This window comes from Corythoichthys intestinalis, chromosome 4, assembly GCF_030265065.1.
Source record: "Corythoichthys intestinalis isolate RoL2023-P3 chromosome 4, ASM3026506v1, whole genome shotgun sequence".
NCBI classification, from domain to species: Eukaryota; Metazoa; Chordata; class Actinopteri; order Syngnathiformes; family Syngnathidae; genus Corythoichthys; species Corythoichthys intestinalis.
In genome coordinates, this window is record NC_080398.1 from 1,947,026 (window position 1) to 2,011,015 (window position 63,990).

A 63,990-nucleotide genomic window follows, 5' to 3' on the forward strand; every position below is an offset into this window, starting at 1 on the left:
TGTTTCATTCAAATTGAGTCTATAAAAGAAGTTAAATAAGCAGCAAATAAAAAATAATTATTATTTTATTGTCCTGGATAAATTATCTTTAATCATGTGTTGTTTTTAAATTAAAATAATATTATTTAATTAATTAATGATAATCCCCATGGTTAGTCTATTCTGTTAGGTTGTGTTTGTGTCTCTTTAAGAAAATTCCCAATTTAACAATGACATCACTCTTCTGCAAAAACATTACACCAGTGGAGGGAAACTCAACTGTGGTAAGCAATTTTATTTTTCACCTTCTTTAAAAATCATATTTTGCCATTTTAGAAAGTACATCTAGTGTGGTTTACCATAATATGTCCACTCTGTCAAAGCTATAATTAATTGAATCATTTCAGAAGCTTTATTTGTAAAATTATTGATTTCTCATCAAGTACCCATAGTCATGTTAGCTAATATGCTAGCAAAGCTAAGCTGACAGCTAACCTTAGCATTAGTTAGTGTCTACACTGTTACGTCCAGATAGCACCCTATAAAAAAAAATTACCCTCATAGCTCATTTTAGGTGTGAGTTGGTGTGTGTGAAATTTCCAGATGTGATGTGACTCATGACCGCGGAGACGCCCACAAGGGTTATACCTGAACGCCACTAGACATCTCTGTCTATACGAGTCTGTTTATGTGCGCGTGTGTGAGCATCTGCCCTCCCGCCTTTGCTTGTAATCTGACATTTAGTTAGACAAAACAAGACAGGAAAAAACGAAAACAGCCACAGGCTGATTTTTAGCACACCTTTCTCCCCGGTGACTAATTTAACAAGCACACAAAGACATCACGTTGACATGCTCAACACAAAAGCGCCGTAAAAGGTGTCTCACTTTGGAAAGTGATATGACATGCCAAAATTAGCAGGTTTTGACAAAAGAGCTGTGTCAGGATTAGGGGTGTGGCAACGTATCGAAATGGTGATATATTGCGATACTTTGTAGCTTAGAAGGTTATCGATATGCTCCCACCAAGAATTGATATAATATTTTAAAAAGTATCACTGTTTAATTATACAACACACACTACCAGTGTTGTTATGGTCTACAATGACGTTGACGAAAATATTTCATCAACAAAATTTTTTTCATGGTGATAACGAGCTAAAAACCGTGTCTTGGGAGACGAGAACATAACGAGACGGATGCCAGTTTTCGTCAGACGAGACGAGATAAAAATTGGCCGTAGCTGCCGTCGTAAGTTTACAATGTGTGACATTTTTTTATCGTATGCATATTTAGCACACATCGTAGCAGTGTTTAGTCATGTTAAATGTGGAAAGACAGAGGTGATCATTTTTTGGCCAAAAAAGGAAAGGTCAAAGATAAGCAGCCAACTTAGCACAATGTCCCTTACAGCTACAAATCAAGTCAGAAACCTTGGCGTAATTATTGACTCAGACCTAAAATTTGATAGCCATCTAAAGTCCGTCACTAAATCCGCTTATTACCACCTAAAAAATATAACCAGAATTAAGGGGCTTCTGACTCAACAAGACATGGAAAAACTTATGCATGCATTCATTTTCAGTAGATTGGACTACTGCAACGGTATATTTACAGGTCTTGATAAAAAATCAGTCAGGAAGCTGCAGCTAGTACAGAATGCAGCAGCCAGAGTCCTCACAAATACAAGGAAGCTGGACCACATTACACCGGTTTTGAAATCACTACACTGGCTTCCAGTGAGTCAAAGGATAGACTATAAAATACTACTGCTGGCCTACAAAACACTTAATGGCTTTGGACCAAAATACATGCTTGACTTGTTAGATTCCTATGAGACATCTAGACCCCTAAGGTCGTCTGGAACGGGTCTTCTGCATGTTCCAAGAACAAGAACCAAGCAGGGTGAGGCAGCATTTAGTTATTATGCTTCTCACCTCTGGAACAAGTTACCCGAACGTCTGAAGTATGCTCAAACTGTTAGCTCCTTTAAATCAGGGCTAAAAACGCTTTTGTTTGGCACTGCATATTCATAACTGTCTATATATTTCAACCTACCTGCCTTCTATTCCTCCTGTGCTTATCTCCATTGCTGATTTCACTGATTATTATTAGTAGTAGTTTTTGCTTTATTTTTATTGTTGTTTTATTTTTATTTATTTATTTTTATTCTGTGATTAAATGCGATCTTTTGTCTTGGTTTTTACGTTGTGTTGATTTAAATGTGATTTTTATGGTCTTCATGTGATGTAAAGCACTTTGAATTGCCGTGTGTTGAATTGTGCTATATAAATAAATTTGCCTTGCCTTGCCTTGCATGTCACTCATGTGACGTGCTGCGCATGTGTTATTGTTGCTAATCAATTTGAAATTATTATTACTTATTGATTTTATAAAATTTTGTTTTTCAGTATGAAATGGTCAAAAATTAACATTGGGTATATTTTTACAGTTTGGATGTGACTTTTTTTGTTTTTAATTCAGGCAGATTGACAGCAGGGACGAGAACGAAAAATGGTATTTGGTATGTGGCAAAATGTATTTTGCCATGTGGCTTTTTTTTTGTATGTGGTATAATGGATTTTGGCAAGGGGCATTTTTTTGCATGTGACATTTTTTGGCATGTGGCAAATTTTTTTTGTATGTCGCATTTTTTTTGGAATGTGGCAAAATTGATTTTGGCATGTAGCATTTTTTTGCCATGTGGCAAAATGTACTGTTTTTTGGCATGTGGCGTTTTTTTTTTTTTTGGTGTGTGGCAAAATTGATTTTGGTATGTGGCATTTTTTTGGTATGTGGCAAAATGCATTTTGGTATGTGGCATTTTTTTGGGGTGTGTGGCAAAATGGATTTTGGCACGTGGCATTTTATTGGTATGTGGCAAAATGGATTTTGGCATGTAGCATTTTTATGCCATGTGGCGAAATGTATTTTGGCATGTGGCATTTTTTATGGGTGTGTGGCAAAATTGATTTTAGTATGTGGCATTTATTTTGGTATGTGGCATTTTTTTTTTTTTTTTTGGTATGTGGTAAAATGGATTTTGGTATGTGGCTTTTTTTTTTTTTTTTGGTATGTGGTAAAATGGATTTTGGTATGTGGCATTTTTTTTGCCATGTGGCAAAATGTATTTTGGCATGTGGCATTTTTTTTTTTTTTTTTGGTATGTGGCATTTTTTTTTTTTTGGTATGTGGTAAAATTGATTTTGGTATGTGGCATTTTTTTTTTGGTATGTTGCATTTTATGGTATATGGGTTTTTGCAGGCCATGCACGTCCATGCCATTGACGGCTATGCAGATCCAAAATTTCCATTCATTTTAAATGGCAGAAAAACGTATGGCTGTGATTTTTGACCATACACTTACCATTACAGCGCATTGACATTCAACTGGCACCCAAGTCAGGCTATGCCATTGACGGCTATGAACGTCCAAATTTTCCATTCACTTTAAATAACAGGAAAAGGTGTGGCTATTATTTTTTTACCTTACACTTACCATTACAGCGCATTGACATGCAATTGGCACCTAAGTCAGGCTATGCCATTGACAGCTGTAAACGTCCAAAATTTCCATTCATTTTGAATGGCAGAAAAACGTGTGGCTGTTATTTTTGACCATAGACTTACCATTACAGCACATTGACAGTCAACTGGCACCCAAGTCAGGTTGTGCCATTGACGGCTATGCACGTCCACATACTTTGCCAAAATGCCACATACCTAAAAAAAATGCCACATGCAAAAATCAATTTTGCCACAAACAAAAAAAAAATGCCACATGCCAAAATCCCTTCTGCCACGTACCAGAAAAAAATCCACATGGCAAAAAAAAAAAATGCTCCAGGCCAAAATACATTTTGCCACCTGGCAAAATCAGTTTTGCCACATACAAAATACCACTTTTTGTTCTCGCTGTCACTCCAAATTGATGCGTTTTAGGTCTTTTCTGTTACAAACAAAACAATGTTAATAAAGTTGTACTTTAATGTGAGTTATATGTATGACTTTTAATATAAAAATGACACAATGCAGAGCTATACTTAATAATAATAATAAATATTATATAATAATAATAATAATAATAATTCTATAGACAAATGATACTTTTTACAGTGGTGGTGGCAGTGAGTTGGGGGGTATTAATATGTCAGATTATTCCACTTGAATTAAATATTACTCTTTGTTTTCATTAAGCTAATACCTCTAAAGATGGTCATTTTTCACCTAAATCCAGAAAAATTGGCTTTCAAATAATGTTGTGTATGTATGAACTTTTTAAAATATAAATAATCACACAATGTTTTGCAAAGGTACACTTAAAAAATTAATAATTTTATAGACAAATGATACTTTTTACAGTGGCGGCAGTGAGTTGGGGGGGACGTTTTAGTCTTCTTGGGGGCGCGTATCTTAAAATAATGGAGAAGCACTGCTGTACAAGAATCAGGAAAATAATTTTTATTTTGTTGATGATGTTGTCAAACATTTAAAACGATGTGAGCGTGCACAGGAAGTATTGTTTTGAAGTACAGTATGATGACTGTACAGGATGTGGAGTCAAAAACAATACTTTTGTATGTTAGATCCGGTCTTGTGGGTTTCATCAATGAGGACGAGAATGACTGAGATCAGTCACTCCGGAAGAAAAATAGGCCTGACCAGTGGCGGAACAAATGTGAACAGGCCCCAGGGTTGGGGGGTGCTACTTGACAATTATTCTCAGGCCCCTTTACACTTTTGCGGGCCCCTCAGCTCTGCGAATGATTTTACCTTTCTGTTTGACCCTCGCCCAACCATGCCCACTTTACGCCCGCAAACCGGAAGAAATGCGGTCACACCTCCAGCACCCCCCTATGTTCCGCCCCCGGGCCTGACAGAGATGCGTTATGAAATACAGTCCAGGGATTCCCCGGGTAACGACGTACCTGACTTGCGCGATTTCAACTTTACGACGCGTGTCTCGTCCGCAGTTTTTTCTCCAGTCTTTTTTTTTTTATTATGGTCACGTAACAGCATCTTGTCTGCCACCTCTCAGCATTGATGGTAATTACAGTATATAATTTGTCATTCAATTTTGTTATTTATTCAGTCAAATTAATCTAAATGGTTGATCTCTACAGTAATTGCAATGCATATCTTATTTGGACCTTATTTCCCTCGGTATTATTGTGCAGCCATTGAGGTATGCTTTTGTAAGCGAATACAGTATGTCTCTATTGATTTACTTTATAGCATTATTGTACACTCTTTGTCATTATTGTATTTTATTTTTCTAATAGTGTGTGCGTAGTTTGACGGTGACAAGTTAATAAATGTCAGTTGTAAGAAGAACTATGGCATGATCGGTGTTACCAGAGGGAAATTCTATCTATCTATCTGGCCGTCCATCCGTTGTTTTACATTATTTTATTAATATGACGTATAATACATCTTTTTGAATAGTTATTTTGAGATTTAGGGGGTATTTGGGGGTACTGAAAGGGTTATTTCCAATTTACACGGAAATTCGGGTTATGTCACCAGCCTAGGAACGGAACTCGTTTGTAACCACTATCTGTAGTGACATTTGACAACTTGTGACCGCACTGCAAAGGTAAGTAGCGCCCTCAGGTGGAAAAAAAATATTGAACCAGATTGTCAACACACAAAAAATAATTAATATTTGAAAGCAGAGCCCCCAAAACACAATAAAAATGTATAAATAACTAAAAATTAGGGCTGTCAAAATGATCGCGTTAACGGGCGGTAATTAATTTTTTAAATTAATCACGTTAAAATATTTGACGCAATTAACGCACATGCCCCGCTCAAACAGATTAAAATGACAGTACAGTGTAATGTCTGCTTGTTACTTGTTTTTTTTGGGTGTTTGGCGCCCTCTGCTGGTGCTTGGGTCCAACTAATTTTATGGGTTAGTACCATGAGTGAGCATGGTGTAATTATTTACATCAACAATGGCGAGCTACTAGTTCATTTTTTGATTGAAAATTTACAAATTTTAATAAAATGAAAACATTAAGAGGAGTTTTAATATAAAATTTCTATAACTTGTACTAACATTTATCTTTTAAGAACTACAAGTTTTTCTATCCATGGTTCGCTTTAAGAGAATGTTTATAATGTTAATGCCATCTTGTTGATTTATTGTTATAATAAACAAATACAGTACTTATGTACCGTGTGTTGAACGTATATATCCGTCTTGTGTCTTATCTTTCCATTTCAACAATAATTTACAAAAAAGTATGGCACATTTTACAGATGGTTTGAATAGCCATTAATTACGATTAATTAATTTTTAAGCTGTAATTAACGTTTGACAGCCCTCCTAAAAATATATACAGGTATATATATATATATATTTTTTTTTAAATGTCTATCGGAATATCCTCACATTTAAAAAGTATTGAATGATAAAAAAATAATGATTTTTAAAATCTAAAAAATAAAGCTCTATCACCCCAAAACATAAAGTAGTTAAGCGTGTGATGTATTCATTAAAAAACATGAGAAAACATGAGATGATTGTCTTTATTATATCATCATATAATTATTTACTCGTTCATCTTTTACAGTAAACATCAAGTAAATCCATTTTTTATTGCAGCATAACATAAAAATGAAACCCAGTTCAACATACACAAAGAAAAAAAAAATCATTAGTAGTGTAATTTCCCTTTCCGCATTTACTGCCATTGACAGCAATAAACGTCCATTTTGTCCCTCTAAGTTGAAATGGATTGGACGTCTATTGCCATCACTGGCAGCACACAAGTGATGAAGCACTTTACTACCAGTATTTACTAATTTTGCATTATTGGAGCTTACATTCCTGAGTACGAATACGACACTTGTCATGTGACATCTCAAAAATGCCAGCTGCCATTGACAGCAATAGACGTCAAATGACTTCATCGCTAGTAGACGTCCAATCCATTTGAAGTGGGCGGGTTGGCAGTGAATAACTGAATGTTCATTTGCTGCTAAACTCTTACTTAAAATGGATCGGACGTTTAGCGCCTTCAATGGAAGCCAGCGAGATTATGAATGTTGGCCTGTGAGTTAGCTAGTAATTTAGAGTGGAAATTTAGTCCTGAAATGTTCAACAACACGCCAAAGAAAGACCAAAAAAACAAAGTAAATTTGCATTAACCGTAAATTTTCTGTGATTGATGCAGAATGACATATCAAAAGCCGACAAAAACACCAACTAGTAGCGTAGTTGGTTTACATTCCAGTTTCAGCTAGCGGCTAACGGCAGTAACATCGATTGTGATACCTGAATTTTCCGCGTTAGTCGGTGTCGGCTGGGCTGGCTCTCCTCAACTCGGCCAGTTTGCTGGTGACAAAGTTCCACTTGAAGGAAGCGTCCTGGCCGCCCAGCGTGACGTATTTAGAGAAGCCGTCGTTGCTGCTCTCCCGCCGCTCGTCTTCCTCCGCCGCCTCCATGCCGTCTGTTTCGGCTTCCTCGGAAGGCCCTGGAGATGCCTTCTCCTCGTCGTCCTCTTTGGTCACCACTGTCCCCGCTTCCGTTTCCTCTGTCGCCTTTTGAGCGGCGGCGTCAGCCTCCGCTTGCTTCTTGGCTGCCCAGTTGGCGGCAAAGCTGTCCCAGAATCCACTGCGGGCTTTGGTGGGACGGGGAGGTACCTCAGGCTTTACTGCAAGGGGACTGAAATGCGTGCATACATTAAAAAGAAAAATGATAATATGTAATAACATTTTTCATATGAAACAGAAAATGTGATAAAATTTTGGGGTCATGAGGTCAAAGGTCACAGGGTTCAAAATATGTCCTCTAGATTATGAAAGAACAAATTAAGGAATTATTAAAATAGCAGGATATGCTTGTAATATCAATGATTAAATTTTGAGGTAGTGAGGTCAAAGGTCACAGGCCAAAGGTCACACAAAACAAGCCAGCTAGTTTTTTCTTCTGCAGAGAGAAACAAAACATCCTATTTTGTCAACTCTGTTAAAGTCTACTCTGTAATATATGGTATAATTATATAATATTATATATTTTTATATAATAAGTTCTGTGTAAGACAGCAATTTGTAAACCTATTATCACCTCTTTTGAAATAGCATGTGTTCGTTCTTAAAAAAATGCATACACAATATTTTACACTCTGTCAATTTCTCATGAACTGCGTCAGCACGGTCTAGCTATGTTTTGTTATTTTTGTAGTTAAAACGATTGTTATCATTATATGTGATAATCTTCCTACGCTGGCGACATAACCCGAGTTTCTGCGAAAGTCGGAATTAACCCTTTCAAAATACCTTTCCAAAAAGTCCAGAAGTATTGTATTTTGTTTAATAATGGATACACTGCCCTCTCGTGGCAGCGTTGGGTCTGACTGGACTGTCGCCTTGCAGACTTGTCTGTCATGGATAAAGCACAGCTGCGCTCTGGTTTGGCCCACATAAGACTGTAAGTTGTTTCAGCTTATATATGTTTGTGTATGCATCTGTAATTAAGTTAAGAGCTACAGCTTAGAATTGTAAATATGTTAGAATCCGTAGAATTTAAGCTAGCTGACTTTTGTGAGGCAAATTAGGCTAATTTAATTTACTAAATTTACATATTGATCAGACTAGAAGGACATTTCAACACAAATTTTTTTGTGTCAAGTGTTTTATTGTTAAAATGTGTGTCGTTTTGAACAGACGTGTACCTACAGTATGTGTGTTACAGCTTTACAAATTGTCAAAAGTGAAGGAAGTAAAAACCTTAAAAAAGCACAATTGCCTTGTTTCGACTTCACATTTAGTGAGGACAGAACACGTCATATTACCGATTTTATCAATTGCTTTGGTACGTTCCCTGGATAAGGCATTCAAGACTGTATAGCAAGAGAGTAGTTCCATTTTGACATGGATGAAAATTTGTGGCCCCACAGGGAGGAATGTCAAGATGTGTAGAGAGAATCGTGAGGTCCCGACATGTAGCATTCAAAGTTTGGTTGTGCCGATTGTCTTATGTTCACATTTCTAATTTTGCTTTTGTTTTTTTCCCCGTTTGTAATAGTCAGTACTGTCTTTTGCTTTCTGTATCGCAGTGACATAGTCAGGAAATTGTAAAAACAGTAAAAGTGTAAAGTGAATCTTGTCCAGTCTCTCCCACACACATCAGCATCAGAGCCTTCCCCTAGAGTAACTGTTCAATTGAGAGCATCACTAAGCAATTTGACTGTCTTGTCTGTACACAATGAAACAAGGGCTTGTCAATCTGACAGCACTCACGTTTATTGACACAGAAGTTAAATTTGGAGCGATAGACTAAGTATTTCTGTACAAAAAAAAATGGCTCTTGCAGGTAATCCATGTTGTTTTGCTACTTGTGCTACATGTGAGCGTTGAACAAGTAGTTTTGAGAATTTCAGTTCTGATCCGAGAAACGTACCAAAGCAGTTAAGAAAAACTGTAACACAATTGCTCTCTCTTGTGGCCATACATTGCATACAAACGCAAAGACACTCACTTTTGGTAAGTAGCAAAATGGATTTTGGTATGTGACATTTTTCATTTATTTATTTATTTTTTGTATGTAGCATTTTTCAAGGCCATGCACGCCCATGCCATTGACGGCTATGCACGGCCAAATTTTCCATTAATTTTGAATGACAGAAAAACTTGTGGTTGTGATTTTTGACCATACAATTTACAGTGCCTTGCAAAAGTATTCGGCCCCCTTGAATCTTGCAACCTTTCGCCACATTTCAGGCTTCAAACATAAAGATATGAAATTTAATTTTTTTGTCAAGAATCAACAACAAGTGGGACACAATCGTGAAGTGGAACAACATTTATTGGATAATTTCAACTTTTTTAACAAATAAAAAACTGAAAAGTGGGGCGTGCAATATTATTCGGCCCCTTTACTTTCAGTGCAGCAAACTCACTCCAGAAGTTCAATGAGGATCTCTGAATGATCCAATGTTGTCCTAAATGACCGATGATGATAAATAGAATCCACCTGTGTGTAATCAAGTCTCCGTATAAATGCACCTGCTCTGTGATAGTCTCAGGGTTCTGTTTAAAGTGCAGAGAGCATTATGAAAACCAAGGAACACACCAGGCAGGTCCGAGATACTGTTGTGGAGAAGTTTAAAGCCGGATTTGGATACAAAAAGATTTCCCAAGCTTTAAACATCTCAAGGAGCACTGTGCAAGCCATCATATTGAAATGGAAGGAGCATCAGACCACTGCAAATCTACCAAGACCCGGCCGTCCTTCCAAACTTTCTTCTGAAACAAGGAGAAAACTGATCAGAGATGCAGCCAAGAGGCCCATGATCACTCTGGATGAACTGCAGAGATCTACAGCTGAGGTGGGAGAGTCTGTCCATAGGACAACAATCAGTCGTACACTGCACAAATCTGGCCTTTATGGAAGAGTGGCAAGAAGAAAGCCATTTCTCAAAGATATCCATAAAAAGTCTCGTTTAAAGTTTGCTACAAGCCACCTGGGAGACACACCAAACATGTGGAAGAAGGTGCTCTGGTCAGATGAAACCAAAATTTAACTTTTTGGCCACAATGCAAAACGATATGTTTGGCGTATAAGCAACATAGCTCATCACCCTGAACACACCATCCCCACTGTCAAACATGGTGGTGGCAGCATCATGGTTTGGGCCTGCTTTTCATCAGCAGGGACAGGGAAGATGGTTAAAATTGACGGGAAGATGGATGCAGCCAAATACAGGAACATTCTGGAAGAAAACCTGTTGGTATCTGCACAAGACCTGAGACTGGGACGGAGATTTATCTTCCAACAGGACAATGATCCAAAACATAAAGCCAAATCTACAATGGAATGGTTCAAAAATAAACGTATCCAGGTGTTAGAATGGCCAAGTCAAAGTCCAGACCTGAATCCAATCGAGAATCTGTGGAAAGAGCTGAAGACTGCTGTTCACAAACACTCTCCATCCAACCTCACTGAGCTCGAGCTGTTTTGCAAGGACGAATGGGCAAGAATGTCAGTCTCTCGATGTGCAAAACTGATAGAAACATACCCCAAGCGACTTGCAGCTGTAATTGGAGCAAAAGGTGGCGCTACAAAGTATTAACGCAAGGGGGCCGAATAATATTGCACGCCCCACTTTTCAGTTTTTTATTTGTTAAAAAAGTTTAAATTATCCAATACATTTTGTTCCACTTCATGATTGTGTCCCACTTGTTGTTGATTCTTGACAAAAAATTAAAATTTTAAATCTTTATGTTTGAAGCCTGAAATGTGGCGAAAGGTTGCAAGGTTCAAGGGGGCCGAATACTTTTGCAAGGCACTGTACATTGCAGCGCATTGACATTCAACTGCCGCCCAAATAGGGCTATGCCATTGACGGCTATGAACGTCCAAATTTTCCATTCATTTTAAATGGCAGAAAAACGTGTGGCTGTGATTTTTGACCATACACTTACCATTACAGCGCATTGACATGCAACTGGCACCCAAGTCAGGCTATACCATTGACGGCTATGAACGTCCAAATTTTCCATTAATTTTGAATGACAGAAAAATGTGTGGTTGTGATTTTTGACCATACACTTTACATTACAGCGCATTGACATTCAACTGGCACCCAAATAAGGCTATGCCATTGACGGCTATGAACGTCCCAAATTTTCCATTCATTTTAAATGGCAGGAAAACGTGTGGCTGTGATTTTTTACCATACACTTACCATTACAGCACACTGACATGCAACTGGCACCCAAGTAAGGCTATGTTATTGACGCCTATGAACGTCCACATACGTTGCCAAAATGCCACATAACCCCAAAAAATGCCTCATGCAACAATCCATTTTGCCACATACAAAAAAAATGCCATATGCCAGAATACAGAAAATCCAGAAATCAGATTTTGAGCAATAGACTAAGTATTTTTGCACAAAAAACTGGCTTTTGCAGGTAAATCCGTGTTTGTTTGTTTTTTGCTACTTGTGAGGGTTGAACAAGTAGTTTTGAGAATTTCAATTCTGATCTGAAAAACGTACACAAGCAGTTGAGAAAAAAACTGCAATTGCCTCCTTTTGTGGCCATACATTGCAAACAAACGCAAAGACACTCACTTTTGGTATGTAGCAAAATGGATTTTGTATGTGGCATTTTTTGGGGTATGTGACAAATGTATTTTGGTATGTGGCATTTTTCAAGGCCATGCACGTCCATGCCATTGTCGGCTATGGACGTCCAAATGTTGCATTAATTTTGAAGGACAGAAAAACGTGTGGTTGTGATTTTTTACCGTACACTTTACATTACAGCGCATTGACATTCAACTGGCACCCAAATAAGGCTATGCCATTGGCGGTTATGAACGTTCAAATTTTCCATTCATTTTAAATGGCAGAAAAACATGCATGGCTGTGATTTTTGACCATACACTTACCATTACAGTGCATTGACTTGAAACTGGCACCCAACTCAGGCTATGCTATTGACGGCTATGAACGTCCACATACGTTGCCAAAATGCCGCATAACCCAAAAAAATGCCTCATGCAAAAATCCATTTTGCCACATACCAAAAAAATGCCTCGTGCAAAAATCCATTTTGCCACATACAAAAAAAAATGCCATATGCCAAAATACAGAAATTAAAATTTGAGCGATAGATTAAGTATTTTACGCAAAAAAATGGCTTTTGTAGGTAAATCCATGTTTTTTTGCTACTTGTGAGGGTTGAACAGGTAGTTTTGAGAATGTCCATTCTAATCTGAGAAACATTACAAAGCAGTTGAGAAAAAAAACTGCAATTGCTCCCTCTTGTGGCCATACATTGCAAACAAACGCAAAGACGGACTCACTTTTGGTATGTAGCAAAATGGATTTTGTATGTGGCATTTTTTTGGGTATGTGGCAAATGTATTTTGGTATGTGGCATTTAAAAAAAATAAAAATGTATGGCATTTTTCAAGGCCATACACGTCCATGCCATCGACGGCTATGCACACCCAAATTTTCCATTCATTTTGAAAGGCAGAAAAACGTGTGGCTGTGATTTTTGACCATACACTTTCCATTACAGCACATTGACATTCAACTGGCACCCAAATAAGGCTATGCCATTGACACCTATGAACGTCCAAATTTTCCATTCATTTTAAATGGAAGAAAAACATGTGGCTCTGATTTTTTACCGTACATTTACCATTACAGCACATTGACAGTCAACTGGCACCCAAGTAAGGCTATGCCATTGACGGCTATGAATGTCCACATACGGTGCCAAAATGCCACATACCCCAAAAAAATGCCACATGCAAAAATCAATTGTGCCACATTCCCAAAAAAATACCACATCGCAAAATCAGTTTTTGCCACATACGGAAAAAAAAAAATGCCTCATGCCAAACATACGGGGGGAAAAAAAAAATGCCTCATGCCAAAATCCAGAAATTAAATTTTGAGCAATAGACTAAGTATGTAGCAAAAAAAACGGTAAAATGGTAAATCCATGTTGTTTTGCTACTTTTGAGGGTTGAACAAGTAGTTTTGGGAATTTCAATTCTGATCTGAGAAACGTACCAAAGCAATTGAGAAAAAATGAAATACAATTGCTTCCTCTTGTGGTCATACATTGCAAACAAACACAAAGACAGACTCACTGGTCTGCAACTGGAGGACTTTCTGGCTCTTGCAGTAGTTGGTGTTGATCATCTTTGTTGAAGAGGGCTGATAGTCTGTTCCAGCTCTTGGCTCCTGCTCCTTGCATCTGAACACAAAAATGTACAAAAGGGGTCAAAGGTTAACCAAATAAATAAAATAAAGACAGGTTGAAATGAGATGACATACGGCGTACTTTTCGGGCCAGCTGGAAGACAGCGTTTTGGCTTTCGTCTTGCTGGACTGGACTCATCATGTCTTCTTCCACTTCACTCACCTGAATACATAACCACACACGATGCGTGTCAGTCTTAAGCAGTGGCAACTGATCCCTTTATTGTGCTTCGCTGCCAGATTGTGTTTCTTACCTGTCATTTAAAAATGTAGGTCACTTAAAATTTTGTTCGAAAGCAAAGTTTGCGGCTCCCCTTGCGAATTAATAGCTGCTCAAGTGAAGTTCAGTTGTATTCAACTTTAAATTTTTAAATCACGGAAGTTCGCATTTAAAATTGATTTTATTAGGACTGCCGCAAACCGTTATATCGATGGTCGATTAAACATTGACTGTTTTTGCAATTGGTCGGTGAATCAGCTAAATTATGAATCAATTTTATGACTTATATTCCTCTGGTCTTTACATTTTAGCTGCAAATGTGTACTGGAGCTAAAAATGATGCTTTTCAAAGAAAATTGAGGACTTTTTTGTTTGTTTTAATTAAAAAAAAAAAAAAAAAATCAAAATATATGTAATTAAAAATAACTAAAAAGAGAATACATGTAACAAAATTATTAAATTGAATAATTGCGTTATTTAAACATTTTTTTAAAATAATAAAAGTATTTTTTTAAAAATAAATATCTATTTAAAAAGTGAATAAAATTGGTGAGAATTTTAAATAAAATGAAAACAATTAAAAATTTTAAAAAGTGAATATCTATAATTAAATTATTAAATTGAATAATTACATTTAAAGATTGAAAAAATATTTTTTGAACAAATACTTATTTTCTATTTAAAAATGAATAAAATCAGAAAGTAGAATTTTAAATAAAATTAAAAGATATAATTAAGAATAAAATAAGAAAATGTCTGTAATTAACTTATTAAATTGAATAATTAATTATTTAAAGATTTTCATAAATTATTTTTTTCAATAAATACATATTTTCTATTTAAAAAATGAATAAAATCGGAAAATAGAATTTTGGCTAAAATTAAAAGATAATTAAAAATAAAACAAGAGAATATCTATAATTAACTTATTAAATTGAATAATTTCATAATTTAAAGATTTTTTTTATGAACACTTATTTTCTATTTAAAAAAATGAATAAAAATGAAAAAAGCAGATTTAAAATAAAATTGTAATATATGATTTAAATTTTACAAAAAGAGAATATCCTAAATCAAATCGTTAAACTGAATAATTATATAATTTTATTTTTTTTTTAAAATAAAAAGTAATATGAACCTTTTTATATTTATTTTCTATTTCCCTTTTGTTTCTATTTTCCCCATTTATAAAAAATAGGGGAATTGATTTAAAATCAATTAAAAAAATATAGAATCAACATGTATATAAAAGAGAATATCTAAAATTATTAAATTGAGTAATCACATTATTTCAATATTTTTAAGATCGATTTGAATATATATTTTTAAATAAATAAAAAATATGAACTGTTTTATAATTATTTTCTATTTAAAAAATGGGGAAATGACTATTAAAAAAAATTTAGGTCAATAGTAGCTAAACAATAACTTTATTTATATACTTATTTAATAATCAGTTCGTCGATTAATCGCGGCGGCCCTCATTTTACTTCATCGACTGCTATTGACGACTGAAACATGATCATTGACCGAATACCTCATCCGCCGAGTCGTCCACGTACTCCGGATCGAGCGTCTTCATGACTTTGCTCTTATAAAGCCTCCACGTGTGATTCATGGACGGATGCTGCTGTGGTGACGCACGTGCTCGGACTTCACTCGGCTACTTTTTCTTCCTCTTTGGCCGTCATCAAGCGGTCAGCGGCAGCCGAGGGCAGGATCGGACGTGGCGTCAACATCCGAGCGTCGGAAGAGCCTGTGGAGGTGAAGCGTGGCACTACCTGTGAGGAGGGAGGGAAGAGTCACGCTTGAGGACGCCTGCCTGGGTTACCTGGAAACAAGTGTGGATTTCATCATGCATATTTCACACAGTCGGCCTCAGTCCATTGTAAGTCAACATTGGCTCCAGTGACAGTGACTCAAGCAAATACAGTATTTTTAATTAAAAAAAATATATATTAAAAAATTTTTTTATTTAATTTACTGTCTCACAAACGACACATCCTAAAACATTTTTCCCAAGTCTTTGTTTTTCTGACTAACTTATTTTTGGAGTACCGTATTTTCCGCACTATAAGGCGCACCTAAAAGCCTTTAATTTTATCAAAAGCAGCTTATAATTACATGCACGTTATATATGGATAAATATTGGTTAATCATGGCATGACATTCCCTTTAGCCCAGCACCATCTAGTGGATGTATAACGCAACCCCAACCACTACGACAGTATTTTTTTGGACTACAAGCCGCTACTTTTTGCTCGTTGTTTCTACCCTGCGCATTTATAAGGAAGCGGCTTATTTGTGGAGATTTGTTTTTCCTGTTAAAAATGATCAAATTGGATAATTCCATACATTTTAAAAGAATGGATTTCCAAATTTTGCCATGACATAGCTCTCAGCCGCCAAACTAGCACCGATAAAGCTTGCTAGAAGCTCGTCAGATTTACTCAAAAACTCAGGATTTTATAGATCAATATTAGAGATGTCCCGATCACGTTATTTTCAAAGTATCGGAATCGGCAAAAAAATATCGTACATGCCTTTTTTTAACATATATATATATATTTCTTAATTAAATCGTTTTCTAATTGTATTTAACGTTACAGACATAATAGGTTACACTTATCCAGAGTCTTTAGTTTAAGGTTAAGGTAGGGTTACAAAATTTATCGCGTTAACGGCGAGAATTAATATTTTTTACATTTATCACGTTACAATATTTAACGCAATTAACGCATGCGCTGCACGACCCACTCATGCATTGTCGCGTTCAATCTATAGTAGCGCTGTTTTACCCATACAGTAAATAGAGCTAAAAGGCAGCGTTAAATGAGTAGAGTGAATTTTGGCAGCCTTTGGAGCCTTTTTTTAATTGGCTAAAGCCTTACAATCCCTCTCCCAGCGATTAGAAATATCGTGGGAAGCAATGTGGGGAAGAAAGGTAGTAGTTTAACTTTTTCTTAACACCCTATGTTATGTCCCAACGCAGAGAAGATATATCAATTGGTACCACTACGCACAGTCATGGTTACACTTCCCATCATGCATTTGGGCAGAACAGTTAAATGGCTACAGTATCATTTACTGAAAGCTCAACAAATACACTAGATGGCAATATTTAGTCACAATATACAAAGTCACATTTATCCTTTAAGAATTACAAGTCTTTCTATCCGTGGATCCCTCTCACAGAAAGAATGTTAATAATGTAAATGCCATCTTGAGGATTTATTGTCATAATAAACAAATACAGTACTTATGTACTGTATGTTGAATGTATATATTCGTCCGAGTTTTATTCATTTTTTTCTTAATGCATTGCCAAAATGTATATGATCGGGAAAAATTATCGGGAATGATTGGAATTGAATCGGGAGCAAAAAAAAAAGCAATCGGATCGGGAAATATCGGGATCGGCAGATACTCAAACTAAAACGATCGGGATCGGATCGGGATCAAAAAAACATGATCGGAACAACCCTAATCAATATGGCTCCATCTGATACTGTATGCTGCTACAAACGAACCATTTTAAATAGAAGGGCATCCACTATTTGCTACGACAAGAAAATGCGATGCTAGCATTGATTAGCCGTTTTCAACTGGCATTCGGAGGACTTTATTGCCATGGTATGCTACCACATAGCTGCTATATAAGGTTTAGCACTAGCTGTTAATCGTTTTTAAGAGGATTTCATCCACTTCAAGTTTAGAAGGCAAGGTAAATATCGTTGCAAATGTAGTGACCTGTTTTTTAAAGTTTGTTTTTAAGCATTCAGATAACATGTGTTGGTGATGTTGATGTGTTTATCTGGTTTAAAATGTTTGATCTATGAAATATTTCTGGCTAACATCTATGTAAATATCCAATTTTAAGATGAAATTTGGTTGTTGCGGCTTATAATCAGGTGCACTTTATAGTCCAGAAATTACAGTACTACTAATACTGCGCCTTATAATGCGGTGCGCCCTATACAGGTAGTCCCAGGGGTATGACGTACTCGACTTACGCGAATTCGTCTTTACAACACCGGAGTCTCGTCCGCCATTTTGTCTCCCGTCTTTCGTTTTTTTTTTGTTTTGTTTTGTTTTGTTTTTGTCACAATAAACAGTACCTTATTGTACCTCACAGTATCTTATTTTTTACTTTACTTTATCAATATGACGTGTTCTGTCCTCACTAAACGTGGTTATTCAGCTTGACAGACAACAAACAAGGCAATTGTGCTTTTTCAAGCTTTTTACTTCCTTCACTTTTGACAATTTGTAAAGCTGTAACACACATATGAAGACCTTCGTTGAAAACGACACAAATTTAACAATAAAAAACAAATGTTCAAACATCCTTCTAGTCTGATCAATATGTGAATTTCGTAGATTAGACCAATTTGCCTAACAAAAGTCTCCTAGCTTAAATGCTACAAATGCTAACGAATTTACAATTGTCAGAGCAAATCACTCACGCGTAACTCCACAAACTGTAGCTGTAGACAAACATATATTAGCTGAAACAACTTACAGGCTTATGTGGGCCAAACAAGAGCGCAGCTTTCCTTTATCCATGTCAGATGTCTGAGTCTGCTTCTTTGTCATACAAGGCGACAGTCCAGCCAGACCCAACGCTGCCAACCCACCATCATTAAACATAATACTGTACAATACTTTTGGGATTTTTTGAGAAAGAAAACGAGTTTAAATAAGGCGGCAGCAGAGGAATGGCACTATTTCCAATTGTTGTATATAGTTGAATCGTCTCAATATATGAATTTTGATTCTAATAATAATTCTACGTCTCATTTAATTTTAGGTGTCGTATACACTTTAATCTTTAAGAATGGTTAACGATGACGTTAAAAATAACTTTGAGAAGTATTGCTCTGTGGAAGTCAATACTATTACGTTGTGTGTAGCTATATTCGCATCGCCTTGATGTTTAATCCTGAGCTACTGTGAGGATGTTTAAGGTGAACATGAATTATGAATGCACATGCACGCACAAAGAGAAGCTCAGCTTTCTCAATGGAAATGACACCCCCGTTTTACACACGCACACGCTGGCCCAAATCCTTTGTTTTTGTACGTATTTGTTTTGAGCACAACAAACTTTTATAAATATGCAAAAAAATATTACAAGACAAGATTCAACAACAACTGTAAAACTGTCTCGTGATTGACTTCTAGCTCCCCCATCTGACAGCTTTCCGTCATAAAGCCGGAGGACTTTAAAGGGGAAATGTAAACTAAGGTTGACCAACCATGTTTTTGAATAATATCAATGGCTAAACAATTATGGCCAAAGGATAGCAGGGCACGTAAATGGACATCTTTCGTTCGCACGAAGCGAATGAATTTCACGCCATCATCGAGTAGTGTTCTCTGCTGCAAACACTTCGAAGATGCCTGCTTCTTTAACCGGTCTACTTATGATCAAGGATTTGCCAAAAAGTAAGTGTGATTTTTGGGTAGATGACTGATGACTTTGTCAAAGCAGAGCTGCCAACTGTTGTGGAATGTACAGTAGAAGCTAGCGACGTTAGCCGAAAGCCAACTCGTGGCAATAGTCGTGGCATAGTTGTTGTTGTGTTCGCTAGTGTTACGTCCCAAGGACGGCTCGCGAAGGGCGTAACATAAATTGAGCCACACAATTTCACAAGTGGCACAAAATTTACACAACAAACTCGCACTGAATATGGTAAATGGTCTTATACTTGTATAGCGCTTTTCCACCTTTCAAGGCAATATGTACAAAATGTAGATGAAGCACGCCTTCAGGGTAAGTCCAGGCCAAAACAACAAACATAAGGAATCTACACTTGAACCCCAACCGCTAACTAAACCCTGATCATGAAAAAGAACGACGAAAAGATAGCCACTAACCTAGCTTCTTACGCTAAAAAAAACCAGGAGAAAACGGGTTGAACAGAAATGGCGACTTACCCCTTCTTGCTTCAGTGCTCTTATTTACAGTGGTGAACAAAAACGATCCAATAACGAATAAACACAAAAGACCTCACCAAAAAAGCGGGAGTGTATCAGACTAGCGATCAAATGCAAACGAGCGTGAATGGCGAGCTAACAGCTGGCGAGGAGGACCGCGGCAGAATGCTGTCAAATGTGAACGTTGACAGCTCAAGTCCCGCAGTGAATCATGGGAAATGTAGTCTCAGGACAACACTGAAGTGGTGCTTTGTAATCTGTTCGCTTGTGTGAAAAAACTACATTTCCTCACGCCATTAGACGCCACTTCCTGCCGATAGCCCCATGAAGTAGTAGTAGCTGGTAGTACGAGGCGAGGCGGAGATGAGCGACAAGCAAAACTTCGTAGTCGAATGTGGCGGCAGTCCGCGATTATTTTGTTTTCTTATTGTTGCCACAATAAAGTGGAGAAAGCCATCAACGACTCATCTCCTTCTTTCCCCCCAACGTTTCTATATTATTATTTTATATGCACGAGAGCTGCAGGATCTGCCAAAATGAACATGCAGTCTGATTATTATTTTTTTAAACAATGTCATCAGAAAGACAAAAACATAAAATTTTGTGCAAATGCCTGCATCTTCAAATCATGAAAATAATAACAGCCTATATCTTACCAATCTTGTAATCTCGATGGGTCTTGTCTCCATTCCATGTCAGGTAATCTAGGCACATTGTTTGCATCCTGATTAGCGTCTGGCTAATACATGTTAGGTCCAACATAAAATTCCAAGCTCCTCTTCTTCCTCCAACTCTTCAAAAACTTGGATCTCCTCCCTTGCGCTAGATCTATCGCTTATATCGCTGTTTGAATCATTGTTTGAAGGGCTTTGTATGGCGGCCGTATGGAGCGCTGCCATCGATGTTCTTGGTGTGACGTATCACTTCCGGGTTCGTCCCCTTTCAGGCTCGAACTTCGGAAACGCGATTATTTTGTCAAATATACAACATATAAATTATTTTTTTCATGCTTTATTTGTTGGACAATGTTTAATTACTTTAATTGTGACCCTATTTGGCATGTTATGAAATTACTTCACATTACAGCTTTAACCCTTGGGTGTACTGATCCTTTTGTGTTGAGTTGTTAAACCTACAATACATAAACAAGGCCTTTTCTTTCCCAAACAAATTTATTATGAGCAGACATTATACATCAATAATCATAACAGAATATGCTAAGTGGGAAATTAACACAGCTCTCATAAAAATCAAGATTGAAAATGATTGACATTCAATAACCGTTAGCAAAATCTAGGTTGAGTTTGTCAAATTGATTCAAACAAGAAGTCTGTTTTCAAAAAAAGTTAACAAATCATCTGAAAATATAGATAAATCGTAATTCCCAAAGATGTTAATCATGAAATCAACTTACAGTCGCTACCTTTTGTTTTTGGCTTACATAGTACGTATGGTTGAACGCAAGGGCGTAGCTTTGGCCTCAACATTGGTAGGGACGATATAACAGCAGCTTCATACTCGGGTTTTGCGGGTTAGCAAATTCACAGTTTAATGTTATGCTAACTCTGATGCAGGTCGGACTTTCAGTAGCAAAAATAGTGGTGTGTTTCCCACCTTTACAACATTGGCATCTTTTTTAATTACTTACTATGGCTGTTGCTGGCCGAAAAAAAACTTCAATTTTGTCCAAATGTAATTGTGCAGGGTCTGTGTGAGTTTGAGCGTGCGTGTGTGTCGGAGGTGGGTTAAGTCATCAGCCAATCAAATATGCGTTTGAGGGGCAGGGGGAAAATGGACTGGCACATTCAGCAAGTGAAAAGGGGTAAAAGTTTTAACATAATAAAAATAATTCACTTAATAATGGTAGGGTCAATTCTATACATACAAATATGGAAAGACAGTCTAAATTACCTATATAACTGAACTCATTATATATTGTATATAAGGTTGCTTAAAAGTTGGTGGTGACAATTTGAGCATCCTGAAAAGTTGGTAGAGTTATGTCCCTACCGTCCCTATGCAAACCGCCCTTAGTTGAACGTTACTACTGGTATCTTTAGCTATTGCTAGGGTTAGCAGAAATTCTTGTTTTTTTGGGGGTTATTTTTTTGTCTACAGTCAAATTTGTGATGGTAGGAAAATGTGCTGTCATCTAGTGGTCGACTGTAAAATGACAATCACAATAACCTGGAGTCTGAGCAAAATTAGCTAAATGGCCTCTTTGAAAACAACCGATTAATATTAATTTTTTCTGTAAATTATTGTTGGAATGGAAAGATAAGACACAAGACGGATATATACATTCAACATACTGGACATAAGTACTGTATTTGTTTATTATAACAAAACATCAACAAGATGGCATTAACATTATTAACATTCCGTTAAAGCGATCCATGGATAGAAGGACTTGTAGTTCTTAAAAGATAAATGTTATTACAAGTTATAGAAATTTTATATTTTAAAAAAATTATATTATTGTTTTCGTTTTAATAAAATTTGTAAAATTTTCAAGCAAAAATAAACTAGTAGCTCGCTATTGTTGATGTCAATAATTACACAATGCTCATGGTGCTGAAACCCATAAAATCAGTCGCACCCAAGTGCCAGCAGAGGGTGACAAAACACCAAAAAACACAAGTAACAAATAGACATGACACTGTGCTGTCATTTTAATCTCTTTGAGCGGGGCATGTGCATTAAATGTGTCAAATATTTTAACGTGATTAATTTTAAAAATTAATTAACGCCTGTTAACGCGATAATTTTGACAGCCCAAGTTATTATAGATTAATATTTCATTAATACCACTGTACATTCAAAATAAAATAGTTCTAAATACTACATTTCAATCAATACAATCCAGACTGCGATCATGAACGAAAACCGTCCCAGTTCCATTGGATTGGACATCTATTGTTATCAATGGAAATCCATGATTCAATATCGATTATGCATTAATACGGCAATAGATTTAATGTAAGTGTGCTAATTACTACTTTTGAATTCATTATTATACAGATTCATTGCAATTAATCTCATGCAATTCATCGCGATTAAAATGAATAACCATTGCCCAGTTGTAGTAATAATGATTAGGGTACTGATTTAAATATCAATGCATAACACTTAAATGATCCCTTCTACAACATTTCGAGAAAATTATCAATACTCAGAGTTATACTAGTATATTCTAATCAAAGTACTACACTGAAGCCATTTTCAATGCTGTGGGGTTTGAGGGCTCTACATGACAGGATAGCAGGCAAAACTGGCGATCCCGCACTGGTTGTTTTTGTTGCGGACCATCCGGATGTAGCCTTTTTCTCCATATGAAAGACCCCAGCTGAAGCAGAGAGACCCTCATTAGCATTTAGTTAGATGATTTACCAAATAAAATGTTTGAGAATTGAGAACCTGTTCTTGACCAGCCAGTATTGCTTTCCATTTAGGGTTCCGTAGCCCACCACTAACATGGCGTGGTTCACTCTCTGAGAGCAAGATGCGTCGTCATACACTCCTGGATGAAAACAGAAGCTTAAAATACCGCAAAAAGTATCCTACAGTGTTGCTCAAAAGTTTGTGAACCCCCTCAACATTTTGGAATTTTCTATTATTTCAACCTGATTTCCTAATCAATCAATTCAGTAGTTTTTTTTTTGTTTTTTTAACAGTTGTGTTGTCGAGACTAAATTAAAAAGAGTTTTCATCAACTGATGTAGGTGCAAAATTGAACTGTTTGGTCACAACCAAAACCGCCATGTCTGGCGAAAAGTCAACACTGCATACCACCAAAAGAACCTTCTCCCAACAGTGAAGCATGGAGGTGGGAATGTCAAGATCTGGGCTTGCTTTTCATCCTCAGGACCTGGACAACTCCACATAGTCCAGGGAATCATGAATTCTGAGGAATATTGTCAAATCCTAGAACATAACCTGACGCCATCTGTTTTGAAGTTAAAGCTTGGCAGAAGGTGGATCATGCAACATGATAATGATCCAAAGCATTCCAGCAATACAACCAAGGAATGGCTGAAAAAGAAGAAGATTCGTGTTCTGGACTGGCCCAGTCAAAGTCCTGACCTAAATCCCATTGAAATGCTGTGGCGGGACCTGAAGCGAGCAGTTCATGCCAGACGCCCATCAAACCTCTCTCAACTGACTGCGTTCTGCAAGGAAGAATGGGCAAAAATCCCCCAAAGTAGATGTGAGAGGCTGATTAGTCACTACAGAAACCGTTTGGTTGAGGTAATCTCTGCAAAAGGAGGCGCAATATCCTATTAACTGAAGGGGTTCACATACTTTTGCACACATGATATCTGAGTTTTTCTTAAATCAACCACTTTTGTTAAATAAAGAATGACAATATAACTATTTCTTTTGTTTCAGTCCATTATTTGGAATGTCAGTATTGTGGATTTGGGTATAACTTAACATTTAATAAGGTTATTTTAGTTTTTTTTACAAAAAATCTGACCATCGCTGTGGGGTTCACAAACTTTCGAGCAGCACTGTATAGTATCCTGTTAAAATTATTGTGCTCACAGTTAACATTTATGCTTTCCTTATTATAATAAGTCACCACCGACTCACCAGATAGGATAACTTCTGTCTAGTCAGCCTTTCCTTTGTTCTAGGCCATGTGGGCCCCATGCAGGGCTGGCCCAGCCTATACGCAGACTATGCAGCTGCTTAGGGCCCCTGACCAGTAGGGGGCCCCCAATCTGGCAATTGTTTAATTTATATTCTATTTTGTTTACTACAGTTTGCATTATTTGACTTTTGTGAGTTTTGATACTTGATTACTAGCTTAAAAAATTATAAGTTCTTCCTTAACTTCTTTCTTTCCTCTTTTAGAAAAAGGTTTGGCGCTATCTACTGTAAGTACTTACAACCATTTGGGGTGAGAAGTTTGAAGTATGCAGTGCAACACAATCTGATTAATTTACAAAATATGGACTTATGGCTTGGATTGCATGTATGGGTTTCACAGTACACTGTGAGGAAATGGTGGGCCAAAAATATGGGCCTCTTTGCATTATTTTGCTTAGGGTCTCCAAATGGCCTGGACTGGCCCTGCCCCCATGTAGTACATTAGTTTAATCAGTTTCGCTACTTCAACACAAATGAGTATTTCATGTTTGTTTTATCTAATTTCAGACTACAGTTAATAGAATATATACTTTGCACAAATAACTCATTCACTGCCATAAGCAGTGCTAGAAGTTAAATCCGTTTGGACTGGGAGATGGTGAATGTACATTCCCTAGCAAAGCTCCAATTTTGAAACATCTCTCAACAGTGGTACCTCAAGATACGAAAATAATTTGTTCCGGAGTGCCTTTCATATCATATTTTGTTTCCATGTATGAAAATCACCAAATTTGTTCCAAGCTCCACTTAAACACCACATTAAATGTGCTGTCATGTCCTCTGATTGCCTGTCTCAGTCGATCTACAGATGTTATTGTATGACTACTTGAGCTAATAGCAAACATGGAGTGCTAAAAGACGAGCTAACTTCAGCAGCTATTGCATTTAGACAATCTACAGATGTTATTGCATGACTACTTGCGCTCACAGCAAACACGGAGTGCTAAAAGAAGAGCTAGCTTCGGCAGCCATTGCTTGCTAACTAGTTCATCTCGCTGTTTGTGCCTTGAAAAAGCATCCCTTGCCAGTTATATTCTTTTATGTCATATACATGTGCATTGTGTAGCACACATATTTTGTTCGTTTACATTTATAATCAAACTTTGTGAAGGAAAACAGTTTTTTTGTTAACATGCTAATCAATAATCGTACACATGTCTGCTTCTATTGTTTTAGTACATTATAAAATGAAGGTATTAAAACAAGTGTAACCAAAATAAAATACATCTAAAATATGAGCGCTTCAGAAAGGATTTTAGTGGGCAGACAAAAGAGCATTGTATGCAAAAAAAATGAGTGATTAAACTGCTGACCAAAAGTATTGACACCCCTGATAATGCTCAATTTCTCCCAGAAAATGAGTGAAACTACAAATGCTTTGGTAGTAATACCTTCATTGATTTTGCTTGCAATGAAAAACACAAAAGAGACTGTGAAAATTTTTTAATCATTATCTTTTTACACAAAACTCCAAAAATGGGATGGACAAAAGTATTGGCACCCTCAGCCTAATACTTGGTAGCACAACCTTTAGACAAAATAACTGCGAACAACCGCTTCCGGTATCCATCAACGAGTTTCTTACAATCCTCAGCTGGAATTTTGGACCATTCTTCTTTGGCCAACTGCTCCAGGTCTCTGAGATTTGAAGGGTGCCTTCTCCAAACTGCCATTTTCAGATCTCTCCACAGGCGTTCTATGGGATTCAGGTCTGGACTCATTGCTGGCCACTTTAGAAGTCTCCAGTGCTTTCTCTCAAACTATTTCCTTGTGCTTTTTGAAGTGTGTTTTGGGTAATTGCCCTGCTGGAAGACCCATGACTTCTGAAAGAGACCCAGCTTTCTTACACTGGACCCTACATTATGCTGCAAAATTTGTTGGTAGTCTTCAGACTTCATAATGCCATGCACACGGTCAAGCAGTCCAGTGCCAGAGGCAGCAAAGCTACCCCAAAACATCAGGGAACCTCCGCCATGTTTGACTGTGGGGACCGTGTTCTTTTCTTTGAAGGCCTCGTTTTTTTTCTCATGTAAACTCAATGTTTATGCTTTTGTCCCATCTGACCATACAGTAGAACATTCTTCCAGAAACTTTTTGGCTTTCTCCGGGAAGTTTTAGCAAACTCCAGCCTGGCTTTTTTATGTCTGTGGGCAGAAGTGGGGTCTTACTAAGTATCCTTCCAAAGAGTCCCTTTTCATTCAGACACCGACGGATAGTATGGGTTGACACTGTTGTACCCTTGGACTGCAAGACAACTTGAACTTGTTTGGATGTTAGTTGAGGTTCTTTATTCACCATCCGCACAATCTTTCATTGAAATCTCTCGTCAATTTTTCTTTTCCGTCCACATCTAGGGAGCTTAGCCACATTGCCATGCGCTTTACACTTATTGATGACACTGCGCACAGAAGACACAGGAACATTCAGGTCTTTGTAGATGGACTTGTAGCCTTGAGATTGCCCATGCTTCCTCACAATTTTGCTTCTCAAGTCCTTCAAGGCTTTTTTGGTCTTCTTTCTTTTCTCCATGCTCAATGTGGTACACACAAGGACACAGGACAGAGGTTGAGTCAAATTTATTCCATTTTAACTGGCTGCAAGTGTGATTTAGTTATTGCCACCACCTGTTATGTGCCACAGCTAAGTAACAGGTGCTGTTAATTACACAAATTAGAGAAGCATCACAATTTTTCAAAGGGTGTATGTGATAAGAAAAGGCCAGTATGCTAACAGTTGACGAACCACGTCACACCGTAACCCAGTGGTTCTTAACCTTGCTAAAGGTACCGAACCCCCTGAGTTTCACACGCGCATTAACCAAACGCCTAGGAATTAGAAAAATCTTTTTCTTTTTTTTCAAATTCAAAATCGATAAATCTAAGCTAGCAAGGTAAAACCCAAGTGAATTTTCATTCAATCTTCTTCTCATTTAGACAAATTGTTTTTAAACAGGCCAAAATGTATGTTTTTATCTTTATGCATCATCAGACCACTAAACCAACACTGGCCCAATGCACATTTCTTGAATTTTTCATTCAAATTTAGAGGAATATATTTTATATTGTTCAACATTATACCTGCTTGGTTGCATTAACCTTGACTGTGCAGTTTCTGTCATGTTTACATCTCAAATGTAATGAAAAACCTTGCACAAAATGATCACCAAATTTGTACACAGTCATGTTAAAAATAAATAAATAAATAAACATGAATCTTCTCGGAAATCCAATAAACAATGTGAATTTACAACAAATAATTTAGCCTAACATACTATTTTCATGTCGTAAAATGTGACCTAAATGTTTTTTTCATGTAAATACAGTACACGTTACCCATAGGTCTGTTGCACTTTTTAAAATTCAACCTTCCACTGAGCTAACCAGTTTCTTCTCCCATCAGATAGAGGACTAGTAGTTGAAAGAATTGGAATAAAACATGTAAATTGGGGACTAAACAGTCTAAAACCTGGTCTAAAACACCACTTTACCTAGATTTCAGTGTCCAAAAATAGGCCCCGGCATGTCTTAACCTTCACCGAACCCCTTAGACCAGGGGTGGGCAAACCGGTCTTCGAGGGCCGCAGTGGGTCCTGGTCTTTGTTCCAACTGACCCAGCACAGGTAGTTTAACCAATGCGGTTTCAGCAGAAATGAGAAGCACCTGACTGCAATCGACTGATTGCACTTGTAAAACAGCAGATTGGTGAAAAGGTGTCCTCTTAATGGGTTACAACAAAAACCCGCACCCACTGCGGCCCTTTGTGGAATTAATTGCCCACCCCTGCCTTAGACTGACTCACTGAACCCCTGGGATTCGATCGAACCCAGGTTAAGAACCATTTCCCTAGCCGTATGATAACTGATGGTAGGGATGTCCTGATCCAGGTTTTTGCACTTCCGATCAGATACCGATATTGTTTTGCACTTCCGATCCGATACAGATCCTGGCCGATACCGACCTATCTGAGCATGTGTGAAAGTTTAACGTTATTTAGCCTCCTTACTTAGTTGTCAGACTCATGTTGAAAAAGGTTTTAGTACGCTTGATAACAACTAGCCAGCTGAATTAGGTGAGTTTGAATAACACACAACGGTTGGTAACAAGGAAGTGACCTGTTTATTCAGTGACAAACACAAAACATTATAAATGGCATAGTCAGTCAGTAAAACGTGCAAATAATATTGTAAACTGTCTTAAAAAAGCAAAACACATCAACAACCTCAGCGGAAAATCCCACAAATCCCCCAAGCTATTAGATGCTTTTAATGTTTCGTGCATTAGTTACAAAAATTGTATAAAAAGCCTCTCAGGTTTAAATAAATCACTATTTCAGTATCAAGTTAACATTTTAAAACCGTAAATAAAATACTCAAGTCCCCATTGTGTATCAGCAGCTTTAAACTACATTCAATTCATTTAATTTTGCGAATCAACTGTTAAAGTTGTTAAAATTGCTCCCGTTATTCCATAATTTCCCTTCTGTATACTTTCGACATGTGAAAGTTTTAAAACTGTTTTGAAGATAGATTCAAGTCAAGATGTTTCCTATTTAGGAGTATTTTAGATAAAAAGTTAATTAGGTTCGCTTGGAAGGTTCACAACAGCCTACTAGGGAAGTCTTCAGCTTTAAGATGGCGGCTGTTTTCTAACGCATCTGGTTTTCAATACTTCAATGTTGCTAACGCAGTCGAGTCTGTCGTTTAGCATCTAGTTCTATATACATATGATATCTCCAGTAAAAGTTTTTACTAATTATTAAGGCGTCGTTCACTAGCTGTCTAGCTTTGGAAAAAGTAGACGCTTGGGAGTGAGGACAGCATAGACGGATTTAAATGACAGTAGAGTGAAATGCCCACTACAGTCCTCATGTACCGTATGTTGAATGTATATATATCCATCTTGTGTCTTATCTTTCCAGTCCAACAATTTATTTTACAGAATATATATATAATTTACAGAAAAATATGGCATATTTTATAGATGGTTTGAATTGCGATTAATTGCGATTAATTACGATTAATTAATTTTTAAGATGTAATTAACTCGATTAAAAATTTTAATCGTTTGACAGCCCTAATTAAAACTTCTTACAGCTTTACCACTACGCTTGACTTTATTGTGGCATATGTTGCACTCTGCCTCTTCGTCTTTGTCGTCCTTTAAGGTGAAATGATCCCACACAGCTGACATTTTTACCGATAAAGTCTCTCTGTAAATTGGGTGACGGTAATGTAAATGTAGTGTGTTGAAGGTGTGCCGTAAAATGCGGACCGGATTTTAGGGAAACCGAAGCAAAAACTGGAATGGATTATGTAAATCGGTGCGCTGGAAAACCCGGACCGGATTTAAAAAAAAAGACTGGATCGGAAATCTGGAATGGAATTTTTCCGTGATCCGATCCGATGCGCATTTTTTTGCCCATATCGGCGTCCGATCCGATCCGAATATCGGATCGGGACATCTCTAATTGATGGACACTAGACTACACTAGAAGATGTCGTGCGCCCAATCAGCCAGGCCGCCCACTCCCGGCTGACGCTGACAGAAGAAAAACAGCCTCACCCCGACAATAGTGACCACAAATTTTTTTGCCAAATCCAAGACTGATGCCACCCCTGAACAACACCCCGACAGCCTCTCAGATCCATCTCCCCGCCTCCCAGAACCTTCAAAAAGACTTAACATTTCTGTCAGAGGCCATTAGTTCTCTGTATGGGAATACTGATAGAATGGGACCCTGGGCCCAGTTTTTCTCACTGTTCCCTGCAGTTTTTCGTTGTTTGGTTCTTGGTAACTTGCTAACTGACTGAATAAATTGTCTACCTTCTGGAAAGTTAAGAGTTTTTCGTCAGATTATCAAAGTTTGTGTTCTTGGAGTCAGTGGATAAGAGGTCAATTGCTAAGAGTTGTTACATACTTGCATAGCTGTGAGCTGGAATTATCTATTACATTTAGGGCTGTCAAAATGATCACGTTAACGGGCAGTAATTAATTTTTTAAATGAATCACATTAAAATACTTGACGCAATTAACACACATGCCCCGCTCACACAGATTTAAATAACAGTACAGTTAAATGCCCTCTTGTTAATTGTGTTTTGTGGAGTTTTGCCGCCCTCTGCTGGCACTTGGGTGCGACTGATTTTATAGGCTTCAGCACCCATGAGCATTGTGTAAGTAATTATTGACATCAACAATGGCGGGCTACTAGTTTATTTTTTGATTGAAAATTTTACAAATTTTATTAGAACGAAAACATTAAGAGGGGTTTTAATATAAAATTTCTATAGCTTGTACTAACATTTATCTTTTAAGAACTACAAGTCTTTCTATCCATGGATCGCTTTAACAGAATGTTTATAATGTTAATGCCGTCTTGTTGATTTATTGTTATAATAAACAAATACAGTCCTTCTGTACCGCATGTTGAATATATATATCTATCTTGTGTCTTATCTTTCCATTCCAACAATAATTTACAGAAAAATATGGCATACTTTACAGATGGTTTGAATTGTGATTAATTGCAATTAATTACAATGAATTAATTTTTAAGCTGTAATTAACTCCATTAAAAAAATGTAATGGTTTGACAGCCCTAATTACGTTACAAATGATGAATCAAAAAACTTCGTGAAATGAATTTTTCGCGTACTGAAGTTGCCCTATCTTGAGGTACCACTGTATGTAACTCAACATTTTGCAAGTAAGCCAACGTACCGCTGCTGTAGAACGCGAAGCTGGGCTTGGAGGCGTCGATGCCGACCGAGACGGGTCCCACCAGGGCGATCGCTCGCTTGAGGGCGCCCTCGTCGCCCTGCGCCACAGAGCGGTAGCTTGAGCAGTTGGCGGCGCGATGGGCAGCATTGTAGAGGCATGGTCCAGCCTACAAAATATCATTTAAAAAAAATGTTAGTATTCTGCTCAATATAGTAGAATTGCACATGGAACATGTTCCCAACAATAACATAGTCGAGGGATTCTACTGTACTCACGCGTCCCGTGTACGGGTAAGATTTTTCAGACTCGATACCGCCATTGTCGATCACGTAGCGGAAGGCTCCGTCGAGAAAACCGCCGTAGCATCCGCGGTTGCCGTACTTGCCCGAACAGTCCACCAGATTCTGGGGGCTGAGATCCACAAGGCGGCCCGTGGTCCGGGCTAGCTGGCCCTCAAGAGCTCCCGCCGCACTGAAGGCCCAGCAAGAACCACAGGAGCCCTGTGCGAACACCAAAGTCAAGACGACATCTCCAACTGTTGAATAGAGTTTCTCCAGGTCTTCTCTTAACCTGAAATTTCACGCTTGTCACGTATCCCTGATCCCTCCAGTCGATTGACTCTGGAATGTCCGCCATTTGGCCGCCCGACCAATCAGAGGACAGCTTGTGGAAGTCGGTGGGATGAGTTAAGTTAGCGAAAGACTGACGGATTTCTTCTGGCGTCTAAACAAAAGATGAATTTGTCAGAAATGCTGGAAAACGGCGTAGTCCAATCAAATTGCGCCTCACCAGATCTCCCAGAACGTTCATGCTGAGTTGATAGCTGTGGAGGCCCATGGAAGCTTCTAAATTGTGCAGCGTGATGAGCATCAGGTTCTTTTCCCACAATCCTCGCCGGTGAAGGTCTTCCAGCTAGATGTAAAGATGTCACGCGTCACACCTAGGTGACAAAATACTTCAAAAACCACAACTAACCTGGCTGCTGTACCACTTCTTGTGAGTCTTCTTCCACATCGTCCAATGCTTGTCCAGATCAATGTCCAAAGTGGCAGCCGCCAAGGCCAGCGAGACGAGCAGCAAGCTCGTTAGAGTCAACCCTGCGAACGAGATTCCGAAGGTCAAACTGCTGCAAAGTGCCACATTTTGGGCTGAAAGCCATGGACTAGGGCTGCAGCTATCGAAAATTTTAGTAGTTGATTAATCGATGGACTACTTAGTTGGAATAATCGAGTAATCGGATAAGGAACATGAAAAATTGAGCCTGAGCCTCAAACGGTATCACGTTTTTTTTAAAATGAGGATCTACGTACAAAAAAAGAACAACTGGCTAACTTACATAGAAAAACTCCGCTAGCTTAAATGCTAAAAAAATGCTAAAGTGGTTCAGACACATATTCCCACAAAAAAACGACTAAATATACCTATAAACTCAATTAAGAATGCATAAAAAAACAAAGCTCAAATAAAAACCTAACTTACGTTGGTCTTAACAGGGAGCAGTTGGATTCAGCCATGTGAAAAGCAGCAGACCGGAGGGTAGTGTATCCACCCTCATCAATAAAAGTAATTGCAAACACTTTCAAAATAAACCATTAAAACACCACTTTAATCAAACGAATACTCGAAGCAACAAAATTTAATTCAACATTTATTTTTTTGTAATCGAATACTCGAGTTAATCGATTAATCGTTGCAGCGCTAATTGACATTGATAGTATCGGTACCGATACTGTACAAAAAATGACGTTATTGTTTTTGGGAAGTAGGGCTGCAGCTATCGATTATTTTAGTAGTCGATTAATCCGTTAACTAGCTAGCTCAAATAATCAAGTAATCGACACAGGAACATTTAATGTGTTGCAGGATAAATTTTAGGAGATGTAAAAAAAAGTCTTGCTAAAATTGCACTTTCAAAAGAGCGTTACAGTGATCCCTCGTTTTTCGCGGTTAATGCATAGGCAGAGTTTGACTTTTGGGGTAGGGGGGGCACAACATGTTGATGACCACGAAACGCAGTGCCAGCAATAAAAATAACTTACAAGAATATTTATAATTACAAGTTGACAACGAGCGTTTTTTGTTTCCCATTATTCTTGAGGGGAATTCTAAATCAGGTTGCGTAGGCAATAGTTTTCGCCAAGATCGTCACCCACTGAATATGGTACGCCCACCGGTGTCGTGCTAATGTAGTTATCCCAGTCAAAAATTGTATCCCCTGGGCCGAGCCATATGGAGGTAGATTTGTGTCTTTATTATTCAATAAAAAAAAGTCGCTTCCCAAAAAAAAAAAAAAGTTGCCTCAATCAAAATACATATTTTCAGCCAAATAAAGAAAAGTCGCTTCAATAAAAAAAAAAAAAAAATGTGTTTGAATGCAAAAATAAATTTGAAACTCAAAAAAATGCATGTGAAAGCTTTTTTTGATTGAAACTACTTTTTTGATTGAAGTAACATTTAAAGATGCACGATAATATCGGTTACCGATAATTATCGGCCGAAAATGGCAATTATGACGTCACACAGATAATCCAGATTTTGAAAAAAATCAACCGATAATGCAATCCGATAATTATATCTTGATTTAGCCTCCAAATGTGCGCATCCGAAGCAGTTTTGTCCACTTCTCCACTAACGCCTCCTCAACCCCTCCTCTCTCTGAAGCTCCTGATGGAGGAGGGGTTGAGGAGTATGGCGTCATAGATGAGGCGGCGTCACACTACAGGGTTGAGGTGATATCATGGCACCTCTGTTACTAGCGTGGGTTGATTTTTTTTCCGAGTCTGAAACAAACGACGCTCTCGCCATCTGCAAACATGCATTGCAGATGTTCCACGAGGCGGAAAGAAAGCATCCTCATTCAAGACCACTAACCCGATCAGCCATTTAAAACTGCATCACAAAGATTTTTGGAACGAATACGAGACTGCTGCTAGCGCTAATGCTAAAGCTAAACACACATAAAATAAGCTAAACTACGGGGCATGTGACTTTTAATAGAATTATCTGCTTGACATTATCAGTTATCGGTTGGAACGAGGAGGTAATTATCAGTATCGGTTGAAAAATGCATTATCGTGCATCACTAGTAATGTTGATTTGTGTTTGGGCCACATTGTAGCTAGGATATTTTTGTCTTTATTATTTTAGTATTTGCTTCAAAAAATATATATTTTCAAAAAGAAAAATCACTTCAATCAAAAAAAGAAAAATTTCAATCATAGAAAAAGTTGTTGAATGCGAAAATATCTGAGATAAAAAAAATTTGCATTTAAACACTTAATTTTTCATTGAAAAAGTTTTCTTTCATTGAAACGATCCATTTTGTGTTCGGGCCATATTATGGGTAGGACATTTGTGTCTAAATCATTCAATCCCAAAAAAAGTTCAATCAAAACAATATTTTCAAGAAAAAAAATCATTTGAAAAATAAAATTGCCCTCCCCTATTTTTTTTTTTTTTTTTTGAAAATTATATGCAAGGCAAATGATCATCTAAGTTACTAGTCATATTATCTGTTTGAAAAATAATTTTGACCCATTATAAAAAAAAATTTCTTGTTCATTTCATTCATTTTTGTTGCAGTTTTATTGCTTTGCAACTTTTATACATAAAGCAAAGTCAATTACATACAATGACACTTTTCGGCCACCAGGGGGGCCTGGCCCCCCCTTAAAATCCGCTTATGGGTTAATGGGGACCTGATCCCGCGCAATAAGTGAAAAACCTCAAAGTACCCCCCCCCCAAAAAAAAAAAAAAAAAAAAAAAAATATATATATATATATATATATATATATATATGTATTTTGTGTGTGTGTATGTGTGTGTGTGTGTTCAATGTATTTATTCAGATTTAGCATTGGAAAGATATATATATTCCCACCAAAGTATATATATATAAAAAAAACCTTATTTATGCATATATATGTAAATTAGGGCTGTCAAACGATTAAAATTTTTGAGTTAATTACAGCTTAAAAATTAATTAATCGTAATTAATCGCAATTAATCGCAATTCAAACCATCTATAAAATATGCCATATTTTTCTGTAAATTATTGTTGGAATGGAAAGATAAGACACAAGATGGATATATACATTCAACATACGGTACATAAGGACTATTTGTTGATTGTAACAATAAATCAACAAGATGGCATTAACATTATTAACATCCTGTTAAAGCGATCCATGGATAGAAAGACTTGTAGTTCTTAATAGAAAAATGTTGTACAAGTTAGAGAAATTTCATATTAAAACCCCTCTTAATGTTTTCGTTTTAATAAAATTTGTAAAATTTTCAATCAAAAAATAAACTAGTAGCCCGCCATCGTTGATGTCAATAATTACTTACTCAATGCTCATGGATGCCTATAAAATCAGTCGCACCCAAGCGCCAGCAGAGGGCGGCAAAACTCCATAAAACATAACAAGTGAGCGTTTCAATGTGTACTGTCATTTAAAACTCTCTGAGCCGGGCATCTGCGTTAATTGCGTCAAATATTTTAACGTGATTAATTTAAAAAATTAATTAACACCCGTTAACGCGATAATTTTGACAGCCCTAATGTAAATATATGGTTTTTAAGCACTTCAAATGTAAAAACTATGAAAACTTTTAAACATGTTACTGTCCCACCGAATTACGGTTAAACAGGAATAAAGCAGAAAAATGCTTGGCTTTATTAAATACTTCATTGAGTGAGTCCACTCAAATTCAGAGCTGCTCACTACACACAATAAGTTACAATAAGCCACAGCAACAAGTTAAATGATGATTGACGCATGCGGCACTTGAAACCTAGACGTCTGGCAACATCAAACATCAACGTCTATCAATCATTGTTAACTTTAATAAGCAACTCCAGTGGACTCACTGCCTGACCAATAACGAGCGGGGAGAGGGAGGGAGGAAGAGACTACGCGATCGGCTTGGGACAGCTCATCTGCTTTTATTTTTTAATTGAAAAAAAATCCTCGATGGACTGAGGGCGCAAAGTTTGATGCTCGAAGTAGTGAGGGATCACTGTATAGACTTTTAAAATTATACTTTGGGGGAAAAAAGAGAGAAAAAAACATCTTATACAGTGGGGAGAACAAGTATTTGATACATTGGCAGTGTATCAAATACTTGTTCTCCCCACTGTATGTATCTCTTTTCAATGATAAACCTGAATAAATACAATGAATAATTAAAAAAAAAAAAAAAAAAAAAATTAAAATGGGGTGGGGGGCGCTACTTCGCGGCGGTTTCTGGTCCCCATTAACCGTAAACAATGAGGCGTCACCTGTAAACCTGACTAGTTCACATGGCTATACCAATTTAGATTGCACTTGTACTGATTTTAGTTGTACATACCTTTTTTTTAAATATAGGGGTTATTTATTAATATACTTTTTGACTGTATCCCTGAATTTCCCCTATGGTGAATCAATAAAGAATTATCTTATCTTAGCTCAGAGATAGGAGGCAGTGCGTTGATGTACTTGGTATTACGAAAAGGATTAAATGGTAAATGGAGTTACACCTTTATTGCACCTTACCTTTCCATTTTTTCAGGCAGTCAACAAGATTTGACGTTATATCCTCATTTACCTACTAATGACGCAGCAACGTGGAGTTCACCAGGGCAGGGAATCAGTCCCACAAAGTTGTTGAACAATTTTGACAACATAAAAGTTGAACAACGACTTTACCGCTGAGCCACTCATTTTTAAAAAATGTATTACTCGTATTATGTTTACTACATTTTTCAATGGCCCAGCTTTTAGTCCCGCTCTGAAGGCACTGAAAGGACCCTCCATAGGTCAAAATAGACAGGACCTCTACCGTCGTCAGTGGGACCCAATGATTAGGGAATAACATAAAAGCCGTTAGAAAGAGAAGGAAGGTTGTTGATGTTTCCTTAGTTTCAGTGTTTAAGTATTAATATGAAAAAGTCACCGCGTGGTTAATGTAAAAACAGCTCATTTTTAAAGCAACTCTAGTTTGTCAACGGCAGTTATTCATCATCACGACAAAAATGAAAGTAAATTTGGGTCATTTCCTGCATTGAGGACTTTGGAATGACGTAAAAAATTTTTGGAAAGTTAACACATTTCAACTAAAATGACAAAACTGTCCTCTCCACAAATTTCTTTTAACGATATAATGCTTTTAAAACAGAATGATAATGTAAAGTTGTTCAAACTTGCCTGCATGAAACATCTGAGAGGTTGTGTAGGTGTTTTCCTGATTCTTCAAGACGGTGTTGAAAGTGTTGCTCAATTTCCTCTTGTACCAACCGAGTATAGCTACTGACAATATGTTTTTAAAATAGTAATAAAACAGTCGTGAAAACAAAAACCACAACACAAAGCCAGCAAAAACGTGCAAAAGAAGTTCAAGACCAGCTCACGGTCAAGTTTGTTGAATAGACGAACAACAGCGGCCTTCAGCGGCCATAAAGTGAATTACATTCAAATCATAAAACTTGCCTTGACAACTTTATTTAATTTCATGTCATACAAAACTTTATTTTTACACAAGAATGATCAGAATAAAAGTGCTGAATGTTACGGAAGACAGACATGACATTCCACTATTAACTTATTCTGTGCCATTGACAGCTATAGACATCCAATATATTTCGACCAGAAATGAATTGGACGTCTATCGCCTAAAAATACACTGTTAATATTTCTATATCATGTTTGGGCTTCCGTGAAACTGCGTCGTCCAGCGACGCCACGACGCGCTCGCTTTCAAGTCCAAAACATTTTAGCTAACAGCAGCTAACAACCACAAAGACAGTAAAAATAGAAACTCGGTCGCCACGGAAACGGCTCACACGACGGGGTAGCTAGCCAAGTTAGCGATGCCGCACAGGTTTCCGCGGTTACGCGCCATCTTGGCGAAGCCTTTGTTGCCCCAGCTCTCGCTCCAGCTGGAAAAAACACACAGTTAAAAAACGTCACCTTTTGATGATGTCACAAGGGTGACTAAGATGTCGCACCTGTTCTTGATGAGCCAGTACTTCTTGCCCCTGGCGGTTACCCCGTAGCCGACCAGTAGCACGGCGTGGTTGACATCGTCTTTGTTGCAGTTGGGGTCGTAGTAGATGCCTGGTTATGTGATGGAGGGCGAGGGGTGTGAAGTGACAGGGGTGTCAAACACATGATTTTCGCAGGTCACGATTAATCGACTAATCAAAATGAATCGATGGTCAAAGGAACCAATAACTATTTAGCTAGTCGCTTAATTCTTCAGAGACATTTTGGACCTGAAAATACACCAGATTCTTTTTATTAAGACTTTTAATCCTTTATAGAGCTAGTGACTAATTTTTGGTAATTTAAAAATAGTTAAAATTCATACAACTAAATACTATTATATATACACTATATATTTTTATTTTATATTTATTTATTTAAAAAAAATATGTTATTGTTGGAAAATATATTTAAAAACAAATCAGAAAAGAAAAGTAGTCAATATTCAGTGAAATTTGTTGTTCTTTTTTTTTTATAGAGGACTACAGAAATTTTAGTTTATGTCGGCTTCTTTAAAAAAAAAAAAAAAAAAAATTCCTAAAGGAGAATATTCTTTAAATTCAAGTTTTAAAATACAATTTTTTTTCAGTTTTTCCTTTTCTGCAAAACAGTAAAAAAGATAAAATAATAATAATGAAATAATTATTAATATTATTCAGTAAATATTTCATTGTTAATATATATTAATATATAAAATATATTATTAATATATTTTTTTTTTAAAAGAGGAACATTTTGAAACGTAAATTTTCAATTTTTTATTTAAAAAAAACAAATGAAGGGGGGATATTATTACATACATATTTTTGTAATTAATGTTAAAAAAAAAAATTGCAAAACAGACCAAAAATTTATTTAAAAAAAAAAACAAAAAACAAAACGTTTATTGAACAAAAAAAAAAAAAGGGGGGGTTTATTTTTTGCAAAACAGTAAAAAAAATGATAAAATAATAATCATGAAATATTAATATTAATAAATAATATATTAATATTGATATTATTAAAAATTCATTGTTTAATTTTTTTTATTTTAAATATTCAATTTATACTTTTTGTTATTGTTAAAAACGTTAGCTTAAAAAAAGGTAAACATTCTCTTAAATCTGTCGTCATCATTTAAGAATTAAAATAAAATAAAAATATTTACATTTTATTTTGGCGAGAAATATGAACTTCATGCTTTACTCTCGTGGACAAATTTCTTTTTATCTTTATATATATATATTTATATATATAAATTTTTAATCGAGTTAATTAATCGTAATTAATCGCAATTAATCGCAATTAATCGCAACTCAAACCATCTATAAATTATGCCATATTTTTCTGTAAATTATTGTTGGAATGGAAAGATAAGACAAGATGGATATATATATATTCAACATGCGGTACATAAGGACTGTATTTGTTTATTATAACAATAAATCAACAAGACGGCATTAACATTGTTAACATTCTGTTAAAGTGATCCAATGGCTAGAAAGACTTGTAGTTCTTAAAAGATAAATGTTAGTACAAGTTATAGAAATTTTATATTAAAACCCCTCTTGATGTTTTCGTTTTAATAAAATTTGTAAAATTTTCAATAAAAAATAAACTAGTAGCCCGCCATTGTTGATGTCAATAATTACTTACACAATGCTCATGGGTGCTGAAGCCTATAAAATCAGTCGCACCCAAGCGCCAGCAGAGGGCAGCAAAACTCCACAAAACACAATTAACAAGTGGGAATTTGACTGTACTGTCATTTAAATCTGTCTGAGCGGGGCATGCATAATTGCGTCAAATATTTTAATGTGATTAATTTAAAAAATTAATTACCGCCCGTTAACGCGATAATTTTGACAGCCCTAATTATTATATACATATTTTTATTAGTTATGTTTAAAAATATACATATTTGAAAAAATTACGAAACAAACTAAAACTTATTTTTAAAAAAATGTCTATTCATTAAAAAAAGGGTGGGGAATTATTTAAATTTTTCATTCACATTTGCGGACCGCTAGAAATAATGTGGCGGGCCAGACCTGGCCCCCGAGCCTTTAGTTTGGATACTTCAACGATAAGATGACATGATGTGAAGTGGTATGATATGGCCGTGACGTAATGTTTTGCACTGATTTAGCACAATGCGTGGCGAAACGGCGTGAAGTGTCGTGCTGCGTTCGCTGACCTCTCTGGTAGAACTGGAAGGTCCCTTGGGATGCGTCGATGCCGATAGAGATGGGGCCGACCTTGGAGAGCGCCACGGCTAGCGCGTGCTCGTCGCCTTCCGGAATTTCTTTGTAGCTACGGCACTCGGCCGCCGAGCCCGAAGAGTTGTAACGACACATCTGTGCCTACGGGGGGCGGTACAAAAATAAAAATTCAAGAAATTCAGCGGGAGAAGTCGTCAGATCACGTTTTCTACCTGGGCCACGTAGGGATAGGCCTCGTCCGAATCAATTCCGCCATTGTCCCTGACGTATTTGAAGGCGTTGGTCATGTACCCGCCGCCGCAGCCGCTGTTCTCCGTCACACAGTCCACCAGGTTCTGAGGACTAAGGTCCCGCAGCTCCCCCGTAGTCTTAGCCAGCTGACCCTCCAGAGCTCCCGCCGAGCTGAAGGCCCAGCATGAACCGCACGAACCCTAAACAACAAAACATACAAACACATTCATGCACGTTAAAAAAAAATACAAAGTGTAAACAATACCTTCCTATGTCCCCCACTATCATATATTTGAGTAACAGAACAGCAATGGATTAATATGTATGGTTATGCATAATTATATGAAAATGAATCAACCAAGTGCAATAAAGAAATATAAATGGGACTTGAAAATGCAAATTGCTTTGGCAAGTAAACCCCTTGAGGTCACTTCCTGTTGATTGGGGGCATTTCAGAGCCACTTCCTGTTTATATCTGGTCATTTCCTGTTGATTTGGAGGCATTTTGGGGTCACTTTCTTTTGATATCAGATCATTTTCCATTGATATCAGGTGACTTCCTGTTGATTTGGAAATCAATAGGACTGAATGGAAGTTTTTGTGCTATTGGAATGGTAGACAAATAGGGCCATTGGAAATGAATAGGTATATTTTTGGCAAATTTCGGCCAACCAAAACCATACTCATTCATTTCTAATAGCCAAAATTTCACATTCATTTCCAATGGCCCTATTCGCTATTTATTTCAATAGTGCAATTCACTCCTATTTTTTTCCAACCCAAAAGACCTGATATAAACAGGTGGTGACTCAGAAATGCCCGCAAATCAACAGGAAGTGATCAAATATGAACTGGAAGTGACCCTGAAAACTTCCTGTTGATTTCAGGCCACTTGAGTTGGAAATGATTAGGAGTGAATGGACATTTTTGTGCTACTGAAATGCATGGCGAACTTGAAATGAATGTCAGGCAAATAGGGCCATTTGAAATCAATGGGAAATTTTGGCCATTAGACATGAATGGGTATGTTTTTGGTTTGTCAAAAAAAATGACCAAAAACATTGAAATGAACGGCATGCAAATAGGGCCATTGGAAATGAATGGAAAATTTTGGCCATTAGAAATGAATAGGAATGTTTTTGGCAATTTTGTTCCGAACCAAAAACATACCAATTCACGTCTAATGGCCAAAAATTTCCATTCATTTCTAATAGCCCTATGCGCCATTCATTTCAATAGCCCAATTCACTCCTATTGATTTCCAACTCAAAGACGGGTAGTGATACAGATATGCCCCCAAATGAACAGGAAGTAACCCAATATCTACAAGATGTGACCCTGCATTGCCTCAAAATCACCAGGAATTAATCCAATATGAACTGGAAGTGAACCCGAAAAATCAGGGTCACTTCCTATTGATTTGGGGGAATATCTTCAACTACCAGTTCATATCAGGTCTTTTGAGTTGGAAATTAATAGGAGTGAATTGTGCTAGTAAAATGAATAGCAGGCAAATAGGGCCATTGGAAGTCAATGGGAAATTATGGCCATTAAAAATGAATGGGTATGTTTTTGGATCTACCAAAATTTTCCCCAAAAAAACAAATTCTGGCTAAGGGTATGTTTTTGGTTTGGCCAAAATTTTTTGGGTCAAAATTTGTTTTTGGCAAATGAATGGGTATGTTTTTGGTTTGGACAAAATTTGCTAAAAACAAATTTTGGGCATGGGTATGTTTTTGGTTTGGACAAAACACACCCACATTTTTGGGGGGGGGGGGGGGGATAAATGGGTATGTTTTTGGTTTGGGCAAGTTTTGCAAAAAGCATATTTTGGCCAAAAACAAATTTTGGTCAAACCAAAAACTTACTCAGGCAATTTTGGCAAATGAATAAGTATGTTTTGGTTCGGACAAAAATGTGGCCAAACCAAAAATATACCCATTCATTTGCCCAAAACAAATTTTGGCAAAAAAAAAAAAAAAAAAAAATTGGCTAAACCAAAAACATACCCATTCATTCCTAATGGCCAAAATTTCCCATTGATTTCCAATGGACCTATTTGCCTGTCATTCATTTCAATGCACAATTCACTCCTATTAATTTCCAACTCAAAAGACCTGATAAGACCCGATTCCTACAGTAAGTGAACCTGGAATGCCTCAAATTCAACAGGAAGTGACCCCGAATACCTCTAAATCAACAGGAAGTGATCCAATATGTACAGGAAGTGAAGTTTCTATTTATTTGGGAGCATTTCAGGGTCACTACCTGTTGATATCGGGTCACTTGGTTTGGAAATCAGTAGGAGTGAATGGACATTTGAATCGCGAATAAGGCCATTGGAAAATCAATGGGAAATTTGGGCCAATAGAAATGAATGCTTGTGTTTTTGGCAAGTTTTGGCCGAACCATACGTTTTTTTGCAAAAAACTGACCAGAACATTTGTGCCCCGGAGCATCCTGATTAAAAAAAATATATATGTATAAATAATGAGACTGACAAAAATTGTAGGACGAGTAGCGTTTCGAAAATTCCGCTTTTTTTTTTTTGTCAAAAAAAATAAATTAAAAAAATGTGTTTTTGGGTGAACGGTATTTTGTAGGGTGTCAAAAGAAAGAGAGCCCGCGAGAATTCCGGTCGTTTTGGTTAGCTTTTTGGATTGCATTGAAAGATACCATCAAATAAATCTACAACTGCTTCTCTCAAACGAGTCAACCTTATTATGATGCATTCTTCTGTTTGACCACTGAGTGGAAGAGTTTCACCAACTTGAAAAACACTGTATTTTACTCATGTTTCTTAGGTTTTTATTCATTTTTACAAACCTTGCAGAAATACCGTTAAAATTATTTGGACAAATGATGAATTTATATTTATAAAATAATAATTATTAGTTAGAACGAATTTTAAATCAATTCCAATCAACTAAAAAATAAATAGTCGAAATATAGTTGCAAGAACATCAATGTGAGTTCTTTATTTGTCCACTTGATGGCAGAATTTTACTACTATTAGTTTGTTCTCTAATTTACATTTAAAAAATATACATTAAGTATTAAAGAAAAATACATAAGTAGACAAAATTAGTATTAATTAAAAAAAAATCTAAATATAGAAAATTAAATTAGGAAATACAGCTCAACTTTGGCAAATGCTATAATTAAAAAATGAAGCAAAAATACGGAAAATTCATTCAAATATATAATATACAAATTAAAAGTGAGTTAAAAAAAAATTGAAAATAAAAATGCATGAATAAATTCCACTTCTTTATTATTTCAACTGAGAATTTTCCAATTTTTTTTTTTGTATTCTCATGTACAGTACTTATGTATTCACCCATTGCTATTTGATTAAACTTTTTTTTTTTTTGCCTGATTCAAATGCATTTTAAAACCTGAGATATCAAAACATTTGATTTTTTAAATGGATTATTGGGGGGGGGGGGGGGTGAACTTGAAATTTAAAAGTAATAAAAATCTATTAAAAAATTACATAATCTTGAAGAACACAATCAAGCTAGTTTGTGCAATCTTCACGTCATTAATCTATTCATGGTATCACGCGTCGCTGATGACACACCTGATCTTTGACCGACGTCACCATGCCCATCTTGCGGTAGTCCACCGACTTAGGCAACGGGTAGGCCTTCTCCTCGGGACTCATGGTGAAGCCGCGTTCCCGCGTCATGGGCATCTCCAACCCCGTCATCTTCTCCATTACTTCTTCAGACGTCTGCACACACAGTAAAATGTCTCAACCCCTGACTCGGATGACGTCTGTTAACATGTTCCTGTTTCCCTCACCATGTCGCCCAAGTGGTTCATGCCCAGCTCATACGAGTGCATGCCCAACGCTGCTTCCTGGTTGTGGGCCTCGATCATCAGCGCGTTCTTCTCCCAGATGGCCCGCCGGATGCTCTCTTCATCCTGACACGTAGTCAAAGGACACGGAGTGATTCACAGCTGGTATGCGGCACCCACTCGTCAAACGGTGTCTATTTGATATGGTTGCTATGCCTTTGCAAATGTGGTTTCATATTCTCAAGAAAATCTATGCTATCATGACAAAAGAGTGGGTTCCCCATCTCACATTGCTGAAAAAAAAAGTAAAGCTTAACTCTAAAAAAAAACTCCGCGCATTCCAATAATGGTGATGGTAGCGCTCGGCTCTATGTCAAGTAGTTTATTTTTTATTTTCAGCGCTTTAAGACGCCGCACGATTGAACACACCAGCGTGATCATAGGACTGCCAAAAACAAGCTTGTGTGGTTATGTGACCGTATCACGGAGTCATGTTATTATTGTTTGCAACGTCTTTTTGGTGAAACTGCCAGAGCCACTGTGGGCATCTCTGGCAAAAATAATATAAAATTTAATATATACGAAAAAGTGTAGCCCAAATGATCGAATGCAAAGTCTCAAGATGAAACTGGAGGTTATCCAGTTTGGTTTGAAGCAGTCAATTTAGGGCCATTTTCATCATTCATGCAAATTAGAAAGAAAATATAATCAGCCCCCGACTCCAGTTGGACCATTCAATCAAAAAAAAAAAAAAAATAGTTACATAGTTAAACACACAAAGTTAAAGACACACGAAAAAGTCTCAAAGACCCATGCCCTAAATTGGACAGGATTTCAGCCATTTTGGTTGAAAGCAGCTAACTTAAAAGTCCTTTTGGTAATTCACGAAAAAAAAAAAAAAAATTGCGTGATCATGTCTAAAAGTCGTAAGGACCCTTGCCCTAAATTTGGCAGGAAGTCAGTCATTTTGAATTGAAGCAAATAATTTATGGCCATTCTCTCTAGCAGGGCTGAGAACCAAAAGTGGATTATTTAATGGATTTTGCCATGTGGAATTCTTTTTGCCAAGTGGCAAAATACCCCGACTTGGTTGCCAGTCGAATGTCAATGCGCTCTAATGTAAAATGTATGGTCATAAATCACAACCAGATGTTTTTCTGCCATTTTATATGAATGGAAAATTTGGACGTGCATAGCCATCAATGGCATAGCCTGACTTGGGTGACCGTTGAATGTCAATGCGCTATAATGGTAAGTGGATGGCCAAAAATCACAGCAAAATGTTTTTCTGTCATTTAAAATGAATGGAAAATTTGGATGTGCATGGCCGTCAATGGCATGGATGTGCATGGCCTGCAAAACTACCATATACCCCTCAAAAAATGCCACAAACTAAAAATCAATTTGGCAAAACCCATTTTGCCACAAATTTTTTTGCCACATGGCAAAATCCTTTTTGCCAAATTGCAACAAAAAGTACCACATGGCAAAACCTATTTTGCCACATGGCAAAAAATGCCATTTGGCAAAATCCATTTTGCCGCATGGCAAAAAAAAATGCCAAATGGCAAAACCCATTTTGCCACAAGGCAAAAAAAAAAATGCCACATGGCAAAATCCTTTTTGCCTAAGTGCAACAAAAAGTGTAACATGGCAAAATCTATTTTGCCACATGGCAAAAAATGCCATTTGGCAAAATTCATTTTGCCGCATGGCAAAAAAATGCTTTATGGCAAAACCCATTTTGCTACAGGCAATTTTTTTTTTGCCACATGGCAAAATCCATTTTGTCTCAATGCAACAAAAAATGCCACATGGCAAAATCCATTTTGCCACATGGCCAAAAAAATGGCATATAGCATGTACATATAGCATACAAATGCCAAATGGCAAAATTCATTTTTCCACATGGCAAAAAAAATGCCACATGGCAAAATACTTTTTGCCACATTGCAACAAAAAAAAATGCCATATGGCAAAACCCATTTTGCTACAGGGCAAAAAAATTTTGCCACATGGCAAAATCCATTTTGTCACATTGCAACAGAAAATGCCACATGGCAAAATCAATTTTGCCACATGGCAAAAAAATGCCATTTGGCAAAATCCATTTTGTCAGATTACAACAAAAAATGCCACATGGCAAAATCAAATTTGCCACATGGCAAAAAAATGCCATTTGGCAAAATCCTTTTTGCCACATGGCAAAAACGAAAATGCCATAGGACAAAACCCATTTTGCCACATGGCAATAAAATGCCACATGGCAAAATTCCTTTTGCCACATGGCAAAAAAAAAAAGCCACATGGCAAAATCCGTTTTGCCACATGGCAAATACCACTTTTGAAAAAAAAAAAAAAAATCAGAACCTGACTCCTGTTGCACCAATCAACACAAAATTGGACGATCATGTCTACCATAGCAAGACTCTCGAAAAAGTCTCAAGGACCCAAGCTCTAAATTGAACAGGAAATCAGCCATTTTGGTTTGAAGTAGTATCTCATATCATTCTTCAATAATTAACTTATGTACTGTACCTAATAAAGTAAACTTGTCTTAACATATTGATGAAAAAAAAAGTCACAGATAACTTAAGCAGAGCAGAGAAAGTAAATCCGACAAATTGAAAGTCATCCATCTGTGCAAATAGGTCAAACTGCCATTTTAATTAGCCACAAACGGCTCTTCGACGGCGCAGCCTGGTTTCTTTAATCAGGACGATTAAAAGCAGATCACTTTGCGGTCTCGGGACATCCACCCTCTTCAGTGCCACAAAACTCGCCAAATGTGTGACATTGACACAAAACTAAACTACAAATTTCACTCATGTACAAGTATACTCATTGAACACATTATTTGCCATTGGCAGTGCTAGACATCCAATCCATTTTGACCGCTCGGTCTGAATGAACGTTGGTAACATTATGACTTTAATTTTGAGATAATATGTACAGTATACAACTGCACAGAAGTGGGTAGAGTAGCCAAAACGTTTACTTAAGTAAGAGTACTGTTACTTCAAAGTAAGAGGAAAAGTAGTCATAAAAAAATTCACTCAAGTACAATTAAAAAAGTATTCGCACATGAACTGTTGAACCGTACTTAACCTATCAGATGACCATATTCGCCACCCCAAAATTTACAAAAATCATCAAATTCCGCCTTCAAAAATCTACAGAAATGAAACATCATCTAACCAAAGAGCATGAGTGCCCTTTATTGGAGAAAATATGAAATGAAAACTATCATATCTCTGGTTTTCCGTTGTCTATCGGTGCCAAATCAATGCATCTATTTTGACTGAGAGGGTCAAAAACAGTTTGGCAAAAACAGTTTGGACGTCTAGTGCTGTCAATGGCACTGAAACAGAGCATTTGCAGCCAATTTTCCCGGTTTTGTGGGGTATTTATAGGTCACTTCATGTTTATTTTAGGGCCTAAGTAACTTCCTATTCAGTTGTGGAAATTCCCGGGTCACTTCCTACTAAGTAACCCAAATAGTCACTAGTAGACATCCAATCAATTTGACGTTTCGCTGCTAACGTTCCACTTTCAAAGTCATTATCAACATAAGTGGGTTTTTTTGCATTGCTTCTTATTTTCGTATTAGTCTTTTGTTTTAAATCACTTATCGGTGCAATTTTAGTTACAGTGGTATGAAAAAGTAACTAAACCTTTTAGAATTTCTCACATTTCTGCATAAAGTCACCATCAAATGTGATCTGATCTTTGTCAAAATCACACAGATGAAAAAAACAGTGTCCGCTTTAACCAAAACCACCCAAACATTTATAGGTTTTCATATTTTAATGAAGATAGCATGCAAACAATGACAGAAAGGGGAAAATAAATAAGGCTACGTACATACTACAGGTCTTAATGCACGAATCCGATTTTTTCGCGTTTTTCCGACTCGAGTCAGGCATTAACTTGACGGTCTGAACGTGACAAGTCGCATAGAACTGGACCAATTCAAATCCGATCTGGGTCACTTTCGTATGTGCTTCAAATCCGATCTGGGCCACATTTTTCCAGACTGTCGCGGCGGTCTGTACTGTCCACTCTCCCAAATCGGATTTCATGCAGCAATTACGTCATCAAATAGCGAGAGAGACGCTTACCGTAGCGGTGCCGCTGTGCGTTATTAGCGCCTAGCTTGCAGTGAACATGGCTTTTGGGGAAGGGCTGAGCTTGACAACAGTCATAAAAAATAAAAATGGGTTGAGGATAAGCCTGAGAATGCTCAGTTTTCTCTCTGCTCCAAGTGAGCAATATTTCAACATCGCCTACACGGCCGAGGTCGGGGCAAACTGCCCGTTTGTGTGTGTGACGTGCACGGACCGTGCGTGCATGCTATCGATCCATATAAACTTTGAATATAAGCCTAAACGGGGATTATTTATGTCTGTTATTTGTGTCCTCCTTTTGAAAAGCAAAATATGATATCCCTGGAATGACGGATGACGTGTGTCATTTGTTTTGATGCTTCTGCGCATGCGGGTCGTCTTGCTCAGCGCGTGTCGGACCGCGAATTAGTGCGCATGCGTAATACTTGAACGGTCTCAATGGATAAAGGCAGTCTAAACGGGCACGCCAAAAAAACGGATATGACAAAAAATCGGATTCGTGCATTAAGACCTGTAGTATGAACGTAGCCTTAGTGAACCCTCTGCCTAAGGAGACTCAAAGAGCAACTGAATTTTTTTTTACTAAACAATTTAAGTCAGGTGTGTGCCCAATCACTGACGAGTGGTTTAAATATGCCCTACCCACTATAAAACACACCTCTGGTAAGTAATGTCTTGATGAGAAGCATTGTCTGATGGGCATCATAGGTCGTTCAAAAAAGCTGTCTGAAGTCCTGCGATCAAGGATTGTTGATTTGTATAAAGCTGGGAAAGGATACAAAACCATCTCTAAAAGTCTAGATGTTCATCAATTGACAGTCAGAGAAGTTGTCTACAAATGGAGAGAGTTTGGGACTGTTGCTTCTCTCCCAAAGAGTGGCCGTCCACCAAAGATGACGCCAAGAGTTCAGCGCAGAATACTCAGAGAGGTAAAAAAACAACCCTAGAGTGTCTGCTAAAGACTTACAGAAATGCTGGCACAGTCCAATATCTCCGTGCACACATCAACTATATGTAAAATCGTGGCCAGAAATTGTGTTCATGGGAGGACTCCACTCTACTGCTGTCTAGAAGAAAAAAAAACAACATTGTTGCTCGTTTAATGTTCGCAAAAAGGCACTTGGACACTCCACAGAAGTTTTGGCATAATATTTTGTGGTCTGATGAAACCAAAGTTGAATTGTTTGGGAGTAACACACAACGTCTTGTGTGGAGGAAAAATGGAACATCTCACCAACATCAACATCTCATCCCCATCGTCAAGGATGGTGGAGGGATTATCATGATTTGGGGCTGTTTTGCTCCCTCGGGGCATGGACAACTTGCAATCATTAATGTAAGAAGAATTCAAAAGTTTATCAGGATGTTTTGCAGGAAAACTTGATGCCGTCTGTCAGACAGTTGAAGCTAAAAAGAAGATAGATGCTGCAACAAGACAATGATCCGAAACACAGAAGTAACTCAACTTCAGAATGGTTTCAGAAGAACAAAATACACGTTCTGGAGTGGCCAAGTCAAAGTCCAGACTTGAACCCCAATGAGATGCTGTGGCATGACCTAAAGACAGCGATTCATGCCAGACATCCCAGGAATCTGACTGAACTCTAGCAGTTTTAGAGAGAAAAATGGGCCAAGATTTGTCCTGATTGATGTCCCAGACTGATCTGCAGCTACAGGCAGCGTCTGGTTGAAGTTATTGCTGCCAAAGGGGGGGTGCCAAAAAATATTAAATGTGATGGTTCACTTACAAATTTTCCCTCTTCTGTCATTGTTTGCATACTATCCTCATTCAAATATGAAAACCTATACATTTTTGTGTGGTTTTAGTTAAAGTAGACACTGTTTTGTCATCTGTGTGATTTTGACAAAGATCAGATCACATTTGATGGTGATTTTATGCAGAAATGTGAGAAATTCCAAAAGGTTCAGATACTTTTTCATACCACTGTATTTCAAAATGTGTTCGTCTTCGTCTAGGTTTAGTTGACGCATACTCAAAATGTTTTCACCAGAAAAATTAAAAAGTTTTAGTCCATAAATAAATCAATAAATAAAGGTTTCCAACTGTTTGAACTGAACATTGACAGGCGAGCACATATTGTAGCATCTACAAGGACAACGCCAACTTGCTGATGATAATGCACACTCAGCAGGAAAACTACACACTGAATTGTACCCACCTGGAAGCCACGAATTGTATGTTAAAAAAAAAAAAAAAGTTGCCCGAGAGTTTTAGATGACGTTCGCCATGTTAAATGTTAATGCTAACGAGAACGCGAATGCTATGCTAACACTCCGAGCCACCTAGCCAAACATCATCGCATTCGCAACGGCGTCACCACCCCTTTCCCTACACCCCACTCCCGTTCTGCACTTTCCAGGGAAGGCATGCAGGCGGATTTGTGACAAAATCAGACAACTTGCGCATCATTCAACCAAATTGTAGTAATGCACTAATGCGCACCTTCACATCCTCGGTAACGGTAACTACGTTGGGAAGATGGGAAAAGTAATTTATTAAATGACTCACTACTGAAAAAAATAACGCCGTGAGAAATGCCTTTATACTCTAACACCATTATTAGCCGTTATGGTCAAAAATGTCATAAGAAAGTATTACTTGGTAATTTGGCGACACACATCTGTCTGGAAACACTGACCATGCCGTTGTATTCCCGCCTATGTGTGATCTTCCACTGCTCCCATTGGCTGTCCAAGGTCACCTGATCCAGATGGGCCAAGGCCGAAACGGCCAGCAGCGACACGCTAACAAAACTCAGCCACATCCTGCAAAAAACCCACATCAAAACAAAGTAGAATCTTCATCCTAGTAGTACAAAAAACAACTCTTGTTGATCAGAAAAAGAACTTTAAAGTCAGAATTACAGGGTAAAAGGTTTCTGTACCTTAAAAGTTCAGAGGTTTGCTCGAATAGTGTTGTTTTGACGCCAGGCGGATCCAATGCACAAGTAGGTCAGCGTCTGTTTTATATATACTGGAATTTTGGGGAAGTCCAAGAAGTGGTTGAGGGTCTGGGGAGGAGCTGTGCAGAGGAACAAAAAAGACAGAGACATCTGGTTTCACTCGGAGAACCAGCGTGATGTCACTTCATTATTCAGGAAGTCTCCTGACACGGCTGGAAAAACACAAGCAGGATTGAATTAAGAACGCATCGTGATTTCCTCTTCCTACTTTGGTCTGTTGACGGATTTTTGATGGCTCCGACTGAAGAACATGCAGTACTTTGCAATTAAATATAAAACTGAATTTGCTTGAAGTACAACTGCGACGAAGCATTAGGGCTTAAGGGGAAAAAAAGGACTATGAAAATGGAGTCATAATATTACGAGATAACTCTATAATATTACGAAATTAAAGTTGCATTACTCAGAGAATTAAACCAGACATTCTAATACTAAGAGAAAAAAGTAATATTACTACGTAAAGTATGCAATTGCTAATTTAGCTAAATTAGCGGCACTGCGTCAATCTATATTAGGTAAATATATGTAATATAAGGACTTTAATCTCATAATATTATGCAAAAATTACGCTTTATTCTAATGTTACGTGGCAATGCAAGTTTTTTCTCGTAATAATACGTAAAATGACATAAAATGATGACTTTGGTCTCGCAATAATATTGCGTTAACGTTGTATTGCGACTTTAATCTCATAATATTATGACTTTTTCTCCACGTAACGTTAAGTAAAATTACAACTTTATACTTGTAATATTACGAAGTATTACGACATGAATGTCATAATATTACGTAAAATGACTACGTAAAATGACATAACATGATGACTTTGGTCTTGTACTTATATTATGTAGCGTTAACGTAGTATTGCGACTTTAATCTCTTAATACTATGACTTTTTCTCCTCGTAACGTTACGTAAAATTACAACTTTATCCTAGTAACGTTACGAAGTATTACGACTTTAATGTCATAATAAAATGACATAACAGGACGAATTTTGTCCCGTGATAATATTACAAAACGTTAACGTAGTATTGTGACTTTAATCTCGTAATATTATGACTTTCTCCTCGTAATGTTACGTAAAATTACAAGTTTATTCTTGTAAATTTACGAAGTATTACGACTAATGTCATAATATTACGTACAATGACATAACATGACGACTTTGGTCTCGTAATAATATTATATAATGTTTACGTAGTATTGCGACTTTAATCTCGTGCAATTATGACTTTTTCTTCTTGTGATGTTATGTAAAATTACAACTTTATTCTTGTAATGTTACGAAGTATTACGACTTTTATGTCATGATATTACGTAAAATGACATAACATGATGACTTTGGTCTTGTAATTATATTATGTAGCGTTAACGTGGTATTGCAACTTTAATCTCGTAATACTATGACTTTTTCTCCTCGTAATATTACGTAAAATTGCAAGTTTATTCTTGTAAATTTAAAAAGTATTACGACTTTAATGTCATAATATTACATAAAATGACATAACATGACGATTTTGGTCGCGTACTAATATTATGTAACGTTAACATAATATTGCGACTTTAATCTCGTGATATTTTGCTTGTTATATGACGTAAAATTACAACTTTATTGTTGTTATGTTACGAAGTATTACGACTTTAATGTTGTAATATTAAGTAAAATGACATAACATTACAACTTTGTTTTTGTAATAATATTTACGTAAAGTTGACGTAGTATTATGACTTTAATCTCTTGATATGACTTTAGTCCTGTAATGTTATGAAGTATTACAGCTTTAATCTCTTAATATTAGGTAAAATGACATAATATTGCAACTCGGTCTCGTAATAATATTATGTAAAATTAACGTAATATTGTGACATTAATTTCGTAATATGACTTTTTCTCCTCGTAAAGTTACATATAATTGTAACAACTTTATTACAATTCAAAGCTCATAAAATTACGTGAATGGCATAACATGACAACTCTGGTCTCGTAATAATATTACGTAAAGTTAACGTAGTATTGCGACTTTAATCCCATAATATTACGTAAAATTGTTTCTCGTAATATTACGTAAATTGACATGATGTTAAGACTTTGTTAATATTACATATTACATAGTATTGCGACTTTAATCTTGTAAAATTATGACTTTATTCTCATAGAATTACGTAGAATGACGTAACATGACAACTCTGGTCTCGTAATAGTATTACGTAGACGTAGTATTGTGACTTTAATCTCATATTACGTTAAATTAACGTAGTATTGTGACTTTAATCTCGTAATAGGACTTTTTCTCCTCGTAATGTTACGTAAAATTGTAACAACTTTATTACAATTCAAATCTCATAAATTACGTGAATGGCATAACATGACAACTCTGGTCTCGTAATAATATTACGTAAAGTTAACGTAGTATTGCGACTTTAATCTCATAATATTACATAAAATTGTTTCTCGTAAGATTACGTAAATTGACATGACGTTATGACTTGGTTAATATTACATATTACATAGTATTGCGACTTTAATCTTGTAAAATTACGACTTCATTTTCATATAATTATGTAAAATGACATAACATGACAACTCTGGTCTCGTAATGATAATACGTGAACGTAGTATTGCCACTTTAATCTCATAATATTACGTTAAATTAACGTAGTATTGAGACTTCAATCTTGTAAAATTACGACTTTATTTTCATACAATTACGTAAAATGACATAACATGACAACTCTGGTCTCGTAATAATATTACGTGAACGTAGTACTGCGACTTTAATATCATAATATTACGTAAAATGACTAACATTACAACTTTGGTCTCTTAATAATATTACATAAAGGTAACGTAGTATTGCGACTTTAATCTCGTAATATTACGTACAATTGTTTCTTGTAATATTACGTAAATTGACATGACGTTATAACTTTGTTAATATAACAGTATTGCAACTTTAATCTTGTAAATATAACTACTTTATTCTCATAGCTATATATTTAGGGCCCGAGCACTAAGCGTGCGAAGGCCCTATTGTTTTGCAAAGGATTATTTTTTTTTTTATTATTATTTTTTTTTTTTTTCAGGGCAAATGAAAACGGCCAATTTGGAGGCCTCAACATGCACGAAAAGTCACCAAAATTTGCACATACGTCCGGAAAATTGTAAATTTCGATAATTTTGCAACGTTGCAAAAAAATATAACAAAATGGCTCAGTGGCGCCCCCTTGAAATTTTAAAATTGGCCTATAACATTAGGGTATGTCAGCGTAGAGCAATGAAATTTGGGGGGGTCTATACCTTGTCCAAAACCGCTCCAAAAAAGCATTTACATGCATATTCCAAACCCAACAGGAAATCGGTTATTTTGGATCAAATATGAAATTTTTATCGATTCACAGGGTGCACATTTGAGACCTTTTCGCCGAGGGAGTTAGTTGGATCATCTTCAAAATTGGTGAGACTGTTCAGGAGACATATGAAATCTTAAGTTTTGAAAATGGTGCGTTTTCATTCACGGGTCTGACCTGGGCGTGGTGCCAAAGTTGACCATTTTTTCGGCAAAATGACAAATTCAGTAAATGACTAATAGTTCCTTGACACAACGTTCAATCTTTTTCATATTTGGCATGTATGTGTGGTATCCCACCCTTAACACGAGTGCATTGAAATATTACCCATTAGGTCTAGCGCCCCCTAGTGAGAACAGGAAATGCCTTTTTTTACGAGATAGGTTCCTCCTCCAAGGGAAAAAAATCTGTTGACCTCAAACCTGCATCAGGGGAGCCTTAAGACCTGTGTTCAGGTGCCTGATGAAAAATATTGAGGTTTCGTTGAGGCGGAGGGGTCCAAACAGGAAAGTGAAAATGAACGTCAACAATTTGTCACGCAAAAAACTTTGAACAGTCATAACTCGGCAGATATACAACATATCTGCGCCAAACTTCCCGTGTTTATTGAGAGTCATACCCTGAAGGTTCTTGTAGGGGTCATTTGCATCAACTCTACAGTGCCAACTAGTGGCGACAGAAAGAAGTTTTTAAAAAGCCCTTTCCTATTGGGTTTTTTCAAGATAGAGCAAGGAAATTTGGGGAGTAGATACCTTATGCAAAACTGCTCCAAAAAGTCTCTTGCACCCGTATTCCAAATCCAACAGGAAATCGGGTATTTTGGATCGAATGTGAAATTTTCATGGGTTCACAGTACGAGTTTACATTTGGAGGCTTGAATATGCACAAAAACTCGTAAAAATTTGCACATACATGCGGCTTTGGATAACGTTCGATAATCTTGCAATGTTACGAAAAAATGTAACAAAATGCCTCAGTGGCGCCCCCTTGAATTTTTCAAAAAGGCGTTTCCTATTAGGTTTTTTTTAACATAGAGTGATGAAATTTGGGGAGTCGATACCTTGTGCAAAACTGCTCCAAAAAGTCTCTTGCACCCGTATTCCAAATCCAACAGGAAATCGGGTATTTTGGATCGAATGTGAAATTTTTATCGGTTCACTGTAGGAGTTTACATTTGGAGGCTTGAACATGCACGAAAACTCACAAAAATTTGGACATACATGCGGCTTTGCATAACGTTCAATAATCTTGCAACGTTACGAAAACATGTAACAAAATGGCTCAGTGGCGCCCCCTTGAAATTTTCAAAAAGGCCTCTCTATTTAGGTTTTTTCAACGTAGAAGGATGAAATTCGGAGAGTCGATACCTTGTACAAAACTGCTCCAAAAAGTCTCTTGCATGCGTATTCCAAACCCAACAGGAAATCGGGTATTTTGGATTGAATATGAAATTTTTATCGATTTATAGTGTGCACATTTTACACCTTGGCACCTAGGGAATTAGTTTGATCATTCTCAAAATTGGCGAGACTGTTCATGAGGCACATGAAGTCTTAAGTTATCAAAATGGTGTGTTTTCATTCACGGGCCTGACATGGGCGGGGTGCCAAAGTCGGCCATTTTTTCGCCAAAACACCGAATTCGGAAAATGACTGATAACTCCCTCATACAACCTTCAATCTATTTTAAATCTGGCATGTGTGTGAGGTATACCAGCCTGAGCAGGACTGGATTGAAAATTTACCATTTGTGCCTGGCGCCTCCTAGTGGGAACAGGAAATGCCCTTTTTTACTGGACACACTCCTCCTCTAAAGGGAAAAAATCAATCTACCTCAAACCTGCATAAGGGAAGCCTTAAGACCTGTCTTCAGGTGCCTGATGAAGAATATTGAAGTTTCGTTGAAGCGGAGGGGTCCAAACAGCAAAGTGAAAATGACTGTCATCAATTTTTCTCTCCAAAATACTTTGAACAGTCATAACTCGGCAGATATACAACATATCTGCGCCAAACTTCCCGTGCTTGTTGAGAGTCATACCCTGAAGGGCCTTGTAGGGGTCATTTGCATCAACCCTACAGCGCCAACTAGTGGCAATAGAAAGTCACTCGTTTTTCCAATACATGTCCAGTTCTTTTCAGGTTGGTCATTGTAGTTTCAAGACCTATTAAAATACTTATTTACGGCACATGTCCACGTGTCTCTATCTGTTGCCATGACGACCCTTTGTTCGCCATCTAAAGGAAATATTTTTTTTCAGAGACTCAGGCAGCTTATAGAGCCACAATATTTGGCACACTTGGTCGAATTGGCCCAGTTAGAAGATTAATTTGGTTTTGAATAAGGGCTTGGCTGCACAGCTCAGTAGTTGCTCCTTTTTTTGTAGTACTCTCTCCAATAGGGTTTTTTATCTCTTGGGTGTGGTAATGTAAATAGGCGACTTTCGTGCATGTTAGGTTCTAATGAGATGATTTGAGAGGAGGATCTGCCACCACCCTGACCTGCACACAGTCCGAGTTGCGTGACGTCCGAGTTGCGCTAGATTGCGAGGGCCCGTTCAGTCCTGCTTGCAGGCCTAGTTTAATTGTTCTGCTATAACACGTCATCGTACAATATGGCACACTAGGAAGGCATTTTTTTTATCAGCTAATTACACAACAGAGTGAAAGCAATACAACATTGTGTATGTAAAATTCTCCTAATATCGGGTTTTATGTTTTGTTTTTAAGTCAAAACCCACTGCCTCAATTAAAATATAGTATTTTTTAATTAAAAAATGAATCGAAATTTTAGGAAGTGACTGACCCACATATATTTTTTCAATGATGTTATGAAGAGCGAAAGTCGTGGGGGTGCTGGTGCCTATCCCAGCTAGTCGCAAGAACTTCTGAGGTGAAAAAAACAACCTTTAAAATGCAGCAGATTTCCTTCCGAGCCTGGGATTTTTCTCATAGTTTTTCTCATGGTAACCTTCCATCCCTCAAGACTTTTTTGTTTTTGTGCCCCTTGTATAGATAGATGAATAGAAATAATCACATAATTGTGCGCGGATCGGTGAAATATTAACTTCACATCGGATCTCAATTAATGGCGTACGCAATTGGTCATCCATTAAACGTATATGCGACAATGTCAGCCGATTCATGTCCTCAGGTGGTCATCACGTAAAGGAAACACATTTATAGAAGGAAGACAAAATGGAGACCGCAAGCTATGGTTGGCACTTCCTCACAACATGAGTCATTTGTATATGATCATGTCTAAATATACAAGAAAAATGGCCTGCTTTGGTCATGTGTGTGCTGACACATCAACCAACACGCAAAACTGGGCTAGTGGACAGTTGATCAGGTATACGTGTTAATGCATTTTTTTAAAGACCGTAATAAAAGTACTGTATAGCAAAAGTATGTTATTACACGAAAAAGTGACACGAAAAAGCATGTTTATTTTAGACGGGCGCAGTTATGAAAAAAAGGCACCTAACCCTAAAAATATTGCAACAAAAGGTTCTCAACTGTTTTTTGTAGTATTAGGTGTACTTAATAACATATCAAAAGTTTACCAAAATATGACCACTGGAAAGATGTTATTTTCAAGATGGCATCCAAGATGGTCAAAAAAACATTAAAATAGCCTAACTTTTTGTGTCTAACCCTATATCTTTGGGACCAAGGACTCTGATTTACAATTAGTTAATATGGAAATTATATATTTTGCTATATTAATTTCACGAAACCTTTAAAATGATAACCAATTTTAAGGTATATAAACTAATGATAAAAAAATGTCCATCCTTTTTATTATTATTCTTTCTTGATGGAAAAAGGCTTGCAAAATCTGCCATGAAGAAAAAAAAGATGCTTCAGATATGGTTGAAGTACGTCAGAAGGGAGCTGATGGAATCAGTAGTGCAAGTGTCCAAAGAGGGGATAATAGTCATTTCGGCTGGTGAAAAAGTACACTCAAAATGTCGACAACAGTATGTAAATCCCAAAAACATTCAAAGGCAAAACAAAACCAAAGTAGAGCCCCCAACGAGAAGTGCCAGAGTAACAACTGGTCCCTTCAACAGCCAAACCGACTGTTTATTTTGTGGGGTTACAGCAGTACTTCTCAAATGGTGGGGTCACATAAAGACATTAGACATCTCAATTTAATTAAAATAAAATTAAATGGGAAAAAAATGAATATGAATCAGAAATTATTATGGATGAAAATTGTCCAATTTAAAAAAAAATAGGTCTAAATTAAATTTTAAAAAAAAAAAAAACAAAAAAAAAAAACAGGTGTGAGATGTAAAAAAATATATATATATAGAAAATTGGACATTAAAAAAATTAGAATAAAAAACTTGAAAAATTTAAAGAATTTTAAAAAAGAATAAATTCCAGTTTTATTTTTAATGATTCCCTTTTTTTCTCCATTTACAATATTTTTTTTATTTTTTAAATATTTAAAAATTGTTCACATTTTCTCATTTCTTGTTGTAATCTTAGCCATTTTTGGTCTATATTAAAAAACACATATATGGATGATTTATTATCAATAATTAAGTATTTAATTAAGTATTAAGTAATAATTTACTCCTCAAGAGTTAATGTTGCTAATCAATTTGAATTTATAATAATTTTTTTATTTTACTCAATTTTATTTTTCAGTATCAAACGGTCAACAAATGTGCCTTGAGTGTATTTTTTACAGTTTGGAAGTGATTTTGTTTGTTTAATATAGGCAAATTGATGTGCTTGAAGTCTTTTCTGTTAAAAACAAAACAATGTTAGTAAAGTCATATTGTATTTTATTGTAAGTTGATCTATATTAAGTTTTTTCTTTAATATTAAAAAGGACACAATGTTATTCAGAGGTGTACTGATTATAATAACAATCTTATTGAAAAATGATACGACATTTACAGTGGAGGCAGAGAGTTAGGGGGGCGCAAAACATTTACGTCTTCCATTGGGGGGGGCATTACAGAAAATAATTGAGAAGCACTGGGTTACAGTGACACATGGAAGTGCAGACTTCAGCTATGTTAAGACAGATACATTCGTCAAGTACATTCTTGAGTATTGTGAGAGTCGCTCCGATGAATGGGCCATCACCGTCAAGGGCAGAATTGAATTTTATGCCCGTGATCTACATGCTCCGGATAGTGTTTACCATCACACATGCAGTATTAATTTCCGGACTGGGAAATTACCACAACTACAGTTCCAGAACAACTCAGAGGCAAAGCATAGAAAGTCTGGCTGGCCCAAAAATGATAATCAGGAGCAGGCATTCATGAGGGTTTGCTCTTACCAGGGGTCGCATTAACCGAATATTTTCCGTCGTTGACCGATTTTTTAAAACGGTGATGGAAAAAACTGAAGTCCATCTGTCATTTTGACAGGACGCAATTCATACCCCAGACCACAGGGTGGCGAGTGAGCATATTAATTAGCTATTGTCTCTCTTGATGCTGTCATGATTGTTTGTATTCTCAGTTCATTTTCCTGTATTCAGCACCTGATTGAGCCAGCTGGGCGGGGTAACGTGACACACCTGTGCTGCATTAGGAAGGCTCAATATTTAAGGAAGCCTGTCACCATCTGCAAGTGTCGGATTATTGCTTGCTACTTGCCTTGCTTACCGCCTGTGTGTTCATCGTCAGCCTTCGAGTTTCCCGACGTTCTACGGTTGTATTTTGGTTTGGTCATCTTTACGTTAGTGCTCTTTTGGGCATTGTAGTTAGATTCTTGTACTCTGTTATATTCATGCATTCTAGCGTGCTCTCTTGGTTGCACTTGTTAAACTCGCGTTTGTTAACGTGCTCTCTTAGTTGTTCTTGTTAAACTCGCGTTTGTTAGCGTGCTCTCTTAGTTGTTCTTGTTAAACTCGCGTTTGTTAGCGTGCTCTCTTAGTTGTTCTTGTTAAACTCGCGTTTGTTAGCGTGCTCCCTTTGTTGTACTTATTAAATACAAACATTTACTCTACTGATCTCCTGGTTTGTGTTTTGGATCCACATTAACGGCTTGCCGTTCATAACAGATGCATGACGTCGTTGGCCTTACTCTGAAAAATGTCAAGGCAACTGAGTGTCCGAAGTTTCTTCAAAAAGCCCCAAAACGACGGTGTTGATAAAAGAGGTGAAAAAACAGGGTTCATTCATGTTATTCTTTTTATCATGTCCCAAAAACTACTTCCTGTTCTGACCCTGTGACTGTCTTATCCAGATGGAAAGATCAGGTGCAATTTCCTCATCTTCCTTACTTTGCAATCTGCTTCCTGTTCCTAAGCGAGAGGCCGAGCCGTGCCGGACTCCCTCTCTCCGAGTACCGGGATCCCTCTTACATCACTCAAAAGTCATCCATATACCATCTCGATCCATAGGAGCGGTCGCCGGGGACTTTACGTAAGCTTTACCGACGGCGCTTTTCCCCGGCAGCCAGATTAACGACGGCCGCAGACACCAAAGAGGGTTTAAGGCTTGTTCGGACTCGGGCGGATTACGGCCGCTCGCCTTTTTGCCCCCTTGACCTCAGATTCGGGAAAAACATCCCAAATGACTCATGTTTCACTGATGGACATTTATACTACAAAAATGATAAAGTAGCGCCTGATGGAAAGGAAGCAAGAGATGCATCATGGGAAGTTCCCCGCACCAACAGTCTAGGCAATGAATGCATCACTCAGGAATAATTGAGGAAATTAAAAATACATTTTTGAACACCGTAAAAAATTTGAGACATAATCGAGAAAAAAAGACAATTTGGGGAGCACAATGATGAGAATAAACGGGGTTGTGACCCAAAACATGGCGGCATCATGGCCCAACGATTAAATCTGCTTAATACCGTACTAACTGTACTTTTTGTTCACTTGCAGACTCACTGTCTGGATTAAAATGCTAAGAAGATCAAGTTCATTTTCCCGCTACTTGAAAACATGTTTTTTTTCCTCGTGTCGTTGAAAACATTTTGTTCTCGGACAAAGAGTCACAAGAAGGGTAAAGAAAACAAAACGTGACTAGAAAATGTCTTCTGAGCCACGACCCAACCGAGAAATGGCCAAAATCAGGAATTGTTGAGAATCTATATATCTATCTATACTTATTTAAGACTAGAACTTTGTGTGTGTTTGTTCCTTATGGACTCTGAAACGGCTTGGCGGATTTAGACAAAATTTCACAGTTATATTTTATGTTTCAGGGAGTGTTCTTCTCCATTTAGTGCGGAAAATTACAGTAATTCTAAACTCCAAAAATTAGCATTAAAAAAATCCCTGATTGTGGAGACGACAGCGCTGTCTTTTGAGCGAAAGACGCGTGTGTTGCGATTGCAATGTCTTGGCAAGGGCGACAAGTACTCCTGTTTTTAAAGTGGCGTGCCAAGTTGGCAGCCATCTTGGGTAGGCCAACTAATGGACAGAAAATACAGTAGATCTTGAAAATACATATTGCGCAGTTGTTTATTGGTAGTCGGCAATACCGATGACATAATTTTGCGCCGTATCTGTACCGATACTAGCCAATTGTTGTTAACATTTGTATTATATAGCATTTAAAGAGCATACGACAGGAGAGAGAAAAGTCTTAAATAGCATTATTATGTGAATTAGAATCGTATTTTGAGACGATTTGACTATATACAACAATTTAGCAAAGCGCAGATGACAAGAAATTAGTCTTTTATTAGCCACGCCTACCATTACAGGGCTCTAGCGTACCCAACAGGTGGATGATGTCAGCGGGTGACTGGGCTCATCGGTTTTACTATTCAGCACATTGAGGGGGAATTATTCAGAACGAGGAAAACGCGACGAAGAGAACTGCAAAATGTCATTGTTTCTGTCTCTTCAATATTTTTACAGGATATTCTTTTTATCCAAGTATTTTCCCCAATTGATAAATAAATGGCACGGTCATTACAAATAACAGTCTTGTGCTAAATGGAATATGAAATAATAAAAATGCACTTATTCAGGACGACATGGCAAAATTACTCCATAATGGTCAAAACTGTCGACTTCACCTTTACTGTCGTACCTCCCGAACGATATTTTATGACACCTAAATCGGACATATGTCATTTCCCTTCCCCGGCTTTGGAGAATGTAAACAAACAAGAGGCGTGACAGCTAGCCGATATGCTAACCCGAACTGAGTGATGTTTCAAAGTCTTCGAAGCGGAAAATCACACACAACTAGCCCGGATTATTTGACATGACAACTGGGTTGTCGATTGTCTTTGCGGATCGGCAAACCGCCCGGCGGAGAGCAATTTACAGCTCGTTCCCCGGAGGAGGGCAGCTGCAGTTGTTGTGCTGCTAACGTGCAGCTAATGTGCATGAGGAGAGCTTTTTACATGCCTACCAGTGATCAAACGTAAGTAGTCCTTTATTTAAAGAAAGTTTGTAGTGTTTACTTTGTAATCGCTGTATTCGTATTTGACATAATACAAAACAAGATGTTTACTCACTTCCTCTTAAGTCCAATGGTCCCACAGTAGTAGGGCTTGTTTTGGACAATATCCACGGTGAATGGGAACCTTTTGAAACTCCAAAAAGGCCCACACGCCTTCCCCTCATAAAGCAAGACTTTTCTGCAGCCGTTTGGCTGGCGTGATGCGAAAAATAAATGTATTAATCCGCAAAATCAGCTGAAACCTTAGTCCTCATACACAACATTACGGCTGTTTAGTGAAGAGGACGCCTTCACCTGTACACGCCACAGGGCCCTCCTCCTCAATGCAAGACCGAAGCCAGAAGTCACTCATTTTCATGGCGCGGGATTCAAAAAAACTAAATAAATATAGCGATCACTTCCACACACATCCAAGCGGTCCATATCATTCAGGAGCATAAAATACCGCGTGTAATATAGAATAAACATGTTTTTTCGTGTCACATACACTTTAAGCTAGAGGACTTTTGCTATGCAAGTTAGCCAATTGGCTAACTTGCATAGCAAAAGTCCTATTGCTATTATAAATTATAAATGCTATTAAAAGGAATAGTATCGTTTCTCGTATTTAC

The 63,990-nt window shown here is 37.2% G+C and overlaps 3 protein-coding genes across 3 annotated transcripts; all 3 read right to left on the minus strand.

Annotated features, from left to right (window-relative positions):
* Positions 1-6,547: 6,547 nt before the first annotated feature.
* LOC130915057 (uncharacterized protein C1orf232-like) lies at positions 6,548-20,233 on the minus strand. The gene is made up of 5 exons (XM_057834749.1): positions 19,875-20,233; positions 15,472-15,765; positions 13,797-13,877; positions 13,603-13,709; positions 6,548-7,650 (listed from the first exon to the last, which is right to left on the minus strand). The coding sequence occupies exons 2-5, from the start codon at positions 15,550-15,552 to the stop codon at positions 7,275-7,277; spliced, it is 645 nt and encodes a 214-aa protein (XP_057690732.1). The 5' UTR covers positions 15,553-15,765; positions 19,875-20,233; the 3' UTR covers positions 6,548-7,274.
* Positions 20,234-20,599: 366 nt separating this feature from the next.
* LOC130915135 (procathepsin L-like) lies at positions 20,600-37,660 on the minus strand. The gene is made up of 8 exons (XM_057834929.1): positions 37,439-37,660; positions 32,222-32,343; positions 32,036-32,158; positions 31,817-31,969; positions 31,522-31,746; positions 31,247-31,412; positions 23,292-23,394; positions 20,600-23,220 (listed from the first exon to the last, which is right to left on the minus strand). Exons 1-8 carry the CDS (start codon positions 37,449-37,451, stop codon positions 23,121-23,123), a joined length of 1,005 nt encoding a protein of 334 aa, XP_057690912.1. The 5' UTR covers positions 37,452-37,660; the 3' UTR covers positions 20,600-23,120.
* A 64-nt stretch (positions 37,661-37,724) lies between these two features.
* On the minus strand, positions 37,725-51,703 carry LOC130915241 (cathepsin K-like). Its single transcript, XM_057835132.1, has 8 exons — positions 51,545-51,703; positions 51,299-51,425; positions 44,515-44,637; positions 44,291-44,443; positions 40,689-40,907; positions 40,452-40,617; positions 38,239-38,347; positions 37,725-38,169 (listed from the first exon to the last, which is right to left on the minus strand). Exons 2-8 carry the CDS (start codon positions 51,422-51,424, stop codon positions 38,070-38,072), a joined length of 996 nt encoding a protein of 331 aa, XP_057691115.1. The 5' UTR covers position 51,425; positions 51,545-51,703; the 3' UTR covers positions 37,725-38,069.
* Between the last annotated feature and the right edge of the window lie 12,287 nt (positions 51,704-63,990).

What these genes read in the sequence shown, in the direction of transcription:
- LOC130915135 (XM_057834929.1), bottom strand. An exon ending in TGACAAGCGTGAAATTTCAG is followed by an intron (nt 31,747 to 31,816) that starts GTTAAGAGAAGA and finishes GTGTTCGCACAG; the next exon opens with GGCTCCTGTGGTTCTTGCTG. An exon ending in CTTACCCGTACACGGGACGC is followed by an intron (nt 31,413 to 31,521) that starts GTGAGTACAGTA and finishes GATATTTTGTAG; the next exon opens with GCTGGACCATGCCTCTACAA.
- LOC130915057 (XM_057834749.1), bottom strand. Translation starts at nt 15,552, where the DNA reads ATGAATCACACGTGGAGGCTTTATAAGAGCAAAGTCATGAAGACGCTC. An exon ending in TGGACGACTCGGCGGATGAG is followed by an intron (nt 13,878 to 15,471) that starts GTATTCGGTCAA and finishes TTATGTATTCAG; the next exon opens with GTGAGTGAAGTGGAAGAAGA. An exon ending in TCTTCCAGCTGGCCCGAAAA is followed by an intron (nt 13,710 to 13,796) that starts GTACGCCGTATG and finishes TTTTGTGTTCAG; the next exon opens with ATGCAAGGAGCAGGAGCCAA.
- LOC130915241 (XM_057835132.1), bottom strand. Translation starts at nt 51,424, where the DNA reads ATGTGGCTGAGTTTTGTTAGCGTGTCGCTGCTGGCCGTTTCGGCCTTG. An exon ending in CTTCCAGTTCTACCAGAGAG is followed by an intron (nt 38,348 to 40,451) that starts GTCAGCGAACGC and finishes TCACATAACCAG; the next exon opens with GCATCTACTACGACCCCAAC. An exon ending in TACTGGCTCATCAAGAACAG is followed by an intron (nt 38,170 to 38,238) that starts GTGCGACATCTT and finishes TGTTTTTTCCAG; the next exon opens with CTGGAGCGAGAGCTGGGGCA.